Raw genomic sequence first — 63,205 nt, forward strand, 5'->3', positions numbered from 1 at the left:
CTTTTTGCGTTGGTTGGCCATCGGGGGGAGTTTGGCCTTTGGGTGGCGATCTGCCCTGAGCAGCGGCGATCTCCACCACAGAGTTTGGCACGGTTTGGGAACCCGATGCCAACCCGCGGGTTCGGGCGAGCGCCCTCAGTTCAGCGAGCTTGCCCTGGCCCAACATATGATCTGCATAAAGCAAAAATGCATGGGTTAGCTCAGAGAGAAAATAAATGCATAAGGCAGTATGCAGCAAAGCAGATAAATGGTGCAGAAAAATAAAACCAAAGTCTTGCGCACAACGCACAAGACGCCTAGAAACAGTTAACAGAGGTGATATCGAAAATAAAACTTAGACGTTGAGGTGAGTTCTAACCTATGCGAATTTCAAGTTGATCTTCGAAGAACTCGAAGCAGATGAGTGTGGTGGTGAGGAAGGTGATGTTGGCATCTGCCACACTCTTCCAGAAGAAGCAGAGGTCCCTGTCCAAGGCACCCATGCTATCAGGACTCCTTGGCCTCCTGAAGCTACTTTTGGACTCTTTGTTCCCCTTGTTTACCCAATACAAGGGGAAACCGTCGAGCAAAGAAGCGTCCTTGTCATTGGGGCGCACCTGGACGAACTTGCCTTTCCAGTCTTTGTAGGATTGCTGGAAGATAAAGAGGATCGACCTCCCAGCAATCCCGTTCAAGCTTACCCACAGGCGATCTCCTGGGTGCTTGGCTTCAAAAAGAAATAAGAAAACGTCCACTGACGCTGGCAGCCCCAAGTGGTCGCACATTATTTGGAAAGCCCGTACGAACGCCCAGCTGTTGGGATGGAGCTGGGCGGCGGCGATGTCGAGCTCGGTGAGAAGCTCCCTTTCAAAGCGAGTAAAGGGAAACCTAAGTTTCACCTTCTTGAATAGAGTGGTGTAGATGAAGCAGAACAACCCGCCGTTGTTCCCCTTGTCGTCGGCACACACGGGCAGGTCGGGGGGGCAAGGTAGAACCGTCATTCTGTCGTCATGCTCCTTGTGAAACGATTGGTGAGGCTCATCCCCTTTCGTTAGTCGAAGAACCGCCCCAGCAGAGTTTACTGAGGAGGTTTCCTTCAGCAAGGTCGAGGTGGCCCATGGGTACAGTTTTTTGAAATCTGGAGAAGGCACGGAGGCTCCTCCAGCGACGGGTGGAGTGGCCTGGCCAAGTTGGGGCGGGAGGGTGCAGGCCTCTCAGCCTGAGAAGAAGAAGCACCGCGTGCTCGCGGTGGGTTGTGTGCTTGTGAAGAGGGGTTTCGTGATGAAGGAGGAGGATTTGGGGTGATCTCTGAGCGAGTCATTGCGGAAGCTGCAAAGGAAGAAGAAAAGAAAAGGTGATCAGGACTCGCAGAGGCTGACTCGATCATGAACGAAGGGTGAAAAAACGAACGAACGAAGGTTCGTTGCAACGAAGACGAATCCCTAAGTTACGAAGAAGGAGAAATAGAAAAAACAACCCACAACGTATGCACCAGACAGTTAAAGGATGATGCGAATCGGTTAAAATGCAGGAAAATCCAGCAGAAGAAGGAAAGGAAGTACCTTTTTATGATCGGAAGAGTGATGAAGGAAGTTGGTGATTCAGGAGGTTGAAGAACGTTGAGAGCTTTTTGCAGAAGAGAGTTGGAGCGTCTGAGAATACGAAGAAAGTGATGGAACAGTGGAGCGAAATGGGTTTAAGGGTTTTTCGAAATGGGTTTGGGAAGCGCAAACGTTAACTGAAGGTAACTGTTGATGAAGCCACGTGTCGAACGATGGGAGGAGTGTCTGGTGGAGCATCAGAGAAGCAGAAAGTACAACCGCTTGAAATTCTGCGCCAGTGCCACGTAGATCGGTATTGACGTGACTCTTTTAGTGTTTTCGCTGGACAAAGTCTTCGCTTAAGACTGGGGGGCTTGTGTACCGCCCTGGTAGTCGGAAGTGATGACGTGGCATCAAGCTACAGTATAGGCGTGTTGACAAGACGCCAGATTTGCAGAAGGGAAGGAAGTCGGGGGGCTCGTGTAGTCGCCAGTTATTAAGTTGGCGTGCTCCGATCTCCAGCATACCAGAACCGGCGATCACCGGGTTAAAGATGAAGTCGCCAGATGTAAACTCAGGCGACCAAGTGATTGGAGATCGCCAGAGCAAGCACATCGCCGAAGTGAAGGTGGTGCAGATTATGAAGGCGGCCGACGAGACCACAGGGAAGGTGTACGAAGGCACCCTAACTCGCCAATTCTAGTAGAGATCGCGCTCCCAAGTTAGCTATGCACTGGGCAGTACCATGCATAAGTAACTTAACCAAAAGAGAGTCAGAAGCAGCGCCCAAGTCAAGGAGGCTCCAGATGATGGCACGTGTACGATTGGATGCGAGCCACGTGTCCAGATGCGTAACTGCCAGGAGAGAGAAAGTGACCAGGTATATAAGGGTTTCCCAACGAACTTTTGAGGTACGCACATTCAGATTGTATTCTTTACGCTTGCGAGTTCTTGAGCATACTGTGAGAGAGAATTGGTTCACGATTCCTTAAGAGTTCTTGAGTGTTACTCTGGAAGTATTTGGTGGTTCAGTCACTGACTTGGGCGTTGGAGTGCGATCGGTCGCAGCGGCGCCGCTCTGTTCTTTTGCAGGTTCTTGAGGTGGATCGTGACGAAGGACGGAGATTGAAGCGGTGCACACGTCGATCCAAGTTTGACGAGGCAAGTTCCAACGTTCTGGTCAACAGGCAGGATCAATTCCAAATAAAACTAACAGTAGAATTGAGAATTTAGGGTTACAAAATGGAATCAATTAAAAAAATAAAAACAATGAAAACCTGGATAGAGGAAGGCGCCACAAACAAAGTTTGATAAGCCTAAGGATGACCGCCACAAGAATTGGTAAATTCTTGATAAGTTCACAAGATGCAGGGAAGAACCCTAGCAAAGATATATTCTCTATTAAATTTCCAAAACATTCATTCTCATTATGAATTCCAAAAGTGTATAAATACAATTTTAGTTATAGGTCTTGTCTCGTTTGAAAGTAAATAAAGAAAAAATACAATACCTATATTTCAAGAAATGGTCATTTGTCCCAGTGGTTAAGTTTATACTTTTAATTGGTTATGAGTTCAAATCCTATCTGCAAGCAAAATAATAATAATAATAATAATGTTTTATTCTAATATTCCAAGCATGTTGTGCATGTAATCAACTTAGTCTTTCTCAAGTGTGGGCCATTCAACAATTGGGCCTCCAAAAGATTAGCTACCTTGTGCTGCAATGTCTCTTCACCTTGGATGTCCACATCAACATTGAGTGTACATACTCAGTCTACGTACTGCATAAGCAATATCCTCTCTCAGTGTATTGTTCTTGGGATATTAACATACTATCTCCCTTCCTTATGATTTTAACTCCAAGAATCACACTTGTTTCAACCATATTTTTCATCTCAAACTTAGAACAAGGAAAAGTTGTTTTAAAAAAATATCATCACATGTACCAAAAATTAACATGTCATCACATATAAACATACACACATTTATCAACATCATTGGTAGAAAAAACTTCACAAAGTAAAATATTATCAAGTTTTTCATGCCATTGTTTTGTGCTTGTTTCAAACCATATATAAATTTTAAAAGTTTGCATAATTTTTCCTTTTGACCTGGAACTACACATGATAGGTGCCTTCTAGCTGATTGCATCTTTTCTTAAATTTTGGAGGAACTTGGCAGAAGCAAATGGAGGAAATGGATCAAGGAGAGCTCCAATGAAGCTAAGATTTCCTTGTAGGTGCATGAAGAGTAGGGAGAGTGATTGGTTTGGCCATATCATTTGAAGAGGTGAAGAAGAAGATCAAAGGTGTATATCTTATAAAGGTTTACACAAGAAGGTGTTTAGGCTAACACTTTGGCAGCATAATACTCATAAAATTAATCCTAGAAAACTCGAGCCAAGCACCTCATTATATAAGAGAGAGGTTTAGCCATTGGTTACAAGAAATGAGAGGGAAATTCAAACACTATTTAGTGATTGAATTAGGCACCAATTTAGAGTCACATGGCAAGCATGATCAAGTGTGCTCCATGTGACCTAATTTGATCTAAATGACCGACCTAAGATAAATGTGGGTTGCAATTAAGCTTTAATTATACCCTAGGTAGATTTTTATATGCATAATCCTAACCCTAATTCACTTAAGAAAAATTACAAGTAAATTTCCTATTCTACTTAAAGTAAGAAAATAAATTCTACTCTAAAAAAATTTACACTAGACTATGGCATTTTTTAACATATATAAAAGGGTGTCTCTACCATCAGTGGCAGAGTCCCAATCTTCTCGTATCCTCCTTGCCATAGTTCTTGTGATGGGTCCTGAGCTGGGGCCTCCTCCATCAACACATCCTTCAGGTTGAGTCATATAAATTCCTTTGTATTTCACCATTCAGAAAAGTTATTTTAACATCCATTTCGTGAATTACTAACTTATGGATAAATGTCAGGGCTAGCAACACCCGGATAGAGGAAATCCTAGTAACTGGGACAAAAGTATCAAAGTAATCTATGTTGGGTTTTTTAGTAAAATCTTTCGCTACTAATCTTGCCTTATATTTCTTTATGGATCCATCAAGATTATACTTCTTCTTAAATATTCACTTACAACCAATGGGTTTTGCTCCTTTAGGTAAATCTACTAAAGTCCAAGTATTATTTCTCTTAATTGAATTAATCTTAGTTATAATGGTCTTATCCTGATGTTTAGCATTACAAGCACTAGTAGCTTTTAAAAAACTTATTGGATCATTTTCAACTAGATAAGTGTAAAAATCATCTCCAAATGAGATTTCCTTTCTTTATCTTTAACTTCTACTAACATCCTCACTCATGGAATCACTATCACTATCTATAGGTTATTCAAAGGTACCACTACTCTTGAAAGGAAAGATATGTTCAAAGAACTAAACATTTTTCGCTTTACTAGTGTTACGTTCAATTATATCACTATTAAGAACTAGAAACCTATAGGCAGTACTATGTTCAGCATATCCTAAGAATATACAATCAGATGTTTTAGAACCTATTTTCCTTTTCTTAGGACCAGGTAATATCACTTTAGCTAAACACCCCCACACTCTTAGGTATTTCAGATTAGGTTTATAACCTTTCCACAACTCATAAGGTGTTTCTACTAGTTTTCTTATGTGGTATCCTATTTTGTAAAAAACACGCAGTAAACAGAGATTCACCACACATATTATTTGGAGTATTAGAACTAATAAGCATGACATTTAAAAATTCTTTAAAAGTCCTATATTTCCTTTCAAATACTCCATTAAACTAATTTGAATATGGTGGGGTTACTTCATGAATAATACCTGTTAGAATGTATGGCTTTAAACTAGAGGGGGTGAATTGTTTAAAAAGGGTTTTCACAAACTTTTAAGTCTAGAATGAAATCACTTCGAGAAAACTTGAATCAGAATTCAACTTGCTAAAAACACAAAGCAAATAAGCACAACACTAGAAAAACAATCAGTTGTTTCGCAGAAACAATCGGTTGTTTATACCAGTTCAAAAATATAAAACTGAATTTAAAGAGTTCAAAGGATAGAGAGATTGAACACACAGGTTTATATTGGTTCACTCTTAACCAAGAGCTACATCCAGTCTTCCCAGAAACCACTCGGGAATCCACTAAGCAATCAACCCTAGATTACTTACAACACCACCAAAGAAGTGACCTTGATCCCCTCAAGACACACACTTCCTTTGGCTCAGCACAACACCACTAAGAATGCTGATCTTGACAACCTCAAGAACACACTACACTTCTCAGCTTTACACACAGAGTTTCTTCAAAGGTACAAAGGATTCCACTTGTTACAAAAAAGATCTGAAATCAATACAAGATGAAAATCCTATATCACAGTCTCTTTGATCCAAGCAATCTCAAAAGCAATCTTCAACTCTTCTAAAGCAAAATCAGTGAAAAACTCAAATATGTTTTTCTTTGATTAAAACTAAGTTCTTGTTTGTTACAAAATCTGAACAAACTATTTATTGTTTTCAAAGACTGGTCAAAGCATTTAAGAGTGAACTAGTATAAATTGTTTGTGTGATTCTTTCTTACTCTGAACTCCTTTAAATTTTGTTTTAAGTTGTTTGATTTTTCAACTGATATAAACAACTGATTGTTTCGAAGAAACAACCAATTGTTTTTTTGTTGCTTTGCTGTATAATTGTTGATGTTCTAAGCCAACTTGATTCTTGTTCTGGATTTATACATAGAATTTCAGTAAACCTGAAAATCTTTCAATAACCTCCTTTAAACAATTCACCCACCTCTTGTTTAAGGCCATATATTCTAACAATTGGCATCGAGAGCTTGGTACTTTAAAAATACTCAAGTTTGATCCTAAAAATCTTTTTTCTATGGCTGAAAAACTACCTTTTGGGGAGGGTGCCTCAATAAATAGGCCACCTTTGTTTTGTGGTTTGAACTATCAGTTTTGGAAGGTTAGAATGAAAATCTTTGTTGAATCTCTTGACAAAGGAATTTGGGATGCAATTGAAAATGACCTTTTTATTCCTAAATTTGAAAAGGATGCAATTGAAAATGGTCGCAATTGACTGATGCTGAAAATAAAAAGGTCAAGTTTGATTGCATTGCCAAAAACATCATAACCTCTACTTTGAACTCTGATGAATTTCTCAGGATCTCAGAATGTGCATCTGCTAAGAAAATGTGGGATACTCTAGAGGTCACCCATGAAGGGACAAATGATGTGAGAGAGTGAGGAAACATACTCTAATACAAGAGTATGAGATGTTTAGAATGCTTAAAGGAGAATCAATTGTTGAAGTACAAAAGAGATTCACTCACATTGTCAATCATCTAATGAGTCTTGGAAAAATCTTTAACAAAGAGGAGTTGAACATCAAGATTCTCAAGTGTCTTGATAGATCTTGGCAATCTAAAGTCACGCTATCTTAGAATCAAAGGACTTGACATCTTTGACTACAACCTCCTTGTTTTGAAAGCTTAGAGAACATGAGTTGGAGATGAATAGACTCAATGTTCAAGAAAGTGAAGACAAGCATGTAAGGAACATTTCCTTGAAAGTTACCAAGCACAAGAATAAGCAAGACTCAAGTGATGAAGAAACTCTTAGTTTGTTGTCAAAAAAGTTCAGCAAATTCTTGAAGAAAAACCGCAACAAGAAATCCAACAAAGAAAGGTATGGAAACAAGAAAACTAGTTATTTTAATCCTAACAATTACACTTTCTTTGGTTGTGGAGAACAGGGGCATATAAAAGTTGATTTCCCAAATAAAGAAGGTAAGGAAAAGAAGTCAAGCAATAAAGAAAATAAAGGGAAATCAAAAAGAGCCTACATTGCTTGGGATGAAAATGAAATCTCTTCATCAAGCTCCTCATCAAGTGAAGATGAAAAAGCCAATCTGTGTTTGATGGCTGAAGGAGATGATGATTCAAGAAGTTCAAGCAGTGTAAGTTCTTCTGCCTCTTTAAATGCTGAAAACTATAGTCAATTGCTTCAAGCTTTTAAAGAAATTCATGAAGAAGCTAACCGATTGGCTCTCTTGAACAACCAATTGAAAGGGTTAAATAACTGGCTTGAAAACAGAGTCAAGACACTTGAAGAAGAATTGGAAAATTTCAAAAACTGATTTTGAAAATCTTGAAATGCATTGCAAAAAGTTTTCTTGTTTGTGTCACTCGAAAGCTTGTGAAAATTGTAAAACTCTTGAGAGTAAAGTCCACTGTCTTATAAGAATTGTGGATAAACTTTCAAAGGGTAAATCCAACTTTGAATCTGTCTTGGCATCCCAAAAATGTGTTTTTTGAAAATCTGGTTTGGGGTTTAATCCTCAAAACAAGAAAAATGGGATTTCAAAGCCTTTTCCAAAAGTGCCAGAAAAACAAACGATTGAAAGATTGAAACAATCGGTTGTTACATGTTTTTACTGCATGAAGAGAGGTCACTCAGTTAGATTCTGTAAAATTAGGAAATATTCTATTCCTAAAGGTACTATGACATGGATTCCCAAAGGTTCTGAACTTTCCAGTGATAAAGGTAAATCAAAAGGAACCATATTTGTAAGGGGTCCAAATCTTGTTGCTTGAATTTGTTGTGTTGCAGGGATACTAAAAGAAGCATGGGCTCTTGAGTTATCAGATCAAGCTTTTGGAAGAAAAGGATTTTGTCTGGAATTGAATTAAGGTTTTGTACCAGCTTAAGTCCTCTTGAAAGTCAAAAGAAGCTTTCTTGATCATGAATAATGACTCATTGAAGGGACTCCATGACAAAAGGATAAGACTTTCTTTGTCTTTGTTTTTCTGTTATTAATCCATGCTAAAATCTTCATCTATTTGTGTTATATGTGTACAATTACATTTTTATTCTTCTCTATTTTTGTTTTAAATTCAAACTTGTTGCTGCTTCAGAAAAACAACAAATTGTTTCCTCGAAACAACTGATTGTTTCTTCTCTGACAACACTGCATAAAATTGATTTAATTTCTTTATGCATTCTATCTTTTACAGATTTCAATCTTAAAGGAATTATGAGTCAATAAAGCAGCAATAAGAGTCTGATTTGATTCAGGAGGAGGTTACTTCTTATCATAAAGGGAATATATTCCATATCTTGGAAATTCAAGTGCCTTTATGACTAGTCAAATCCACATGTGTTGACTATGTGTTTTTCTTATATGGGCTGACGTGGTTACTGTGCAAGCTTGACCAGATTCCTCTTCTTGAAGACTGGAACCCACTGTAACCAAAGGATCAAAGAGGATTTATGTTTTGCTATGAAACCCTCTACAGCTGTTTTTCTACACAAAAACAACCCATTGGCACATCCCTTGTTGAATCTTATATTCTTCTCTGTTTTCCTTTTCTCTCATTTTGTTATCATGGATTCCACTTCTTCATCATAAAAAAAGGATTAAAACCAGGGCTGTAAGAACAGGAAGTCGTCTTGAAGGTTGGTTTTCAGGAGATAATGAGTTGATTGAAAACTATCGCTTTGAAACAAGTAGAAAAGTGATAAACAACCCTAAAGTTGTCTCTTTCATCTGGTTGAAAAGTCAAAAGCTGGATGATGTGAGAAATCTTCTCAAAGGACAACTGCTAAAGAGGTTCTTGGAGATGAAAGGAAACATGTATCCTGATCTTATTCATGTTTTCTACACCAATTTAAAGTTTGAAGGTAACAATCTTGTATCTCATGTCAAGGGTGTGGATATGGAGATTACTCATGAGGTGTGGGCTACTGTGACTGGCTTAAAGTATGCTGGATTGAGAATCAACAAAGGGAATATTGGTGTGGTGGAAGATTTCAACAAGATTCAATATTATAAAAGTTGTTTGAAGAATCCTCAAGCACAAGTAAGAACTTGTTCTGTTTGAGGGTTGAAGTTGAATGAAAGGTTGTTAGCTCTCATTGTAACTTGGATTCTAACACCAAGAGGGAGCAATCATTATGTTCTCATTGAGGAGGATCTTGTTTACATATACTACATAATGAGCAAAGTCAAGATCAATTGGATCCATATCATCAAGGAACACATGCAAAAATCAATGAGGTTAAGTGACTATCATTATCCTTATGCTATCTTGATTTCTAAATTCTTAAACTATTTTGAAGTTTGAGATTTCAAGATTCACATCAAGCTTTGGATTTTCAAGTAAGAGTGGAATAGGATTGCAATTGTATTCAATTCAGATTGTACTGTGATCAGGTGTAATCCTTTCTAAACCTTCTGTATTTTTGGTGTTGTGTTGCCATGGAGTGTTGTGTGTTCTTGAGGTGTTCAATTGAGTGTGGTTTGCCAAAGGTAGTGTGTTTCTTGAGGGATTCAAGGTCACTACTTTGGTGTGTTGTGTTTTTGTAATTTGGTTTGATTACATAGTGGTTTACCCAGTGGTTTCTGGGGACTAGATGTAGCTCTTGGTTTAAGAGTGAACCAGTATAAATTGTTTGTGTGATTCTCTCTTACTCTGAACTCCTTTAAATTCTATTTTAAGCTGTTTGATTTTTCAACTGATATAAACAACTGATTGTTTCGAAGAAACAACCGATTGTTTTTCTGTTGCTTTGCTGTATAATTGTTGATGTTCTAAGCCAACTTGATTCTTGTTCTAGATTTATACATAGAATTTCATTAAACCTGAAAAAGCTTTGAAAAACCTCCTTTAAACAATTCACTCACCTCTTGTTTAAGGTCATATATTCTAATAGATGTGAGTGATCAAAATTTCTTACTTTGTGCCCATGCTTCATTTCTTGCTTATAGTCAATCCAAAATTTTGAAATCTTTTCTATCAGTAGTTCGGACACAAATTTGTCAAGCAAGGCTATGCTTTCTGCTTTGATATCTTCGAGCAACTTATGTTATTCATTTATCTGAATTTTGATGTCCTTGTTTTCAGTCATCTCCCAGTGATAGTAGTTTTCGATCATGAACCTTTGTCAAATGACTTCTTCAACAATGTATTTGAGGATAAGGGAATCCCAAATATCTTTTGCTTCCTTATAAGAGCAATAAACATCAAACAAATATTTAGATAATGCATTGAGTAAGGTGTGACGATATACCTTATTTGCATGGGTCCAAACATTAATTTGTTACACAAGAAAGCTTGAGTCGGGTTTAGAAGTCTTAAGTGCAAAAGCAACTTTGTACATGTCCAAAAGGGTGGACACGTATTCTTGGCAGCGTCGGAAATTTTGACCGGTGAAGACTTCAATTTGCGAGACATCCATAAGTAGTTTCGTAAAATGGTTTAAGAATAAAAAACAACATTTGACGTCTCCGGAGTAGAGTTTTTGTTCAAGATGGGAGCTTTGATGTATCAAATCCACATGAAGCCTGAAGTTGTGTTGTTTTCTAGGTTTGGGTTTAGATTAGGGTGTTTAGAATCTTTGTAAGATCAATCCTTGAAATCCTACACAAAGCTTGATTAAATTTGTTTTAAACAACTAAGTGTTTTTCCAAGCAAAGGGAAAACAACCTATTGATTTATCGAAATAACCGGTTGTTTGTCACTTAGTTGGCTGGAAGTTTTGAATCAGTTGTGTAACTTTTTGACTCATTCAACCGGCTAAATCGTGCTTTCAACCGGTTAAATGTGTGTTTTCATAATAGAATTTTGAAAACATGTTTTAAATTGATTTAGTGAATCAAAACTGCCTACAACGATAGCTTTTCAAAGGCTATAAATATAGCTTCGTTTTCAAATTAAAAAAAAAAGAAAAAAAATACAACAAGTATTGATTCAGATTTGAGAAAGAGATTTGGTATTGAAAGTGTTTTTAAAAAAGAGCAAGATTGCTTTTAAGCTTTGCTGTGGTGACAAGTGTCGATCATAGGATCTCTGGTTCTGTAAATCCATGTGCTTTCTATTCTATTTAGTATCTTGTAATTGTACATCTTTTACATATTGTTTGTGTTTGAAATCCTGTAAAGACAGAGGGTGTTCTGTCTTGAGGTGTTGTGTGTGCAAAGGGGATGACTAGGCTTTGTGGGATTCAAAGTCACCTATTTGTGGTGTGTACTTGTAATCTGTGATTGATTGCTAGTGGAACTCAGTGGTTTGACTGAGAATCAGATGTAGCTTAGGGACTGAGTGAACCAATATAATCTCTCTGTGTAAATCTCTCTTTCCCTCAAAATTTCTAAAGTGTTTGATATTTCGCTACTATAAACAACCGATTAAATTGTGACTTTAATCGGTTGAAAGTTTGATAACTGTTTTGTTGGATTGTTTGATTGCCTTTCTTAAGTGCTTATCTGAGTTGTTTATTAAGGATTCATTCTGAAGCAAGTATTTGCAAAAATCTTTGATAAAACAATTCACCTCCCCCTCTTGTTTAAGCCATCAATTCTTACAATTGGCATCAAGAGCTAGGTTCTTGAAAATTACTCAAGTCCTTGTTTTTGTTTTTTGAAAAATCATTTTGATGGCTGATAAAATGCCTTTTGGGGAAGGTGCTTCTATAAACAGGCCACCACTGTTTTGTGGGGTTAATTACCAGTTTTGGAAAGTAAGAATGAAAATCTTTATAAACTCAACTGATAAGGATATTTGGGAATAAATTGAAAATGGTCCCTTTGTACCTCAAGTTAAAAAAGATTATGTTTTAGTTGATAAACCTTCATCCGAATGGACTGAGGCAGAAAATAAGAAAGCTAAGTTTGATTGGATAGCTAAAAATATTATAACATCTGCTCTAAGCTGTGATGAGTTTTTCAGGGTTTCACAATGCAGCTCGGCCAAAGAAATTTGGGACATATTAGAGGTCACACGTGAAGGAACAACTGATGTTAAGAGAGCTAGGAAGCATGCTCTAATTCAAGAGTATGAACTCTTCAGAATGCAAAAGGGAGAATCTATCTGTGATGTGCAGAAGAGGTTTTCTCACATTGTGAACCATCTTATGAGTCTTGGTAAGAAGTTTGATGAGGAGGAGCTTAACATCAAGATATTGAAGTGTCTTGATACAACATGGCAACCAAAGGTCATTGCCATCTCTGAATCAAAGGATCTCACCTCAATGACTGTTGCATCTCTGTTTGGTAAGCTTAGAGAGCCTGAGCTTGAAATACATAGACATTTTGTTCAATAGAGTGAAGACAAGCACAACAAAAGCATAACTCTTAAGGCTTGCAAGCAGCAACCAGATTCCAGTGGAATTGAAGAGGAGAACATAAGTTTGTTATCAAGAAATTTCAGCAAATTCTTGAGAAAGAGACAAGCTTCTAAAAGGTATGATGCAAAGAAACCTAGTGAATTCAATTCTAATAAGTATACTTACTATGGTTGTGGAGAACAGGGTCATATCAAGGCTGACTGTCCAAACAATGAAGTCAAAGAAAAGGGAGACTTCAAAAAGGAGAAAAAGGGAAAAGCTAAGAAAGCATATGTAGCATGGGATGACAATGATGTCTCATGCTTTGATGTATCAAATCCACATGAAGTCTGAAGTTGTGTTGCTTTCTAGGTTTGGGTTTAGATTAAGGTGTTTAGAATCTTTGTAAGATCAGTCCTTGAGAGCCTACACAAAGCTTGATTAAATATGTTTTAAACAACTAAGTGTTTTTTCAAGCAAGGGGAAAAGAACCGATTGATTTATTGAAGTAACCGGTTGTTTGTCACTTAGCTGGTTGGAAGTTTTGAAACTGTTTTTTGAATCAGTTGTGTAACTGTTTGACTCATTCAACCGGTTAAATCGTGGTTTCAACAGGTTAAATGTGTGTTTTCATAACAGAATTTTGAAAACCTGTTTTAAACTGATTTAGTGAATCAAAACTGCCTACAACGGTAGCTTTTCAAAGGCTATAAATATAGCTTCGTTTTCAAATAAAAAAAAAAACAACAAGTATTGATTCAGATTTGAGAAAGAGATTTGGTTTTGAAAGTGTTTTTCAAAAAGAGCAAGATTTCTTTTAAGCTTTGCTATGGTGACAACTGATTATAGGATCTTTGGTTATGTAAATCTAGGTGCTTTCTATCCTGTTTAGTATCTTGTAATTGTACAACTTTTACATACTGTTTGAAATCCTGTAAAGACAGAGGGTGTTCTATCTTGAGGTGTTGTGTATGCAAAGCGAGTGAGTAGGCTTTGTGGGATTCAAAGTCACCTCTTTGTGGTGTGTACTTGTAATCTGTGATTGATTGCTAGTGGGACTCATTGGTTTGACTGAGAACTGGATGTAGCTTAGGGATTGAGTGAACTAGTATAATCTCTGTGTGTAAATCTCTTTTTCCCTCAAACTTTCTAAATTGTTTGATATTTTGCTGCTATAAACAACCGATTAAATCATGACTTTAACCGGTTGAAATTCTGATAACTGTTTTGTTGGATTGTTTGATTGTCTTCCTTAAGTGCTTATCTGAGTTGCTTGTTAAGGATTCATTTTGAAGCAAGTATTTGCAAAAATCTTTGATAAAACAATTCTCTCCCCCCCCCCTCTTGTTTAAGCCATCAATTCTTACAGTTTTTGTTGTTGTTGTCCATATTGTAAGCCATAAGTCCTTACGATTGTAGTAATATAAAGCCGAAAACACAAAAATATTGACTTCTTGAATTTCCCAAGTCCCCTAGGTTACAAGACTAGACCCCACCAAACCTCAAGAGAGTCTCAGCAGAAGAAGAACCAGACAAAGCAGAATATGTCCCTGTTGTTGGCGCCTAAGATGGTGCCCTGTTGGTAGGTGGTTGTTCTGTTACTATTTTATGTTCTCCTTAGAGATAAGATTATTTTCTGTTGTAGCACCTCAAGAAAAGGCGCCCATAAACATAATATTTTCCTATTACGTATGTTTTCAATTGAGATTAAATTCTCATGAGAGAAAGTTGTTACAAGAGATAAGCTATTTTAAGGTATGTTGTTTCTGAGTCTGAAATTGAATAGCTCTTACTGACTTAATCAACGGAGTCACGTTCCAGTATAACAAGGTTTAGAACAGATTCCAAAAAAGACAAACCAAAATTAAAGCTAGTAACCAAAGTCAACTAGCGAGAAAGTGAACCGATAATAAATGTAAGTAAAATTAAAGAATTGTCAGTAACTTTGTTTTATTATGGTTTATTTGAGAAAAGAATTCCAACAATCGAATTTAAGAAACAGTATCGAGATATCAGTCAAAAGAAACTCAAACATGAGAATGAAGTTAGTTAGAGCAATGACGACAAAATAACCCCTCAATAACTCCGCCACGTCCTCACACCTTTTTCTTATCTCCTACAAAACTTCTCTTCGGTCTGTCCGCTTACAAACTTAAACCCAACTCAAGGAAATTCTCGTAATTCCACTAACCCCCCTATAAATACACCCTTCCCATTCTGTTCCTGTGTCTGTTAGTGTTTTACTTCAGAACTTTTTTCTTTACTTAATTTAATTTTCTTCAGTTAGTTATTTCGCTCCCGATTTCTCCAATTACAATGGAAAGAGGCAGAGACAGTTATGGTGACCGTGGCAGTGGCAGTTATGGTGGCGCTGACGGCAATGCTGGCCGCTACAATTCCCGTGACCGATACGGCAGTGCTGGTCGTAGCAGTTACGGTGGAGGTGACAGTTACAGTGGCCGTAGAGGAAGGTTTTACCAACGTCCTCAGCTAAGTAGTGGCAATGAACAAAGCTCTACTTCCCAACCACAACCACAAGCCCGGTGGCAACCGAAGGTAAACCCTTCTTCCGCTGGTGAATCTTCAGAACCTCACGGTTCTCAACCTCAAACTGAAACTGAAACTGAAAAACAGACTATTCAAAATCCAGGTATTGAGCGCGCCACTCTTACTATATTTATAGCTTAAAAATGCATCAATCTTTATGAAAAATGATAGTAAGAGTTGACTTTATATTTTAAATATTTTACAGAAGTTGGAGCTTTGAGGATATCAGAGCAGAAAGCAGAGAGTATCAGACCAATGCATAGGCCTGACAAAGGGGGAACAATGGCAGCTCAAAGAAACGCGCTTGAGGTGAACCATTTCCATGTTGTGTTCGATGAAAAGAGAGTGATATTCCACTACGATGTGGATGTGAAGGCCAAGGCTCCACCCATGAACAATCGGCCTCAGAAGATTTCCAAGTTTCATCTGTTGCTGATTCGGGATAAGCTGTTTTCCGATCACGCGTTCCCGAGTTCGGCGTACGACGGCGAAAAGAACATGTTCAGCGCGGAGCGGTTGACGGAAGGAACCTTCGATGTGGAGGTGGTGAAAGGTGGGGACGCAAGAAGAATGGTTTGGTATTCCGTAACTCTTACACTTGTGAAGGTGCTTGAACTCCGCAAGTTGAGAGATTACTTGAGTGGAAAGGTTCTTTCGATTCCTAGAGATGTTTTACAGGGCTTGGATTTGGTAGCGAAGGAGAATCCCGCGAAGCAGTGTGATATGGTTGGGTGCTGCTTCTTCCCCAAGGACCATCCCATAAGTCCGAGAGAATCTAAAGGGATAATTGCAACAGGAGGGTTTCAGCAGAGTCTTAAGCCCACTTCTCAGGGCTTGTCCTTGTGCCTCGACTATTCCGTTTTATCGTATTTTGGGGAGGACAAACCGGTGTTGAAGTTTCTGCACGAACAGATTGAGAACTTCAATTTGAGGATGTTTCCCAAGTTCAAGAAAAGAGTTGAGGATTTACTTGTCGGGTTGAAAGTTAATGTGACCCACCGGAGGACGAAGCAGAAATACACTATAACAAGGTTGACACCCATGGTTACGAGCAAGATCAGATTCCCTGTTTTGGACACTGATGGATGGATTCCAGAACCGGAGTGTAGTCTGATTGATTACTTTTTCAGGAAGCATCAGGTGGAGATTCAACACAAGGACATTCCTGCCTTGGATTTTGGAGGCAACAAGATGAATTATGTACCCATGGAGTTGTGTGTGTTGGTTAAGGATCAAAGATGCCCCAAAGGTAACTTACTGAATACAGATGCTGGCAGTCTGTTGAGAAGCATGTCACTGGCTCCTGCAGGAGAGAGGCGAAATAAAATAAGAACTATAGTGAAATCAGAGGAAGGACCCTGTGGGTAAGGGAATTTAATTTCATGAGCATGCCTGGTTAGTAATTGTTGCAATGAATTTTGCATTTGCAAATCATTTGTGTTGTCACTTTCTTCTTCTTTTCTGTCTACTAATTTCTCAACTGTTGTGATCGGTAAGTAAATATTTTACATTGTTAGGCATATATAATATTCAAAATATTATTATTGAATATTTATGCTTTCTGGAACTTTTGATGCTTCTTTTCCTTGGTTCTTACAGTTACTGTTTGATCGAACAAGCTGCTTGCAAGAAATTACTTGGTTTTATTAGTATAATAGTATGGACGGTTTCTGGTACTTTGGTGTTTCTTTTTCTTTTTTGTTTCTCCATCCCGCTTTGATTGTTCAGCAACGTTATTTTTGAAATTGGTGAAATGAATTAAATGCCAGGGAGTTGCACCAAAATGATTGCATAGCTTTGAACACAAGCACACATTCTCAAATGTTCTGTGCATTCTTTCCATATTTGTTGGCTTGATTGTGTTTTTGCTACATAAATGCAAATTGATTTATAAATTATATTTGACGAAAGCTTTCTAAATGTGCAGCGGTAAAATAGGAAATGTAATGGTTATGGCACTATTTGAGTACTGATTTAATTTTTGTAATGGGAGAACAAGTAACTTCATAATCCAAGAATCTTTTTAATTTCCACTTTATCGCCTTGTGTATATATATACTTTGCCATGATTCTCTTTATCTGCCCTATCTTTTTTTTCTACCTGAATTTGTTAGAAACAAAGGCCTCACAGAATCTCATTTGACAGTGGTGGTGTTATTGAGAATTTTGGAATGCGTGTGCACACTTCCATGACAAAAGTGACTGGACGTGTAATTCAGCCCCCAGAATTGAAGATAGCTAATCGAAGTGGTGAGATTATTAGTATGGCACTGGAAGTGGGGAAACCTCAGTGGAATCTAAAGGAAGGATCAATGGTTGAAGGCAAGCCGCTTAAATGTTGGGGCATTCTTTATTTTTCTGATTCCAAGTGCCAATTTAAAAGCGAGCAGTTCACTAAAAATCTTCGTAGGAAATGCGGATTACTCGGCATTGAAATGGGGAAGCCAGCTTGGTCTGAAGAATTTTCTATCTCGATTCTTCGCAAATACGATTCGCTGTGTGAAATACTTAAAGAAATTGATTGTCAGGTTCAACAAAAATGTGAACAACGGCTGCAGATTCTTCTTTGTGTGATGGCCGACAAAGATTCAGGTTACAAGTGCCTCAAATGGATTGCTGAGACCAAGGTTGGGGTAGTGACACAATGCTGCTTACGTACTCATGCTAATGATGCGAAGGACCACTTTCTTACAAATCTTGCCCTCAAAATGAATGCCAAAGTTGGAGGAAGTAATGTAGAGCTCATGAATAGGCTTCCAAACTTTGACGGCCAAGGTCATGTTATGTTCATAGGAGCTGATGTTAATCATCCAGCTTCCAGGGACATCAACAGCCCATCAATTGCTGCCGTAGTTGCCACTGTTAATTGGCCTGCTGCAAATCGCTATGCTGCGCGTGTTTGTGCTCAACGTCATCGGGTTGAGAAAATTTTGAATTTTGGGAGAATTTGCCTTGAACTAGTTTCATATTACAATAGGTTGAACAAAGTGTGGCCAGAAAAAATTGTTATCTTTCGAGATGGCGTAAGCGAAAGTCAATTTCATATGGTTCTCACGGAAGAGTTGGAAGATTTGAAATCAGTGTTTCGTGATTCAAACCACTCGCCAACCATCACTCTTATTGTTGCACAAAAGCGACATCATACTCGATTTTTTGTGAAGGATCGAAATTTCAATGTGTTACCTGGAACAGTTGTGGACACAAAAGTAGTACATCCTTTTGAATTTGACTTCTACCTTTTTAGTCACAAGGGGATATCGGGTACAAGCAAGCCCACTCACTATCATGTGTTATGGGATGAGCACAAATTTACATCTGATGATTTGCAGAAACTCATATACGAAATGTGCTTTACCTTTGCAAAGTGCACTGGACCTGTATCTTTAGTTCCTCCAGTGTACTATGCTGATCTAGCTGCATATAGAGGCCGGTTGTACTATGAAGCAATGAATGAAACCAAATCTGCTCGCTCTGCCACTACTCGATCTTCTTCGGCAGTTTCTAATTTAAATGATGAAGGGTGTTACAAGTTGCACCCCGATGTGGAAAACCTTATGTTCTTCATTTGAATGCCTTACATTTGCTCTGTAGGTTGTGGCACTAGAACTCTGCTCTCTTTGCATTGGGACAAACTGCTTGAAATAGGTCAGTTTGTGCGTGAATCTAACGGCTCACTTGAAACTATCTTGTCCTTTGTTATACTTCTGTAATTGTGTCAGATATTGTTCATGTTTTAGTCAGTCGGTTTTAGTTTTAAATAAAGGTATAGTCTTCCATTTCTCAATTTTTCCTTTTCTTGATACGGTTGTTTCTAATTTGGAATGCGTAATTTTATCTGGATATTTATTATATTTTATGTATTATTATAGCCATTTTTATTCTCCTAAAAAGGTGAAAAGGGAATGAATATAAGGGAGTAATTAAGAAAGCCTTAAAAGTAAGAGAGACATACCTCGACTAGGGCTCGAGACCATATTTAGGAGTTTTATTTTATTAACAAGATTATCAATGCTCATTATTTTATTTTATTTTAGCTTTTAGAGTTATTATGTTACCGATTTATTTTATATTATGTGTTGTCATCTATGAAACTCAGATACTTCTCTTAAATGGCATATCGGTATCATATCAGATACTCATATCAAACACCGACACTTGTAGGACACGTTTTCGTGAAATGACCAATTCAAAAAATATTTGATGGATTTCTGACGATTCTATTACGGTTCTAACACAATTTTAAAAAGAAAAAATACATTAATTTTCTAAAAACTCAAACTTATTGTATAAAATTTTATTATGATTATAAAAATACGAAACAAATCATTTTGAATCAGTAAACATCTTTCTGCTCCAAAAACTAATCTGGAGCATACTTGTGCACATAAATCTTTATTGTCAATTTATATAATTCATAATTATATAATATATAGATTTGTGTCCCCGTATCCTACATTTTAGATATTATACGTATCTTCGTGAACGTATCTGTGTCGCATCAGTGTCTGTGTCAATGTTTGTGCTACATAGGTTGTCATACCTAACTTTATCATTGAATCTCTAGTTCTTCATGAATACTTTTCAATTTTTGGGATCATATATAGTCTTAAGCTTGACATTAATGCTATGCTTAACATTATCTTAGGCATCACCAATACGAGTTACTTAATATATTATCAAAGAAGTTTACCATTCAATTTTGCTCCCATAAACAAAATGTAAAACCTCGAAAGATATTTTTGAAATAGTAGCATTAAATAGAGGGAAATAAAACTTATATTTAAGTCCACCAAACATAATCATTCTTTTGCTTATGAGTTCAGGGAGAGAAGTAAATAATACAACAGAAATCAAATATAAAAGCAATACAAAACCAACCAAGTAATATCTATGAATGAACCGGCATCTGCAACAAGTTTTGGTACAAATTTTGAAAATATATATTAACCTTGTATAATTTAGCTACGATCAAAGTTTCTGCTATGATAAGCGTACACAGCAATTATCTTATATATTTTTAGTACACAGAACATACTCGGCCAAAGATATAACAGAATACCAGCCATTCGGCAATTCATGTTTGCCAAAAGAGTACAATTTTCCTTGGTGAAGATGTGGGTAACTGTAGCAAAATGTTTCGAAGCCATCTCATCGTTGAGATCACGACAACAAATAGTACTGGAATATCTTATATTAAGCATTGGAATTAAAAAGCAAAGGGTAATTTGAGGTTAATCGGAGAACTAGTTACCTTACTTAGAACCATGCTTACCATACTCATCTACTCTGTGAAGAGCATCCATGAGAACATCAGTTGTCCAATCCTTTACATCATCCTGTGCACAGCATACGAGGATTTCAGTCACTCATAGTGTGTTTGGATTAGGTTCATAGTGAGAAATTATCAACTAATTTTTCAAGATGAAGGTAAAATAGCAAATACATTCTATTTTTCCATGGTATATCACCATGATTTTCATAGGATGATACGATAGAATTGATTGTTGTGTTATCTAAACACATTGTAATTCTAAATGTTTACTAATTCCAATGCAATAACTTATGCTGATTCTTAAAGTTAAGCAATTTAAAATATCATTAGAACAAATGATGAATTCTTAAAGACGTTGCGTATGTAAGAAAATGCAACTAATACCATTGCTTAGCATTACAAAAACAATTTTTCAAGTCAAAATAAAGATCTCGTGAGTAGAGAGATAAAAGAGGACTTACTAAAAACAACTTAAAAACTCAGGTTCAATTCTACCAACGGAATGAAAATTGGTAAGAAGAGTGTGTCTGCAAAACCATTCAAGGTCCCATTGACTGTGAATCCAACAATTTCTCTTATGATTTGTTTGGTTTTGAAAAAGAAATAGAGGAAATAAGTTGAGAAAAGATAAATAATTAAGAAATAAAATTGAATGTTTAGTTGTTTGGTGAGAAAAGAAATAGCTGAAAAATACAAAGAAAATGTTTTGAAAATTGTGTAATTTAATAAAAATAGAGAGATAGGGAGATAAAATAGTAAAGTGAATCCCATAATATTACAGGTACAGTAGGTTTTCCAATCAAAATTATGGTTTTACTATGATAATTTGCATTTTATTAAATGCATTGCATATTACTAAGGTGAAACTCTACCAAACAAACCAACAAAATTCATTATCTCCCTCTCTTCTCTTCCCCCTTCTCCCTCCCAAAAAAAACCCTTAGTCATGTTTAGTTTCTTAAAAAGTGAGAAATGAGTTTCAATACACATTTATCTATTTTCAAGAAACTAAACATGTATGTGAGAAATTGTTGGATTCAGAGATTGAATAGTTTTGCAAACACACCCTAATTGTTCAAATTTTGCATTGAAAATGCTCGTCAAAGCAAGTGATAACTGCCCAAATCATGTTCGAAGAAGAATATTTCATAGATTATGTACACAAATCTAATAAGAGTCTGAGAGAAGTTAATTTCAACCATAGTTATATAGCTGTCTATTCAAGATCAGTTTCTTTGGAGAAAGCATGTTCTCGTCGAATACAAAGCCAACACATATATAGAGAAAGAAAGTAAAAAATACAGTAAGGGGAGAGTGATTACCATACGCAATGGTTCTCCAGTTCTTATTCTGGAATTAGGACGCGAAAAGGTCGACTCAAACGGAGTCCTGGGCCTGATTTCTCGAAACTTCTCCCACTCCTCTCGGGTGACCATTCTAACGCTGCCTTGACCTTCAGGAGCATTCTCTATCTTACGCTCCAACAACTCTTGGGATTTAGATTCATCATACTGTCACCGGTTACATCCATTAGTCACAACTTCATTTCATCGAACACGTGATTTGCAACAAGATCGATCACTAGAACCCTCACATTCATATACTTATTAGTTTAAATTGTGAAGTTGGAAGGTGGCGTACGTACCATCATGAGAAGTTTGGCTAGGACAGCGATTCCGACGACGGCGACGACCATGGGCATGGTGGCGGTGTCGAGGTACGACAGGGATTCGGGAACGGTAACGATAAACTGGTCCTTGCTTTTCGGTTGCCTCATCTTCCTTTTCTTCTCCAATTCCAACGCTCTTCTCTTCAATGCTTCTGTGGGCACATCACCACGAAGAGTGTGCAACAATCTGCACTTCAATGCGTTCATCCTCAGTTACCTTTCTGCGAATTGATGTCTTCAATGGCCCTTTACTTTGTATTCTGTATATATAGTATTAATAAATATTCCCTTTATATAATTAAAATTTATTATAAAAGTATTTAAATATGTCCGTTATATTTAAATATTTTTTGTATTTTAATTTTTAATTTTTCAATTGAAAAACAATTTATAAGACATTCTTTTATTATCATGATTTGTTGTTTTGAATGTTCTTTAAATAAAGTAGTGTTACTGAAGGACAAAGTTCATTGGTTTTACAAATAATAAATACTTATTCAAAAAAATTATTAATTATGTTTAGCTAGATTTTTTTCTCAGAATAAACTAAAAGGGTAGAAAAACAATCTTTTACCTTTTATTTACAGAATTCGACTTGTTTCATTTTTTAGAGTAAAACTCAAACACAAGACATGTCAAAACAGATGGTTAACCGTTTTATCCTATTTCACACAAAGAAGATATAACCTACTATTTAAAGAAACACCTATTCTAAATAGGTTTGTTCTAGTAGTCACTCTCCCCAGGATTACTCTCCATGACAAAGCCTTGGAATATGTCAAGTCTTTGATAGCCCAAAAATGCTGAAAACCTTTGATGGAATGGTTCAAGTTGTTTAATTGCAAATAGGAGTAGGTCGAGCTGATTGTGAATATCCTATCCTGCTCCCCCACCCATGTCCACTTATCAGAGTTCATATTCAAATTGACCCTACTGATACACTTCACCAGTTTAGGCTTTAGTGTTGCTTCCCACAAGAATTGTTCTTTTCCAAGCTAGCAGCCATTCCATTCCAGAGTTCTGATATACCACAAATTCTTGTATTCTTTAACATTAACATTTTGATATAGACTACAATTGAGGAAATCTATACATGATTATGGTATGATTATGGTGTTCTCTAACCATTTATCCTCCCAAAACCTAACAACATTTCCGGACCCCACACTCCATGATATATTATTTGTCAAACCAATTGTCTTCCTTAATTACCTTAGCAAGATCTCTCTCCCATCAACATTGGTGTTTGACTGAACATGTACCATAATTCCTACTACTTTCCTTACCATACTTGGAGATTAATACCAACATCCATTTCCATATAGCTATTAAAGCCTTATTGAACTTTGTTATGTCTTTTATACCTAGTCCTCCTTGCTCTTCCAGTTTTCATATCTTCTCCCAACTAATCCATGCATTTTTCTTGTCTTCACTCCCCCAATTTCCTCTAAATTTGTGTTAACCTTTGGCAAACCAACACATGTGCTTCATAAAATGATAGGATGAATAGAGGTTTTGATGTCAGCACTAATTTAATAAGACAAATTCTCCCAAATAAGGATAGATGTTTCTCTTTCCACTTTGAAAGTTTAACCTTCACTTTAGAAATTAAAGGTTCGCAAAACCATTTTTTCCTTGGATTCCCCCATACAGGAAAACATAGGTATGTGAATGGAATGCTCATAATATTGCAATTCAAAATGTGAGAAAAGCTATGCAACATGTCCCTGTCGATCCCAAGAACCTTAATGCAAGATTTATGGAAGTTCACCTTCAACCCTGATACTAGCTCAAAGCATCTAATGAACGTTTTGACAGTAAAAATATTTTGGTGAGTAGCCTCGCTGACAAAGAGGGCATCATCTGCAAATTGTAGAATATCTACTTGCACTTGTTCCATCCCAATCCTAAGTTCTTGAAAAACGTTTTTCTACAATGCTTGTCTAACTAACCCCGATAGACCTTCAACCACTATAAGGAAAAGAGGATGCTTCCAAATAGCCCTTAATCCAAGAAATCCATTTCTCCTGAAACCCAAGCCTCGCCATCATATAGTATAGACACTCCCAACGTGCAAAATCATACGCTTTCTCATGGCCCACCTTAATAATCACTGCACTTTTCTTTTGTCTCCTAACATCCTCTACAACCTTATTAGCTATCAATATCAAGGAGCCTTCTACCCTTTAGGAAAGCAAATTGTGAAGAGTCTATGACTGAGGGTAAAACCAGTTTTAGCCTATTAGATAGAATCTTCACGATAATCTTATACATTGACCCCACTAGAGATATTGGCCTGTACTGTTCGATTTTTATCGGATCCTTAACCTTGGACACAAGGGCAATGAAAGATGCATTACTACCTAGAGGGAATTTCCTTGTCGCATCAACAATATACTGCTTGTATCCTTCAAGGCTTCCCAATTACTCTTGAGGAAATTAAATTGAACCCATTAAAGCCATAACTCTCACTGATTTTTTCTATTAAGCTTGCATTCTCGTGTACAACAATTGCTTTAAACTCTACATTCCCATGCCTTACCCCATAGTCCATAATTGATGCAAACCTATTTTGGAATACCTTATTTGTATCATTCCTAACCAACATTGGTTCATCAGCATATCCCATTAACATTTCCCTTTAATCTCATTCCTCATTCTCCTTCATCTAATGACAAAGTGATAGAATTTAGAGTTCTTATCACCTAACTTCGTCCAATTCACCCTTGCTTTCTACCTTAACATTATATCTAGCTTCTCATTAATGATTTTCAAACTGCTAAGTACCTCTAACACTAGTGCAAAATGTTAAAACAACTACTAGTTTTTAAATGCATTTTTATCGTTAGACGCAGTCTTTCAAAATGCGGTGACATTTTTGTAATTAAGTTCATTCAAGAATGCAGTTATTTGTAGTAGCCACATTCATAAATGAAGCGCTTTGATTTACAAATGCGGCTTTTTCTATAGCTGCATTCTTAAATCATTTTTACCCTAACTCTGAAGCGTTCCATTTACGCTTTCATACTTTCATCCTCTTCTTTCGCTTCTTTCGTTGTTCCTGCTCTCTTGTTCCTCTCTTCTTTTGCGAGCTGCATTGTCTTGTTTTTGTGCCATTGTAAGTTCGTTTGAACTCTACTTCTTCTTCTTGTTTTCGTGCCATTGTTAAGTTCGTTCGTTTCTCTTACTATTTTTGTTTCCTTACATTGGTAAGTACTATTCATTTCCTTCACATTTCATTTCTTCGTCGTTGCTGCCGTGTCCGCTGCCACCGTCGTTGCTGTCGCTTCTGTGTCACTCTCAACGTTGCCTTCACGCACAAGGTTGGTGTTTTATTTTTTTTTTTAATGTTATGAATTTGTTTATTTGTTTATTTATTATAATTTTCATTTTTTAAAATTTTTATTATTTAGTATTTATTATAATTTGTATTTATTATTAATTTATATTATGTTAGTTGTTAGTTTAGAATAGAATTATCATGTTGGTATTAAGTCCGAGGGTGTTCGACCCTCGACAATTGATACGTCCTAGTTTTGAGTCTGGGGGTGTTCCACCCTCGGCAAACATGTGAGATAGAACACTTATTAGAAACACTTGAATGAATACTAGAGAATATAATGGATCGAAATTGGATTAAGTATGTTCACATAAGTGATGAGTACGAAAAAGAAGTAGAAGAATTCATACAATTTGCTGCGAATAATAGTGGTCATGATGGAGCAAAGATCAGGTGTCTGTGCGTTAACTGTTTGAATGGAACGATATTGGATGTTAAGATAATGTGGAAGCACCTTCTATGTGATGGGTTTCTTCGTTCTTATACAACTTGGACATGGCATGGTGAATTATTAAATTTACCACATGTTTTCGTAACTGAAAAATATGTGGGGTCCACTATGGATGATGCAGTACATGATGATGTAGATGTGATCGATTGGAGGACATGATTCGTGATATGGGAGCTGAGTCTTTTGCAGAAGCGCATGGATATGGAAGTATGTCAAGTGATGTAGAGACTTCACTGCATCCTGGATCAACTAACTTCACACGGTTGTCGGCAGTGTTAAGATTAAAACAATAAATAGATAGATTGATAAAAGCTTCACATAATTGCTTCAGTTGTTGAAGGATATGCTTCCAAAGAAAAATACTCTATCTAATCGTAATTATGAGGCCAAAAAGATTATTTGTCCAATGGGTATGGAGTATAAAATGATACATGCATGTCCTAATAATTGTATATTATATAGGAAAGATATTGAATTGTTGAAAAGTTGTCTGAGGTGTGGGTTATCACGTTATAAGTTGAAACAAAAAGATGATGATACTATTGAAGAGATAGAAAAGCATGGACCCCCAACGAAGGTTATGTGGTATCTTCCCATCATTCCAAGGATGAAGCATTTGTTTGCAAACTCAAACAATGCTAAGAATCTTAGATGGCATGCAGATGAGAGGAAATGTGATGGCATGTACCGACATCTAGCTGATTTTATTCAATGGAAGAAATTTGATGATGAGTTTCCAGAGTTTGGTAAAGAATAAAGAAATATCTGACTTGGTTTAGCTACAGACGGAATGAATCTGTTTGGTAATATGAGTACAAATCACAGTTCATGGTTTGTTTTACTAGTTATTTAGAACTTACCTCTTGGATTATGCATGAAGCGAAAATACATGATGTTGTCTATGATGATATTCGGTCTAAAACGGCCAGGGAATGACATAGATGTTTATCTAAGTCCCTTAATTGAAGATTTGAAATTAATGTGGGACCAGGGTGTTGAAGTATTTGACGGATTTGCTAATGAAACTTTCAAGCTGCATACCATGTTATGTTGCACCATCAATGACTTTCCAACATATGGTAACTTATCAGGGAATAGTCACTACAAGAAAATAACGATTTAGTCACCAAATTCAACAACCGAAAAATAGTGGTCGCTATTTGGGACCGAAATAGTCACTGATCACTCTTAGTGTCAAATTTGTGACCGAAATAGCGATCAAATGAAATGTTGATGATTTTTGTTAGTTTTACGACCGAAACAACGACCGAAGATGAAAGTACAAAATAAAATTAAAAAAATAATTATATTTACGACCGAAACTATTTATTTGTTAGCGACCAATGTTTTTCAGTCGCTAAAAGAATTTGCTAAATTCTGCCACCGAATTAGCGACTGGATATTTTTTATATTTTTAACTACCAATTATCTTTTAGTCGCTAAATGAAATTGTTTATTTTTGTCACCAAATTAACATTTATATTTTTTTATTTAATTTTGAATATATTAAAATAAATATATAATAATTATATTTATAAACATATAATTTTAATTGAAATTATAATCTGGAAAATGTAACCTGAAAAAAAGTCTTTCTCACTTTGTGAAATTTTTTTTGTACCCAACTCTGTATCTCATCGCCTCCGAAGCCATAAACCTTTACTCGTTAGCACAACTAGTTTAGGGCGAAGCTAAATCCTTCGTTCATCCTTTCTTCGATTCCAAAATCGTGTCACCGTCGTAACAATGGTTCGTTCTTTAACTTCAGTTAAACTTTCTTCGCGTTTTTCGAAATCCCTCGCTTGCATTTTCTGATTCTGTTTTTGTGTAGTCGTAGCCCCAAGGGGATTACATAGAGCATCACCGAAGAGACTATGGCTACCGCCTTGATCACTTTGAGCGCAAGCGCTAGAAAGAGGCTTGGAAAGTTCACAAGCGCTCCGCAATGACTCAGAAGGTTTTGCCTCTTTTTATTTGGAATTTGGAATTTGAGTTATATGGTTGTATTTTTGTGAATCTAATTGGATTTTAATTCGTGTGGAACAGGCCCTTGGTATCAAGGGAAAGATTATTGCCAAGAAAAATTATGCTGAAAAGGCACAGATGAAGAAGATGTGAGAATTTTCTCATTTTACAGCTTTTAATATTTTTTTTGGATTGATTTTCTGTATTTGCTAATGTTGTATGTTGTTTTGTGTGTGTGATGTGGGGGAGCGTTTAATTTGTTATTGTGTTGCATTTTTAGCGTTGATGTAAAATAAATGTTTTTGGTTGATTTGTTATGTCTAGATTGTTTTGAATGATGTGTTTATTAAAGGTTTGTTGATTGATGTTCGATAACTAGTTGTTAAGTTCATGAGATAATAATGATTTACCTCTATTTATTCAAATGCATATCTTTATTCATACAGAATTCAAACAAAATATAACTGGAAACTAATAAACTTCAACATGTTCAGGCTCTTCATTTCCATAACCGTAAAGATGTAACACTTAGTTATATCAATCACAAGAACAACCCCAGAAATCATATAAGCATAGATATGTGCAATAGCCTAGAGATATCCCAGATTCACATTATTACACCAGAGGAAAGTCTAAACACGGACTGGATAGATATCTCCGGATCATTCAACATCTTTATACATTCTTTTATAATTTTTTTTATCAATAAAAAATTAAATAAATTAAGGGACACTTCAGGAGTGTCTCAACCCTTATACAAAACTATCACCAGCTAGTCTAAAAGGCACGAGAAAAACAGAAACTAAAAAAGTCTGCATAACACACCTGTATAATAACTAGCCAAGCCTAATCTTTATACATAGTTCCACCATTCAAACTGGTAATTAATCCACTCTGATTCCTGTATCACTGTTTGTTTGTTATCACTTTCCATTGATTAATTAACACATATTGATCACAGGTGATGACTGTATTGCCATAAACTCGGGTACTTCTTTGGTTAATATAAGTGATATTTTCTGTGGACCTGGCCACGACATCAGGTAAGTCCCAGTCCAAGTAAATTTGCACATGATTATTATTATATTTGAATTAACGTGAAATTCCTTGTGATGTGTTTGGTGAATGAAAAGCATTGGGAGCCTGGGATGCAATGGAGAGGATGCGAGAGTTGAAGAGATAGACGTGAAGAATTGCACCTTCATCGGAACTTCGAACGAAGTAAGAGTGAAGACATGGATGGTAAGGAAGAAATGAATTAGAAAACAGGTTAAATGAGAATGATACTAGAATGTATTTTTTTTTTTGTTTAACTAGGAAGGAGGGTTATGCGAGAAAGAAACATTGAAAGAACATATGAATTGTTATAAACTTTTTAATATTTAAGTTCATATATTACAAATAGATTTTGTCAATAAATTCATTTATCTACTATTTCATTTTGTTAGAATGAAAGATTAAGTTTAGCATATTTTTTTTCTTTTATAGATTTCCTCCAGATTTGTTGGCAATGTTGATGACATAATGTTTTGTCCTGCATAATCATAAAGTAAATGACTTATATAGTTTGAGGCCTCAATTATCATATAGTGTGAGTTTTTTTTTCTTGTTTCCTACACACTCTTAATAATATTACTTATTATTTTATTATATATTTTTAACTTCAGTGATATAATATTAGTACATTTTTACATGACAGTATGCCATAACCCCAAGCAAGCTTCAATATAATAGAAAGTTATCCAACTTTTTTGACATTTTGGCCACATCCACGGATAGAGATGACAAAGTTTAACACCCCATAATTTACATATAACTATTACAATAAAAGTTCTACCAGATTCTATATAAATTTGGAGTTTTTCAAAACATTCCTAATACATGATTATGATTTATAGAAATATAAATATTTACATATCCATAGCTTAAAATAAAACTCTGAAACCTCTAAGGCTCTCCTACACCTGTATGGTCATCTGCTTGTGTACATAGTACAGTCATCGCTGTTCAAACACAACACGAAAAGCAAGGGTAAGCTAGTGCAAAGAAAATCCATAACATAATTCATGGAAATATAACCAATTTAGACTAATAATTTATAAACATTTCTTTAAATGATTTCATGTAAAATTTCAATATCAATTCCATCATTCATATAGACCACACATGGATCTATTTTCAATCATAATCATTGGATTTCATTTCAATCCCACTTCATCTTCCGGAAGACTCATTAAGTATACCCCTACCAGAGACTAACACCTGACCCAAAGATTACTAGCGAATCCAATAGAAAGGATCAGGGTAAGTTCAAACATCCAATACCAAGTGTCTACAGTGGGACCCGGTGTGTATGAACTCCCTCTCGGCTTCTCACCACCTGATATCTTAGTCTACATGACTTAGATAATCAGTGAAGCCAGAGAATCTTCGTTAAACATAGGCTTTTTATACTTAATGTACCATCAAACAACAACTCATACATTATCCCAAATGTATGACATCAATTTCATACAATTTACATCATTCATATATAATACATATCATTCAACCAGATAACATTTAAAAAATTTATACCATTCAAGAACTTTTCCAACATCAAAACAATATTTAACTTTCAAACTATCAAAATATAATATTTATAAAGTTTAAATAATATATAAACAAACACACAATATATAAACAAATAACATCTCTGCAAGAGAAATTGAATATTGGGACCACGTCTCTTCCACATACAGATCTTTTAGCCTAGGGTTCTATTAAAAATTAAATTTAGCTTCCCTTACCTCAATTGCTTGCTTTCCAAGCAACTTCTAGAATTTTATTTCCCACAATCTTGATAAGCTTCAAGATTTACAGGCCTAATGCAAGTTATCCAAACAGAACAAAAAATCAGTATATAATAGAATAAGTTGAGAGGGTTAAACTTTTCAACTGACCCCACCAAGATTGATGACTAAATCCTAAGGAAAAAACAGAGAACAAAGGATATTTAGAGTAAAAATGAACTTACTCTGTTTAAAAATCTGATCGGGTAGAAATGTTCCTTAACTCCTCAGCTACAACGTGGTATGATCAAATTCTAAAATAGATGAGGATTAGGAGAGAAAATTAAGAGAGAGGGAGAGAAGAGAATATGGAGAGAGAGAGAAGAAGAAAAATCAAAGAAAAAGGATATTGTGGTGGGAAGAATGGTTCTCTATTGGTTTTTAAAAAAGCACTTTGTTACACAAAGTATTAGTTAAATTAGTGTTGTCTTTTCTTCATCTGAAACCTATTTTTCTTCATATTCTAACTTGTCATTACCTTTTGGTAAAATTTATGATATTAACATAAATTATGATTTTAGGTTTTTGTTTCCACAGCACGTGATAAGAACTATCCTGTGACTGTTAACCTATGACAACCATAGGTAATTTATAAATTTGCGGTTAAAGATAAACACTATTTTTTATTAGTAATTCTCACTTTCATAATTTAACAAGTTTATATTTTAATTATATTTTATCTTTTATCAAAAAATGTTGCAGAAAAATGCCATCACACAGAAAATACGGTTCGGGTTACTCAGTCCAGTGCAAATTTTGTTGTGAGGATATGATAGATCGATATTTTCTTCCACTTTTAGAAGGGTGAAAGTTGAAGACTATAAAAGAGACCGATTATGAGAGGATTAGTTGTATGACTTATGTAATTTAACTCTTTTAATTTGTTTACAATATTTTAAATTGTGTAATATAATTTACCTTTATTATCTATACTATTGTTTTCTACAGGAAAAAAAATTAAAAAGTATAATAATAATAATAATACAAATAAAATTAGTGATTGAAATATTGGTCGCTAAAGTTCTGAAACCAAACCTAGCAACTGAAATCAATTTGGTGGCTAAAAAGCCACTAAAAGAAAAATAGCGACCGAAACTGGTTTAGTCGCTACTCTCCACGAAAAACAAAATTAGCGACCGAAATATGTTCAGTCGTTGTCATGAGAAGTTAGCCACCAAATTAGCCGTTAAATTTTTCTTACCTACGTAACCTCTTTAGCGACCAAATACGGTGGTCGCTATTTTATATTATTTCAGCGACCGAATTAGCAACCAATTTTTTCATTAGGTTTTGGTTGCTAATTTGGTCACCTATGATTTTAGTGACCAAAATTTTCTGTAATCGAAAAATTCGGTCGCAAAATTGTGATCGACTAAAAAATGGTCGCTAAGTAGTTTGCGACTAGGGTTTTTGCTACCATTTGCATTCGATCGTTATTTCGGTCAGAACATGCTCTGAAAGGATGTTCTAGTAAGGTGTACATTATTATTGTTATCATATAATGTTTTTTAATATTCATTGATTAGTTTTAATTTGGTGATGTTATTTTGCAAGCAAATTTTAAAATTCCTAATGTGGAACCGCTTCAATCAAAGATTATATCCAATATCATACTTAAATTTCATTAGTTTAAGTCAAGACTGACGACGAAATATATTTTTGGCAAGCTTAAAGGCGAAAATCCTTGTTTAAAGTACAAACATATTGATGAAGAGACATGACGTCTTTTTGTTCAAAGTCGTGAAAATGAAGCTTGGAAGATAAGTGAAGTTACTTAACTATTTTTATTTATATAACATTAATAAGTTAATATTATTTAATTCACTTTGTTTATTTCATTTATGACAGGATTGTCGAAAGAAAGCTCTAGACATAACTTTAAAGAATGTTACCCCGCACATACTGTATCGTTCGGGGTATCGAAAGCTAGAGAAATCACCGATGGAGGAAAAGGTGCAATCCAGACAGGGAACTAGGTCTGAGATTGATTTAGGGGTCACTACTCCTCAAACACCACCTTTGTGCCATGTTAAAATGGAATAGGGCTCGAATTAAAAAGTCGGGTGCACCAAGTTCTGAGCAATTAAGGGTTATCATCAACAAAATTGTAAGTTATTTTTAGCCTATTTTGCATTTATTTTAAAGCATTAATTACATTTAAAACTGATATGATTTTGGTCTCTTGCAGGATTCCTTGAGCTCCCAAGGTAATTTTGTTCCTGAAGGTCGTCACGATATCCTGGTTGAAGCAATTGGATGACCTGATCATTGTGGTCGTGTTCGTGCAGTTGGACAAGGGGTTGGACTTAAACTATATTTTGGAGTTTCACAATGACACTCATCCTCCTCCCCCCAAGAGACCAAAGCAAAAATGACGAGTAAGATACGTCAAGAGTTAATGGAGGAGATGAGAAAGGAGACTGATCGGTTGCGGCTAAAGTTGCGACAAGAGTACCTATATCTCCATTTACTTTATGTTAAATTATTATTAATTATGCTTTAACTAATAACTCGTAGGATTTTTAATGGAGTTTGTCTCACTAAGGAGAAGAAATGTGTATGGATTCTTAGATCCTGCATATACTAATCCCATTGGAACAAAGACAAATGAAACCACTCTTCACAATGTTTTTCCCATACCTTTGTTCATGCGGAGGAGTTATAGCGTGAGGCTCGCGGGGCGGGAAGGATGCACGGTGGAGGTCCGATGAGAGCCATTGGCGAAGACACGATGCGACGTGGTAAGGGACTTGGTGGAGATGCAGTGCGAAGCGGTGGAGGTCCAAATGAGACGTGGCGCAAAGGGGTATTAGGGTTGCTTGCGGTGCAAGGGGTAATTTAAAGTAACTTGTTTGGTAATTCACCACAACAAGAATTAAGTAAAATTGAAGGAAGACATAGTCAAAAGTGGGTTTATTGACCATGATGGGGTTATTTTTTTTTGGTTTTTACCAAAATGGTGTCCGTTTAAAAAAAATTATAAATTTAGGCAAGTCGTGCCTAATTGGGACGACTTTATATGCAGAAGTCATACCAATTAGGCACGACTTCTGCCCTGTCATACTGAAGTCATGCCAACTTGGCACGACTTCTGCCCCGTCATACTGAAGTCGTACCAACTTGGCACGACTTCTGCCCCGTCATACTGAAGTCGTGCCAACTTGGCACGACTTCTGCCACGTCATATTTTTTTTAATTTTATTGTTTATATATTGGGTAGTAAGTTATGTAATTTTAAAAATTAATTTTATATATAATTTTTTAAGAGTGTTAGTTTTAAAGAACAAAAAATTGGATAATTGTGTATGGATTATGTTTGAATTGAATGAATAAATACATAGATAAAGAAAATGAATGTTCTAAGAGTGTTATGAAGGAATAAATACATAGATAAAGAAAATGAGGAAATTAATAATCAAACTTGAATTGAATTTTATTATTAAGCTTGTTTGTGCGGACAATTGCTTTTATTGTAACCTTCCGTTCTACAATATGAACAATTTTTTGGCTTATTTTGGAATTGAATCATCCATTTCGTTACGAATGCGTTGAGTGCTAGGTCTTCCTGGTTGATGTCGACGCATGATGGAGTCAGGTAAGAAATTTGGTCCCGTGTAAGTAGACCAATAATCTTGATTTCGAACTGGATTAAATTGGACCTCATAAGCCTTTAAAATATTATGCAGACTGTATACTGGGGCCACAAATGTCGTTACCCGTAAATGAAAAAATGAGCAAACAACAATTACATGTGAACAAGGCAGATGTAAAGCTTGAAATTCCCCACAATCACACCACCATTCATTTAATTTAACTGTGTATGTTATTGGGTAGCGTCGATGTTCGATAGTCAGCATATCTTGTACGTCAAAAACTGGATTTTCTCGGTCATATCTTTGCACATGGCACATAGCAGATTGTGCTTCATTCTTTCGTAGCAGAGCGACTATATCATCTGGGAATTGATGTTCGGCTCGCAACATGCATTGTATTTTGGTCGCTCGTTCAACAAACCAAGCATTTGTTCTTTCAAATATGGTCTTAACCAAAGCACAAATCGGTAAGGATCGGGACCCTTTCAAAACGGAGTTGATGCTTTCAGCAAGATTTGTTGTCATATGCCCGTACCTCTTGCCCCCGTCATAGGCTTGTGTCCATTTTTCCAATGGTATTTGATCAATCCAAGAGACTGCCTGTGGAAATTCTGCTCGCATAGCTGATAACTTTGCTTGTAGAGTTGGCTGCTTCATTTCATAACTTGTAAGAATTTCAAAAAAGGTATTAAAGAAAAATGTTGTGAAATGTTTGAAGTGTGTGATTGAAGTTAAGAAATTTTACCCATGTTGATTAGTTTCCGCTTTAAGTCAACATTTTTAAAAATTATATATAATAATGATTAATAGAAATTAAGTAATACGAAAAAATATTTTTACAGATTCTTAAAACATTAACCATATATAAAATTATATATAATAATGATTGATAGAAATTAAGTAATACGAAAAAATATTTTTACAGATTCTTAAAACATTAAATATTAAATAAAATTAGACACACCTATTTTTATTACCATATAAAATTATATATAATAATGATTGATAGAAATTAACTAATACGAAAAAATAAATTATATATAATAATGATTGATAGAAATTAAATTATACACTCTGAAGTCTTTTGCCAAACCACCTTGTTGGGAAACGAAGCCGGAGAAAGAAATCTTATCACCAACTACATATGAAATCTATTTGTGGACATTGTTTTGAAGAAATCCATCTTCCAGTTTAATATATAAATATATAGACTTCTACACTGTAGAACCTACGTGTGGGCACTGTAGCTGAGTTCGTAGTCTTCATAATATATACGGTAAGTTCCCAACCAGAAAATTATATTTATTTTATAGTTTAATTTATGAAAACTGTTATAGAATTTTTTTTCTACTTTTTACAATAATAATCAATTATTATAGAAATCTTGTTTGAAAACATAATAATCTGTGAATAGTATATATATAATTATTTTTTAATTATTTAATTATTTTAAAATAATTACGGTATTATTTGACTTATTTAAAATATATATAATTATTTACAATTAATTAATTATTTGAAAATAATTACAGTAATTATAGAAGTATTTTTTATGGCATCCAGCCGTCATCTACCTTGTGATATGTCTCTATTGCGCCTTCAAAATAAGCATGTTACTAAATTCATTTAGGAGGGTAACGAACGATTACTACAACCAAGACGACATGCCATTTGGGTTATTACCCACCTCCAATTTGTAGATTCTCGAGTCATTCATATGATAACTGTAGCTGGATTTGGACATCTACTAAGCATTCCCTCTATCGACATTAACCATCACTTGATCACTGCACTAGTTGAGAGATGGAGATTAGAGACCCATACTTTTCATTTTCCACTTGGAGAGTCCACAATCACATTACAAGATGTGGCTCTACAATTAGGTCTTTTCATCGATGGTCAACCTGTCACTGGATTCACAAGTGGGGACATGGTTGAAGCGTCCCAATACTTGTTAGGGTCCATCCCTCCCCCGAATGTAATTAAAGGGAACACCATAAAATTATCATGGTTGAACAACAACTTTCAGCAATTGCCGGCTGATGCTACAGACGATGTCATTGCTCAACATGCTAGAGCACATATTCTTTCATTAATTGGGAGTTTGTTAATGCCAGACACATCAGCAGGCAGAGTACATCTAATGTATATGTTATTATTAGCTGACTTGACCCATGTCGCCACTTATAGTTGGGGTTCAGCTGTGTTGGCGTATCTTTATCGTGCATTAGATCATGGAATTGACTATCACCAAAACAACATAGGAGGTTGTATGCTACTATTGCAGTGTTGGGCCTGGGAACGGATTAAAACCCTTTCCCCAATAATTGAGTCATTAACTCCTGAGGACATTGTCGCCGGACATGGTTTTCCACTAGCCAAAAGGTATATTTTGATATTTAATGTCTCATCTATGCAAATGAAGTTCGATGTCCAATGTTAACAAATTTGTTATTTATACAAGGTGGTCTCGTACATCGTCACAAAGGTACGACCCACCTACGAGGACAATTAGTTTGATAAGGAAGACAATTGATAATTTACAGTCAAAAAAGGTTCGTAAAAACATCAATTTATATTCTGAATCCAATGTTTTAAGTATATATTTTGTCAAATACTAATAATGTCAAGTATTTTGCAGTTCTTGTGGACTCCATACAGCAGGCCAGACGTCGTTGTATTAATCACTGCTGAGGTTTCTCCAGTTAGTAGGGCAGTTGTTCCCCTTATTTGTTTTGCCACTGTTGAATTTCACCAAGCTGACCGGGTTATGCGACAATTTGGTTTTCGACAAGGTATTCCATCAGAGCCACAAAACTTAGATGAGTTGCACAAAGAAGATATGAGGGGCAAAACATACAGATACTGGCCGGAATACCATCAACGGTGGATAGTAATGTGGACTGATAGACATAATCATCTAATACAAGACATTCAGTTTAATGGTAATGGTCATTTGCATGATTCCACAACATACATGCAGTGGTACATTAACCATACTATTCGTTACATATCGGCTCAGGAATCGTCGTCTGACGAAGATGTAAGTTAATTCATATTCATGCCTTTTATTTTTAACAATAACAACATGTTTATAATGAAGTTAACAATTGTTTTTTAACAGTATGACATGCCACAGGAGCCCATGGAACCGGAACCGCAACCACAACCGCCTTCGCATCCGACTTATCACCCTTCAAGGTTTCCTTATGGTCATGATTTTGATGTTGGTCAATCCAGTTATTTGGGTCTTCCACAACCATCCACATCCACACACATGGATCATCTTCGCCACCTCTCACTTCATTCTCCACACCATCAGATTCCTTTCACGTATAACTTTTTACCTTCTCCTTCAGGTACTTTTTCCACTCCACCAAATATATTTGGAACTTCGGCATTCACCCCTCTTTCTGCATATAATCCAACATCATCCATGCACTATCGACCCACAATGTCATCACCAGCATCTCATAATGAAGCCAATAACAACGATGATGAACATGTCGTTGATGATCCTCTTCCACGAAGACCTCGGCAACAAATACGAAGACCACATTGTGTCACGTCTTCCCATAAATAATTTACTTCTAGTTCAACTTCATAGTTTTATTTTATATCTTGAAATGAATCTTACTAATTTGTTTAGTTCTAATTAAACTCTTATCATCATTACGTGTTCTGTAAAATCATTACTTCTCAAGCTATTTATTTTTGCAAATTCACAACAATAATTCTCTATTTATTTTCCAAATACAATAAATTTTCATTTATGTATTTATTTCCAAATTCAATAACAATTTTCTTCACTTTTTAATTAATCAAATAATCAAGTTATTGCATTACATTACCGTCAAACATGATCCATACACGATTATCCAATTTTTTGTTCCTTAAAACTAACACTCTTAGAAAATTATGTATAAAATTAATTTTTAACATTACAGAACTTACTACCCAATATATAAACAATAAAATTAAAAAAAAAATTATGACGGGGCAGAAGTCGTGCCAAGTTGGCACGACTTCAGTATGACAGGGCAGAAGTCGTGCAAAGTTGGTACAACTTTAGTATGACATGGCAGAAGTCGTGCCTAATTGGTACGACTTATGCATATGAAGTCGTCCCAATTAGGCACGACTTGCCTAAATTTATAATTTTTTTTAAACGGACACCATTTTGGTAAAAACAAAAAAATATAACCCCATCATGGTCAATAAACCTTAAAAGTGTTTGTAAGATTCGTACGTCAAGTGGGGGTGCCTTGTAGAGTTTCGTTTAGCCATTAATAATTCACCAGGCTCAAATTTTTTACTTAGCTTTAATCTTACATCTATTCATTTCATAGTTCTCCAGTCCTTAACTATCATTAATTTCTCCCTCCGTTACTTATATTTAATTTAAGGTTTTTCACACTCATTAAAAAATAATAATAAGTAAGTTAATGAATATGGTTTATTAAATGTTTTTACATTTTCATTTCATATTTTGAATATACTGAATATATTTATTTATTTTTATCTAATTGTTACTGTATAGAGTACTGTAATACGCAATAGGATACATCAGTGGAAAAACAAATGCAGATCACTTATTTATTTTTATTTGTTTAGTCAAAGTATTTGGTTTAAAGAGTAAACATTAACAGTGACTTGTGGATAGTGCATCACTGTCAAACCTCCTATCTTAATGGAACACGTAAAAGATTACTTTGAAAGATATGCATGTGTGTGTGTGTGTATATATATATATATATATATGATATAATTGCTTAAACCAGACGTAAGAGAAAACTAGGCCCATTTTGCCATAAGAGACATGCCACCCGCACCTAAAAACACTGCTAGGTAAGATTTTAGTTGAAGGGTGATGCTACCCTGCAACCTCGGGCTCATGAAATCAGCAGAGAGAAGGTCAACCAAAGCCATGTAGATCAAAAGACCAGCAGAAGAAGCGTTGAGCAACCCCACAGTGATTAGTGCACTTGGGCTGTTCTCTTTGTAGGTCGTGGACAATGCAATTCCTAGGGCAATTCCAAATGGGGTTGTCACGGAGAAAAAAAACACCATGATGGCCTTCTTTAAGAACTTGTACTGAGCCTGTTCAAAACAAAGGGTTAGTTTTATCAACATAGAAATGGAAAACTTAATTATGCATGTTCATACTCTTTCTGGTACATATATATACCTGCAGAATGCATCCTCCTAGACCCATGCCTTCAAACATTTGATGGAAGCAAAGCGCTGCTATAAGACCTTTTATGGTGCATGTGTTGTTTGAGGCTCCCACGCCAAGACCTATAACCACTGAGTGAACCACAATTCCAAGTTCTAATACCTGCATTTTCAACCTTCATTTGCTTACAATAATATTAAATTATATATTCACCTGCTTAAATTATCATCATCTGGATTACTGTAATATTTTTGCATATCTGCCCCTCGTGTATATAACTGAGTTCACTTATTTTGGTTAGATTTTCCGATTTTATATAGTGGGAAGCGTTGGTATGTTATTTGAATCACACGAGTCATGAGCGAAACAATATAAGAGATCAAATATCACTTCTAACTTAAAATTCATAAGATGATGAATTTGTTGGTTTTTTTTCTCTTAAATAATGTTCTTCTTACTTATCTCCATCCAATTTAAGACTTTCAATTCAATAATTAAATTTTTCACAATCTTTTCCTCAATACAAATTCAAGTGTTTGTCTTTTATCCAGGTGTATATTCTTTATGCATACATGACTTCAATTATTTATTTTTTCAAGGTACGGACAAAAAAAGTCAATACGTAATTGGAAGTATTTGAATTCAATAAGTCATAAGTTAATTTATATAAAATTTTTGAGGTCATCACAAAATCTTAAAATAACAAGTTTGGATGTATTTTTTTATTGTTAAAAAATTATTGAATAAAATTAATGTTAGAAAAAAATTAATCATTATATTAAATAAACTATATATTAATTTAAAGATTAAAAAATTATTAATATCTAAAATAGTTTTTATTATTAATAAAATTTATAAATTAATTTTTAAATTGATATCTAATTAATTATTGAGATAAACTCCATACATCTTACTTTATAAATAGACTCTAAAGTATTTTGAAAACCAATTAATTTGAATTATTTTTTAGTTGTTTAGTGTCTTATATTTTTAATAATTATATATTAATGAAAAAACTTTTTTTTAACAGATAAAAATTATATTATTTATTTTAAAATATACATTACAAAAATACCTAGTTTTTTTACTTGTTCTATTATACAATTTAATAATATATAATGATATACAATATAAATATTAAATAAATATTTATAGCAAATCAGTATCTGATTAAAATACCCTAATTATGGACGATGCAAAAGCTTTAAAAGAATTATTATATGATCTAAAATCATCATGTCCTGGTTTAGTACCTTATGACAAAAGTTAACAAAACTGTGTTTACTTTGCATGAGAGAAATAGTGAGCAACAAAACTGTGTTTACTTTGCATGAGAGAAACAATTATTACCATGGCAACAACACGATAGCGTAGAAGCTGTGAGTTTTGGCCTTCTGTCTTGTTCTCAGAGTGGTGGTGGTGGTGGCCATGGAAATGGCCAAAGTTAACAGCAGAAGCCATCTCTCGGTCTCCACCACCTGCAGGGCTGCTCTCAGCTGGAATAATCTCAGTCCTAGACTTCTTGGTATAAACACTAGTGGCCAAAGAGTCCACCATCATCGTTATTAACGCAGAAAACATAGCCACAAGTCCCGAAAACGGAAACTCATGCCACGGTTTCTCCTTCAAGCAATCAGACCACAACATGTCAAAGGAATCGGGAAGCACGTGCATGAAGCCCGTTCCAAGAATTATACCAGCCGCGAAGCACTTCACAATTATGAAGAGATCGTTTTCAGGGCTCAAGGCTGGGACTGAACGTGTCACTAAGGGTAGTGTCACACCAATTATGCTAGAGACTAAGATGGTGAATATGGCTATGAGTTTTAGTGGCAGGGCTTTCTTTTTGTTGTTGCATGTGTTTGTTGATTCAGCTTCACAGTCAGCCACAGCTTGAGGTGTGAGAAGAGTGAAGAGAATGAAGAAAACAAAGATCATCTTGAAAAGAGTCAGTGAAGTAAAGGCCATTTTGGTTGTCTTTCTCAAACTCTACATGTCACTCACGTCTCACTGTGATTCTTTATATAGACGATATCTGTTTTCTTTAATTAATAGCAGCAAACAAGTTCACCACATACGATAAAATAATTCCATGAGGGATGCATAACACCAACTAATGTTATTAATAGAAAATTAACCGTACAAAATGGGTACTACGGCAAGGATCACAGATCCATTGCAATAGAATATTAGAGAAAATGTTTGTATATAGAAATTGGTACTGAAGTCAATGCATATGAGAGAGACGGAGGCAAGTAGAGATAATTTAGGTTTTGCATAAACGAACTAGGATATGAAGTGTTTCATGGATCATGCTGTGTTGAAGTAGTCAGATAAAGATGCTATTTATAATCTATAGCGATGGTTTAAAAAATTATTATTAAAAGAAGAAGTAAACTGCTACGTAGGTGCGCCCCTGATAAAATATCCGAATTCATCTCTTCATCATGTTGTTTATGATGAGTGCATCATTGCTCTTTCCCTCTTCTCCATTTGACTATGTTTGCTATGGATATATAGGGTTTAATAAATAAATTTATCTCATTATATATTATAATAGATAAAATAGTATTTCAATTTGTAATTTGTCACTATATTATTATTCTCAATATTAACACTATGTATTATCATGTGAAACTTCAAAAGAGTTATTATATGATATAAAAAATATTACAAAATAAAAGTACTATTTTATGTAAAAATCAAACAAATATGTCATTTTATGTTAATTAACATTTATCAGTTTGTTCGACCACTATTATTTTTTTATATTTTTTAATTTAATAAGCTAACTACTTATTAGTTTTACAATAGCTTAAAAATTAGTTTATTATTACAATTGACTAATGTAAAATCCGAAAACATTGGCATATAGGGGCTTCGGTTATTTGTTAAAATCAATGGTCCATATGTAGCATTCTTGATGTTTTGAGTTGACTTTTAGGCTAAAAGTAAATTTCTAGACCAAAATTGGTGGGACAGGAGTGAGAGATATTATGAATATCTTCTTTACATATTTGGACTATGGGTAGGGGAAATCAGAGTTTGACCAGCTTTTGGGTACCTTTGATTAATAAGTTTAGAAAAAAAAAATAAAATTGGCATCTTGGAAGGAAAACATTTATCTTATCATTTGCGGGTAGGATGTGTTTAATCAAAGCAGTGCCAACTGCTTCGCCCTTGTAATTTTTTAATCTTTTTTTTTAAGATGCCACAACAAGTGCAAACCAAATAAAAAAAAACTAATTGAACTCTATATGGAGTTGGGGGCAGTGAGAATAAGAAGATTTGTTGGGTTAATTGGGGGATATATCCATGAGTTCTTCCGCCAGCCCCATAAACTTTTAAAATAGATAAATTACTCTTAGTAAAAAAATAAAAATAGAAATTTTATTTTCCACCGTTGTGTGAAAAAGAAGGTGTTTGGTGCTTGGTGTGGGGGTGACGGTACTTCTTGTGGTGGTACTGGCGGTACTACTGTGGTGGTAACGATAGTGGTGATGTCGGCAATGTTGCTCTAGTGATGTTGTTCCCGGTTTGCTCGTCATTCTTAGGTAAATTCTTCATTCAATCTGGTGCCTTAAATAGTTATTTTTATATTAGTTAATCCACTGGATCAACGGATCACACAATTTGTAACCATTTATGCGAAGTAATCATGTTACGGATTACGTAATATGGAAGTTAGTTCCGGATCCAGAATAACATTCCAAATTACTCAATCCGTAATATAACATTATGTTCCGCATTATTGTAATCCATAATGTTTTTCCAGTCCAGAACTAAGTTTCATATTATGTAATCCGAAAGAGAAACACAAAATTAAAGTGTTTTGAATTAAGTAATTCGTACGTATACCGGATCCAAAGCTAACCAATTCACACTTCCAGATTGTGTAATCCGGTACTAAATGAACTATGGATTATGTAATCCTGAAGTCTTTTTAGAACTTCAAATATGCCTTACGGATTACATAATCCAGAATTCATTTTGTTGTTAAAAATTGACTTATGGATTACGCAATCCGAAAGTCATTTTTAAGTTGTCAAATGCTTTACGGTTACCCAATCCGGAAGGTATTTTGTAGTTCTAAAGTGAGTTATGGATTACACAATCCGGAAGGGAAATTGAATGTTGTTTTTATTTTGCATATTTGTGTGAATTTATGAAAATTATAATAAAATGCAAATTTATGTTTTATGAATGAAAGTGTAAGTATGGACATGTAGGTTGGATTGATTACAAAATGATATGATGAAGTAGAAATGATATGTAGTATGGAAGAATTAATGAATTTTGTGCATCAACATGAATTGGTTGAAGGGGACTATAGTACCCATTTTACAATAGATAAGGTGTTTTCTTCGCGAGAAGACTTAATTGAATTGGTTTGTAGGGTTGGTTATGGACTTGGTTTTGTTATTGTCATTATTAGGTCTGACATAGCAAATGGAAAACAAGGGAGAAAAACATATGTCTTGTTAGGCTGTGAAGGGGGGAGGGGAGGGGTAGTTACATAAAGTACAAGGATAGTTTGGAGGTTAGTGTAATTGATACTCAAAAATCTCAATGTCCCTTTAAATTGCGAGGTAAACCTATTGGAAAGGGTCAAGGTTGGGTACTTAAGGTAATTTTTTGTACTCATAATCATGATTTGTATGATACATTAGTTGGTCATCCATATGCAGGAAGATTAAAAGTGAATGATAAGCCGGGTAACATACTACGTACTTTGAAGGAGAATAATGAGGACAATATGACAACAATAAAACAAGTATAAAATGTAAGATACTCGTACAAGGGATTAGTTATAGGATCGAGAATTGAATTACAACCGTTAATGATGTTGTTAGACTGTGACAATTATCTTCAATGGAGTACGTGTCATGAGTCTTCCAATATTGTTAGTGATATTTTTTGGACTCATCCTGATGTTGTAAAACTTTTGAATGCATTTAACATTGTATTCTTGATGGATACGACTTACAAAACAAACAAATATGAACTGCATTTGCTTGAGATTGTTGGTGTGACTTGTACAAGTTTGTCTTTTTCTGATGGTTTTGCGTTCTTATCTAGCGAGAAAGAAAAGAACGTCATATGGGCACTACAAAAATTTAAAGGGTCACTTTTGACATCGCATGTGAGGCCTGAACTCATTGTTTGTGATGGAGATCTTGCTTTGATGAATGCCATCAATATTGTGTTTCCTAAAACAACAAATATTCTTTGTCGGTTTCACATCAATAGTTAAAGAAAAGTGTAAAATGTTGGTAGATTCTGTCGAGATTTGACAAGTTGTGATGGATTCATGGAGGACTATCATTGATTGTACAAAGATTTCTAAATTTGATGGGTTTGTTAAAAACTTTTAAACTATTTGTTCACTGTGACCATTAATTGATGAATATGTGAAGAACACATGGATTATTCCACACATAGAAAAGTTTACAAATTCGTTAATGCATTTAGAAAATACAACATCAAACAGGTATATCAAAATATACTTTTACTTTGTTTAGAACGTGTATAACGTTAAATTGTTTTATGTTTTATACTTATACAGGGTTGAATCAACTCATTGGCCTTTGAAACGAATATTACAAAATAGCATGGGAGACTTATGCTCGTGTTGGGATGCTATCAACAACATCCACGAACATTACATGATCGTCTAGTGTATACCGCCACGTCATTTGTCACGCTCCAGGATAACTGCAACGCTGCCTCCGTACTCTCATATGCGTCAGTGCCTTCAGTGACCTGACGACAATCTATCATGCACTAAAGGATACTAACAATGCGCCTAAATATATCCTGCACCAACTTCAAAATAAATTACACTTGTCAAATATATTATTTAAGAACATAACAATAAAAAATCTTACCAAATGTGCATACTCATCTTGAGACGAGGGACCTGCTTGCTCAACATTTGGACTACGAAGGTGACGACGTGGTACATGTACAACACTGGGTTGATCTCCAACCTCACCTCTACAAATGTATGGGTGTGACATCATCCTAAACCAAGACATGTCAGGAACACATGCAGATGGACTAGAAGCAACTGTCAAACCTGTCACCAAGTGGTGATCATACTACAACCACCTTTGATTAATGACATGTGCACCAAGACCCTCAGCCGACATTGGTGATGATGGAAAGCTATGCTCATAGTAAAATTGGTGCAACACATGATCGGGCATATGTCTCTTAATAAGCTGCCCAATCGCAGGTGACTTGAGAATAAATAAATGGTCTCAAATGGTCTGCTCAACCTGTGGTCCTCATATGGAGTCCAGATGACGTCATCGTGTGTGAGTCCATCCAACAACACCCGCACATCACCAACAACACAAATCTGATGGGCAAAACTATATCGTGTTCCCCGCAGGTATACCTCGTCATATGAGGGATTAATATCCTTTCTTCCCATGCCCGAGAAGTGCTCATAAATCCATGCATGTGTAATTCGATCATATTAATTGTAAACTATTTAATACAAAACATTATGGAATAATGTAACATGTGATTGCTAATTTATTTATATGGTTTCATACCTGAACTAGTGTCGCATAACTGCCAAACTGTTTCGTCTTAAAATAGCATGCATGCCCCAACTGCTCATATAGATGTGTAACTGTTGTTGCTCCCCATGCGTATCCACAACATATATGTAGATTTTTGAATAACAACAAGTACGAAATAGAAACAAAGGTGATACTTTTATCTGCAAAAATAGTGCATCCAACTTGATGCAATAAGTAAGCCCTATCAGCACACTCTCAAGACTCCTGAGCGCAACATCCCTCGTATATATCTCGGAGCCAGCTCAATCGTACGTGGGTGCCTCGACATTGCTTCATCTCAGTCTTTCCACGAGCCTCCCCCACCCCTAGTAACTCAACTAAAATTATTTCAACTTCATTGTACTCTAAGGGCACATATGTAGGGAATTGACCCAAATTGGGGAGGTGTGAAAGAGATGACACATCATCAAGTGAGATGGTCATCTCACCTACATGAAGATGGAAAGAGTTCATCTCCCTGTGCAATCTTTTGACAAAGGCTGAAATCAACCCCTTGTCCCCCACCTCATAACTTATATTACAAAAACTAAACAATCCAGAATTTTGTACAAGAAGCTCAATATCAGCACAAGGCATCCCAAATTTACGTAATTTCCTATCATGGGATACCAATTTAAGTTCTCCTCGATCTTAATATAAAATTTGTATATATTCAATATAATTAAATCAATTTAAATAATAATTAACACAAACAGTTTAATTGAAGGTTTTTTGGTTCTTACCTCACCCTCCCAGAGCTTAACAACAACATGGTTAACAAAAATTACCAGTAAAGACATATCAAAAGGTCCTCCAGGAAACCCTTCTCCTTGGTCTACTTCGTCATCATCCCGTAATCCTTGTTTATTGTCATTATCAATATGAACATCAGCATCAATCATTTCCTTAACATCACATCGGTCTCTTCTACGGACGGTTGTCGTTGGTCTTCTACGATCATGACCCTGAGATCCAACACCTTTTGTTTTAGCCATATTTGTCCACAACACAATGTGAATTTTAATTATTTACAAATAAGATAATGAATAATATAATCATCAAGTTGTGTACGTAATATAAAATATAAAAAATGTTTTTACAGAAGTGGTTGGAACCTTGAACACAAAAAGTCAACGCTGAGGATTACATAATCCGGAACACAAAAATTGTAACTTCCAAATTACGTAACCTGGAACCTAATTGGACAAACCTACCAGATTACGTAATCGAGAACCTTACCAAACAACTACCAATACTGTATTACGTAATCCATAATTTATTGCAACCCTAAATCCTACCAGATTACGTAATCCGAAACTTCTTGAAACCTTTAACCCTATCGAATTACGTAAGCCAAAACCTAACTAAACACTCACCAGATTACGTAATTTGGAACCTATTTAACCATAAAAAATACCGGATTACACTATGCCCTTTCAAATGCTTCCGCCATATTGCAATTAAAAATGAAAACCAATGAAATTACTAACCTGTGGATGAAGAGGGCAGTGGTGAATGGTGGAGAAGGAGAGGTTTAGAAGGGATGAGAGCTTTGAGAGAAGGAGGAAAGCTTTGAAGGAGGTGGGAGAGGGGGTGGGAGTTGCACCGCTGGGGCAACGTGAGAAAGTAAAAGTAGGTTAAAGTTAAATTAGGTTATATTTTAATTTTTTTTACTGAAGGGTATAATGGTAAACTCGCTTTTAGTATGGGTGGCGTAAGAAGTCATGAATGTGCAGGAAGAAACAATCATATATGTGACAAGAAAAAGGAAGGGGAATCAGGCTCAAAGGTTTGAAAGATTTTAATTCAACTCTACTAGTTAAGTGGATATGGAGGTTGGGCCTAGAGGGAAAGGAACTTTAGAAATAAATACTTGAGTCAAAGTATGGTGGGTGGAGAAATATGAAGGATAGAAACAATAGTAAACACTTTTAGTGGTATTTAAGTGGTGGAAGGAAGTTAAAGAGTTATGCAAATCTTAAAATGGAAGTTGGTTTGATGAGAGTAAAAGGCGGGTGTGGTGGGTAATTGAAAAAATTCCTCTTAAGGAGAGCATACCTAGAGTGTATGCTAACGCAGTGCATAAATACATAAAAATATTGAAAGCAAGGTTTTGAGAGAATGATCTTCGAAATTGGCACTTAGCATGTAGAAAAGAGTGATTTGAGTGAGAGAAGCCTTTGGTTGAAGGACTAATGGACAGTAGGCTACATGACATTCAACTTCATGTTGATAAGGTAAATTTGTTGGGTGTCGAATCTTAGCAAAAAACAAAGCGTTCTTAGTTTAGTTAGTCTATGATATACATTATAAAGGTATTGAGGGTAAGATTAGGAAAGATATTCTCATATTTGTGGAACTCTAAGGCTCTTCCTAGTGCCAAATTCTTTGCTTGGTGTGTACTTAAGTGGAAGGTAGCAATAAAAGTTAATTTGGGTAGGAGAGGAATATTACAAGGTTATCTGAGGTGTGCATTGTGCACATCCCAATTTGAGTCTCTTAGTTATCTATTTTATGAGTGCAAAATCGCATGTTTGGTCTGCAATAGATGGTTTGGTATTTCTAATGTAATACATAATCAACCTAAAGATCATTTCTATTAGTTTAGAACTGATTTACTTAATGAAAAAGGGAACCGAGTTCGGTAAGGGGTCTGTGTTGTAGTGATTTGGAATATCTAGACACAAAGGAACAAGGTAATATTTAACAATGGAAAAGTAGATGCAAAAAATATTTTCAATGTAACACAACTAAAAATCTAGGCATGGATAGGAATAAACACAAAAAATCTCAGTCACATACTCAAATTGGTCCTAAACCTAAATGAATGTATGAAAATGTTGGGATAGGTGTAATAAGGTATGTAAATCTCAGCTAGTGTCATTGTTCCTTTCTATGATCTAGCTTTTACTCTGGTCACTATTGTTCCTGGAATGGTTTAGTTATGTTTGTCGGTGTGAGATTGTACCGCCCTGGTAGTCGGAAGTGATGACGTGGCATCAAGCTACGGTATAGACGTGTTGACGAGACGCCAGGTTGGCAGAAGGGAAGGAAGTCGGGGGGCTCGTGAAGTCGCCAGTTATTAAGTTGGCGTGCTCCGATCTCCAGCACACCAGAATCGGCGGTCACCGGGTTAAAGATGAAGTCGCCAGATGTAAACTCAGGCGACCAAGTGATCAGAGATCGTCGGAGCAAGCACATCGCCGAAGATAAGGGTGGTGCAGATTATGAAGGCGGCCGGCGAGACCATAGGGAAGGTGTGTACGAAGGCACCCTAGCTCGCCAATCCAGTAGAGATCGCACTCCAGGACAGCTATGCACTGAGTAGTATCATGCATAAGTAACTTAGCCAAAGGAGAGTCAGAAGCGGCGCCCAAGTCAAGGAGGCTCCAGATGATGGCACGTGTACAGCTGGATGCGAGCCACGTGTCCAGATGTGTAACTGCCAGGAGAGAGAAAGTGCCCAGGTATATAAGGGTTTCCCAACGAACTTCTGAGGTACACACGTTCAGATTGTCTTCTTTACGCTTGCGAGTTCTTGAGTATACTGTGAGAGAGAACATTGCACGGTTCCTTGAGAGTTCTTGAGTGTTATTCTTGAAGTATTTGGTGGTTCAGTCACTGACTTGGGCGTTGGAGTGCGATCGGCCGCAGCGGCGCCGCTCAGTTCTTTTGCAGGTTCTTGAGGTGGATCGCGGTGAAGGACGGAAGTTGACGCGGCGCACACGTCGATCCGAGTTTGACGAGACAAGTTTCAACGTTCTGGTCAACAGGCAGGATCAGAGATGAAGTCATGAATTGGATCAATTATGTGCTGCTCTTTTATTGTTTATCAACTGTGGGAGGTAGATTGTATTCCTATTTTTAAAGGGATATGGAGTTCAGATATAAGATCCAGAGTATATAGAGAACTATCATTTGTTAGGTATTTCAAAGAAATGGAATACCTTCATAGTTGTAAAAAGGACATGCCATTATTTTTTGTTGCATAGATGGAGGAAATGGAAGGACCTACTGATTCAGATGTTGAGAATCAGTAACAAGTTGTACGTCCAAGTTTGTTGACAAGTACAATGCAAATATGAAGCTTAAGATTATTTGTCTTTCTGGATACAAGTATTGAATTATGTAGTGATGCTACCCATCCTTCTTTAAGTCCTGCTAAGCATTTTGTAGTCATTGTTATACACAAGACTTCTTTATACCCTTACAATCCAAAGAAGATATCTACATCATTTTTGCACTGGGAGCATGATGCACAGGTTATTGCAAATCATGGTGATTTTTGGGACTGTTTGTGAGAAGGAAGAAGTTTAGGATGTGTTTTTTTTTAATGTTTTTTTTTATGGTACATGGCATTGTAATTTAAAGTTTCTGAAATGTTAAAATATAGGGCTACATAACCTAATATATTTTTTATAATAAGGGTTTAAATATCTCATAAATATTGTAATTTATTTTATTCGATTATTTACTGACAATTAAATAAATTTATTTTATGAAGCTTATCATACTTATTTAAATTAAAAAAAAAAGTTTAAAGTCATAAAAATAAACATTTTTTAGGGTTTTAGATCTCAGTTTTAACAATGAATTGTGACCAATTTATCCAAGAGGCTTATTATTGTCAATTATAGAAAATTTTGTAAATGATATACCAAATAAAAAATTAAAAGAAAATCAAAAATAAAATCTATAAACTTTTTGAAGATACCTACTTAAAAACTGTGATAAAATAAATTTAAATTACCTTTCTAGACTCTTCCTAATATCCTTATCTAATTAAAATGATCAAGCACTCATTCATTTTAAGCTTTACTTTGAAAGGTGAATATAATGAGATAATGACATATAATCTTAATCAACTTTTGTCAGCTGGCGTGAGTCATTTTGAGGAAGGGTTGTACATGTAATATGTCTTTTTATATTATAGGTTTTTTTTTATATGGATTGGAGTATCCTACTAATCCTATTTATTATATTTTTATTGTAGATAAAAAAAACTCATCCAAACTACAAATTTTATACATAAAACTTCGAAATGCTTATTCGGAAATATAAAAAAACAAATTTCAAATATTATATTATAATTTAATTATTTTCAAATATAAAAAATATTGTAATTTATTTGGCTATGGCTAAAACATAAGGAAAGCTCGTTCTCATACTCTTTCTCTGATTGGATCCTTAACCCACTTCAATGTCTATTGAGTGTTTGTTAAATAGGGGAGGGATGGTGTATGCTAGTATTTATACACTGTTGTGGGGCTGGTTTGTGGCAGGTTTAGGGTAGACGGTGGTCGTCGAAGGTATGCATCATCGCCGTTTTTGAAGAAGGCCAACATGATCGCCGGACGATAAAGAGGCGATCTCCGTGCGTGCGTAGTCGGTGGTCGCCGAAGTGGTGCATCATCGCCGTCTTTGAAGAACAGAAGTTCATTGGAAGTGTGGGGCGATGTGGATGACGACACGTGGAAGGCCAATATGATCGCCAGTCGATAAAGCGGCGCTCTCCATTCGTGCGTAATCGGTGGTCGCCGAAGGTATGCATCATCACCGTGTTGAAGAAGACCAACATGATCGCTGGTCGATGTGGCGGCGATCTCCGTGCGTGCGTAGTCGGTGGTCGCCGAAGTTGTGCATCATCGCTGTCTTAGAAGAACAGAAGTTCAGATATTGGAAGTGAGGGGCGATGTGAATGAGGACACGTGGAAGGCTAATATGATCGCCGGTCGATAAAGCGGCGCTCTCCATGCGTGCGTAGTCGGTGGTCGCCGAAGGTATGCATCATCGCCGCTTTTGAAGAAGGCCAACATGATCACCAGACGATAAAGAGGCGTTCTCCATGCGCGCGTAGTCGGTGGTCGCCGAAGTGAAGCGGCGATCTCCGTGCCTGCATAGGCGGTGGTGGTCGAAGTTATGTATCATCGTCGTACTTGAAGAACAGAAGATCAGATAGCCGGAAATCGCCGTGGTAGGCACATCGCCGGGTTTCCAGAAAGCTTAATTGAAGCTGTTGGAGGTTTACGTATAAAACTGAAGACCTAGGCAGGGAATATTTTATTTTTATTTTTCAGCAAAGAATTAATTAAATTAAATTAGGGACACTTTAGGGGTGTCCCAATCCTTATACAATAAAACATAAAACCTATTCTACCAAAAGATTATAATTAGCCTACTTAACCAAACACACATTGGTTAAAAAACAGCCCCAAAAGCCTACAAGGCCAACTTCACGTAAAGAACTCACAGACCACTCCACATAAAGATTACGTGTTAACCAATGAGGCCTTAAGGATACACACATCAACCATTTCCATTCTCTTTTAACCACTTCAAAAGAAACTGTACTCTGCCAACCCAAATAATGATTTAGCACCGAAACATACATTGAAGTAGTCCTTCGTGGTTACTCCAGTTTTGGAAAGTGCTTGGTAAAACTTGATCTTAAAGTGCTTCCGACTTAGTCTTCAGATTTTTCTCCCACAATCTTGCGAAACATTAAAGACGTAAATCCGACCATCTTCCTTCAAGGTACTTTCTGTCTTCCTACTCCTTTTACTGGAATGAACCTTGCTCCCCTTAAAGGAGTAAATCATGATCCCCACGGCTGGACCTGCATCAAGAGAAAACAACCTTCCCACCACACAAATCTAACACAAAGAATCAAGACAAATGACTTCTACAATCAAATTACACCACGTCCATCCATGCAAACATCTTATATAGAAGGTTGTAAGAACTCCTTTAATTTACAAACAGAAGTATGTGTGAGATTGAAGAGAAAAAAAAACAAAATTAACAGAATTAAAAGCTCCGCACTTACCTTATTACCATATTGATACAAGTTAAAGGTGATAAAATCCAGTCTGAAAAGGAGAAAGTGACTTTCTTATCTTTATGTTTCATCCACACCCATGATTGTACTTGTGCCATAGTGAAAATTTCCTCTGCATCTACCTTTACTTGATTGAAAGTGACCCTATTTCTATGCTTCCATATACTCCATACAATTGAGACCCAAAGACTCTTCCAAAGTCTATTGCCTTCCTTATTAAAGCAAATACTATAGAATTGTTCGAGATGATTAGTCAACACATAGGAGGTTGAGAGAGGCAGCACTAGCCATTGGGTGTGGAGGTTGCGGAAAGTCACTCTCCAAGTACCATTCAACGTGGTGGGAGGACCTAATGGTGTTATGGTGGTGTGAAATTGCTGTTTAGTGTTTTGAAACAGTCCAACATTACAATAGTAGTAGAATGGGGCTGTTTTTATGATATATCTTTGTAAAGGGTTGGGATACCCCTTTTGTATCCCCTTAATTTAATTTAATTCTTTGCTGATAAAAAAAAAATATTGCTTAAATGTTTAGGTCAAGGGTAATTTAAATATGTTTTCCCCCTTAGGGTGTGTTTGGATTGGGGAGGGGATGCGTGAGGATTTGAGGGAGTGGATGTGTGAGGATGTGAGAAGAAAGTGAGATTGGTATGTTAGAGTGGATGCGTGAGGAAAATTTATGGGATTTTGTGAGTGATGTGATCAGTGTGAGAGAATTTTACTTTTTTTTAAAGGTGTAAAATGTTATTTTACAAATTTACCCTTGCCTATTAAAAAAATTTAATAATGAAATGAGTTATTGTTTAAAAATAAACAACTTTCGCATATTCATAGATTTAAAAATTATAACTAAAAAATAAATATGTATTAAATATAAATAGGTATAATTTAAAAATTATAATTATAAAAAAATATGTATTCAATAAATTAAATAAAAACAAAACTTCAAGTAATTTATTAAAATATTAAACATGTACTATAAAATTGGAAAATAAATCAGAAAATAAATCAAATATTATATAAATAAAAAATATTATTATTTAATATTAAAAAATATATAATAATGAAAAATAAAAAATACTACAACAAAAATATATTGTAATTAACAATAGAAAAGATTTTCATAACACATTATTATCAAATAAATTATAACTCATAATAATTATACACAAAAAAAATATATTAATATAAACACAACAACAAATTAAATAAAAACAAAACATCAAGTAATTTTTTAAAATATTAAACAAATACTATAAAATTGAAAAATAAATTACATCTTATATAAATAAAAAATACTATTTTTTAATATTAAAAAACCTTCCAGTAGTGGAAAATAAAAAAATACTACAAATAGTAAAATAAAATAAATGAGGGTAAATTCGAAAATAACACATGTTGACTTAACTTTCCTTCTATATCACAAAATCCTGGATCCAAATAACAGATATTCTCTCACTTCTTTGCCTTGTGAACGGTATATCCGCATGAGCAAACAAACCCTTAATCTTGTGATACGATTTTTAAGGATAAAACCATTATAGAGCTCTAAGCTCCAAAACGAACAATACCTTGGTGCAGTGATTGACCCTAACGATATTATCTCAATGAACTTGGGGTTAGAACAATGACGTCATCTGTGTGAAATGAAAAAGTTGTTCCGAAGACAAATTTTCACTCCCTTAACCCTCAACTTGGAGGAATGTAAAAGTTGTTTTAAAGATGAATCATCATTTCTGTTATACCTCGTCTGGAGCACTTATTTCGTGACACCCAATAATATCACATCGCTTTAAGAGTTAAGGTAAAAAATAACTTAAATACACGTTCTCCCCTTAACCTTTCAAGACGAGTTTTAAACTTTCAAGACGAGTTTTAAAGATAAATTCTTGAGAGAATTTTGAACTTAAAAAAAACAATACATGTGGTAATTGTTTTTGGAATGTTATCTCAACATAAATAAATTCACAACAATACTCATTTGATAATGTTTCATATTAGGAGTGTTAGAACGAATTAGTTATTCAAAAGCAACTTTATATTATTTTGCAAAACATTTTCTTACAATTATATAGCGTAATCCGAAAACTTTGACATATAGGGAAGAAAACAACAGTTGAAAAGAGTATAATTTATGAAATTAACGCTTTAATGATTCGTAGTAAGTAAGAAAAGTACATTGATTTAATTTCTCATACAACATTTTTGCTCTCTCCTTTATTTCCCACTCTTGAATTAGAAAGATTAATCCATATACATAATTAAGAGTCCAAATTCAAACATACTACCCCAAAAATAGGCAACTTTCATGCGTCTCCCAAAGTCCACCCTCAACTCTTGAACTGGCTCTAGTTGTTTCTTCATTGATGCTAACGGAGACAGAGAAAAGTAGACAATGAAAGTAACGTGCTGCCACTGCTACAAATAATTAATAGTTGAGAAACTTGTTTAATTTCAATTCTCGACTTAATATAGGAAGGCACAACATATATCCTTCTTCCAGTATTTATTGCTTTTAAATAGTGGGTATTCTCAGTTTCCCATTTCTCTATGGCACTTACTACTTGGTTCATTGGCTTTCATTTGGCATTCGTTTATATTTTCTTTCTCAACATCTAAAAACTTATACCCTATACACCAACTTTCAGCCAAGTAATGCTGTTTGTTAACATGTCATTTCTCAATTGTAAAACAATTTAAACTTTTGTAGCTATACTACAAAAATAATTAAATATAAACTAATTTAAAAATAAAAATTTATTATTCATTATATTGACTAAATTAAATACTATTTTATAAACTAAAAAATTATTTATATCTAAAATAGTTTTTGTTATTAATAAAAAAATATAAACTAATTTCTAAATTGTTATCTAACATTAACTATCAAGGTTTTAACTACTAACAATTTTATATTATAATATTGACTAATTTAGAATCTAAAATATTTAGTAGTTAAAACTTTGATAACTAATGTTAGATACTGATGAAACACTGACTGATAGAGCATCCACTGTGCTAGCCCAACCTTCCAGAAGGATGACCACGAGCATGACACAAGACCCAGGGTTAGGTCACCTCATTCCATAGCCAGTGACTCAGAGCCTATTATGCCTCAGAGGATTATCAAGAGCAGAGCCCAAATTATTGAACCCGAGCACCAACTATTTTCCCTGCTTTGTATTTCAGTAGAATAGAATTTAATTAACATGAATTGAGCTTGTACCAAAAGCCCACATTTTAACCTAGCTTCTAGAATACGCTACCCTTGTGCTCCACTCTTTTTGACCTAGCTTCTAGAAAGCCTTCTACGTGTGTGACACTATTCTAACCTAGATTCTAGAAGGCTTTTTTCATGTGTCGCCCCTTCATACTCTCTTGCTCCCCCAGGCACCTTAGGCGATAAATAGAGTGTCTTACCCCTTATAAATCACATTGAAGGATAATAAAGAAACTGCTTAAGTGATTATTGAGTGTTCTAAATTCCCTTTGAGTGTTATCTAGGCAGAGAATGTTGCAAGTGGCGACTCCTTTCCTCACCCATCTTGGAGCTCTCCTCCTCTAAGTGACATGACTCATTCCACCTTTCCATCTCCATGATATCATAATTTGCATAAGGCTTCTTTTCCTTTTTTTTCATTTTTTCCTTTCATTATTCCGTCTATTCTCTTTCAATTCATTCTTTATTGTCATGTTTAATTCTGAGTCTAATCATCATAAAAGTTGTCTTAAGTAGTGGTTCCTTACATAGAATGCAAGGGTTCATATAAATTGAATCTGAATCCAAATTTCATTTCAGAATTCGAAAGTGAATAAAAAATATGCATGAAAAGAATATGGAAAATTTGAATCCATAGAAACAAAGAAAATTTAGTGCATTAACATTGCAAAATTCAAGTTGCTAAAAAGGATTCTATTTGTGTGGCAAATTGTGTTCATAACACTACAAGAAAATCATGAAATAGAAACCAATTTTTAGAGACAAAAAATAATTAGTTACTATAGTGAATAAATTAGAGGCCATTTTAGAGACTAAAAAAATTTTGGTTTCTAAATTAGTTTCTATTATTGTTAATGGACCTTGGGCTAAACAAGAAGCCAAACGTGGTCTCTTGGAACGATTTAAAAGTATGCATGTGCGCGCGGTTTGTTTCTCCTTATTATAGGAAGGAACTCTTATTGAATCTCCAACAACTTCATCAAGGAAATATGAGTGAGATGAGTATTTTTAAGATTTAGAAATTACTTTGACTAAGGTTAATATGCATGAAAGTGACGAGTCAAAGATTACTAGGTTTGTAAGTGGGTTAAGGAGAGAAATACAAGATATTGTAGAACTTTATGAGTATAATTCTTTTAAAAATACTCATAATGATGGCTTTTACAAATCATCTTGGAAGGACAAAAATAAATTTCAAAACAAAACTTTTCCTTCCAATTTCTCAAAAGAACCCACCTCACAAAATAGAATTTTAAAGACTCCCCTTCTAATTCTACTCCTAAATCACCCACCAAAACCTCAAGTAGAAAATGCTTCAAATGTATAGGTTTTGGGCACATTGTTGCAAATTTCCCTACTAAAAGAACCATGATGGTAAAATGGGGTAATGGTGAGTGACCATAGTTCCCAATCCTCTAGATCTAGCTCCCTTTCCTCTTCAAAATACCCAAGTGAGGAAAAATGTGAAATACCATGTGAAGGTGACTTGTTAATGGTAAGGCACATGTTGGGTCAACTTCAAAAACCTTTTTTTGATGAAAATAAAAGGGAAAATATTTTTCATACCCGGTGCCTTGTCAATAACAACTTATGTTCCATGATAGTTGATGGGGGTAGTTGTGTTAATGTGTCAAGAACAAGAATAGTGGAGAAACTTGGACTACCCACCATCTCTCATACAAAGCTCTATAAATTACAATGGCTTAGTGAAGATGGTGAATTGATTGTTAATAAACAAGTCCTTATAGCTTTCTCCATTGAAAAATATAAAGATGAGGTATTATATGATTTTGTGCCCATGGAAGCAACACATGTTATCTTAGGAAAGCCTTGACAATATGATAGAAAAAGTTTACATGATGGTCTTACTAACAAAATCTCTTTCCACTTCCAAGGGCATAAGGTCATACTAAAATCTCTCTCTTCGAAAGAGGTAAATGAAGACCAACTAAAAATGAAACAAAAGAGAGAAAATGAAAAGAAATGAGAGAAAATAATGTTATCAAAATGAGCCTTCCCATCTCTCCCAAGGAAGTAAAAAAGGTAAGGATGCCTCGAAAGGAAATATTTATAGTTTATCCAAAAAAATGTTTCAAGTTAAATTCTTCTCTAGATAGTTCTAAATGTTTGGAGTCTTTATTAAAGGAATTCCAAGATATGTTCCAAGATCCTTCTAAAGGTTTACCACCCCTAAGAGGTATTGAACATCAAATTTATTTTATTCTTGGAGCTTCTTTACTAAATTGATCTGCATACAAAACCAATCCGAATGAAACCAAGGAGATCCAAAAACAAGTCAAGGGGTTATTAGAAAAGGGTTGGGTCCAAGGAAACATGAGTCCTTGTGCCATGCCTATCATTCTTATCCCTAAAAGGAAGGGAGTTGGCGTATGTGTACAAACTGTCGCGGCATAAACAAGTATTTACCAAAATTGATCTTAAAAGCGGGTATAATCTAATTTGAATTAAACCTGGAGATGAATGGAAAACCGCTTTCAAGACCTAGTTTGGATTGTATGAGTGGTTAGTCATGCCCTTTGGCTTAACCAATGCTCCGAGTACCTTCATGCGACTTATGCATCATGTCTTAAGACCTTTTATGGGAAATTTTTTAGTAGTCTATTTTGATGATATCTTGATATACAACTTGAACATAAAAGACCATAAAATGCATGTTAGGAAAGTACTAGAAACCCTTAGAAATTGATTTTTGTATGCTAATATTGAAAAATGTGTCCTTGCAATTGACCATGTTGAATTCTTGATGGAAAAGTGCCTTAATCCTTTGGAGAATTGTTGGTGGAGTTTGCGGAAGATCAATGGATGCTCACGGTCAAGGCTCTCCTAGGAGATGATGGTTGCCTTGGAGGTGCAAGTTAGGTATGGAATGTGAGTGGTGAGGTCATCTCACTTTGGTAGAATGAAAGTTTGAAGATCAATTGTCTAACCTAGAGAGGTAGGAGAAGGCTAGTGAGATTGGCACAAAATTGGCAGCAATTCACAATTAGATTAATCTTGAAAATACATGAGGTAGGCTCCTCCTTTTATAGCAAAGGAGGACCGAATTTGGCCAAAACAAATGGAGGGAAATTTGAAAGCTAAAGGTTTGAATCTTGGCGCCTAATTGTAGCTCACATGGGAAGTGTGACTAGGTGTACTCCATGTGCTTCAATTAGGTCTAAATGACCGACCATGGTTAGATTAGGTGTTTCTAGAAACCCTAATTTAACCTAGGTTGGTTTTTAGATGCCTAAATTCAACCTAATTACAATTGAGCAAAAATACAAGTAAAATTCCTATTCTACTTTTGACAAAAATAAATTCTATTCTACACTAGATTTTATGGCTTCTTGAACATGTATAAGAAGGTTTCTCTGCCATCAGTGGCAGCATCCCAATCTTCTTAAGCTTCTTAGCCATGGCTTTAGTGGTTGGCCCAATTCTACACTTTGGTGGGCTTGCATTTGAGTTGGTGCTTGGGCCTCTTCCATCATCCCCTCCCTCTTGAAAAGTATTTTCCCTCAAATCCAATGCTTCTTCTTATTCGTTATTACCTACAAAAAGAGTGAAATCAATGACATTAAAAGTATCATGTACTATATAACGCAGGTAATCAAGTTTATATGCATTGTTATTGATTTTCTTGAGGACTTGGAAAGGTCCATCACCTCGGGGACTAAGTTTAGACTTTCTCTTAGTTGGAAATCTATCATTACTAAGATGAAGCCAAACTAGGTCTTCTTCCTCAAAGATTATTTCTCTCTTCCCCTTATTGTTATGTTTTATATATTTCTCAGTTTGTTGTTGTATTTGTTCTTTAACCCTCTCATGCATTTTCTTAACAAATTCAGCTTTTGTAGCTCCTTCCTTATGCACAAAAGTATGTGGATTAGGAAGGGGTAACAAATCTAAAGGAGTAAGAGGATTAAACTCATATACAACTTCAAATGGTGAAATATTAGTAGTCTTGTGAACTACCCTATTGTATGCAAACTCAATATGGGGAAGACACTCATCCCAAGATCTGTGGCTACCCTTCATGACTGCCCTAAGCATAGTAGAAAGAGATCTATTGACTACTTTCGTTTGTCCATCCGTTTGAGGATGATAAGACATTGAAAATTGGAGTTTAGTGCCAAGTTTTTCCCAAATGGTTCTCAAAAAATGACTTATGAATTTTGGATCTCTATCCGATACTATGCTTCTAGGTAACCCATGAAGTCTTACCACTTCTCTAAAGAAGAGTTTAGAAACATTTTGAGCATCATCCACCATGTGGCATGGAATAAAATGTGCCATTTTGCTAAAACGATCCACAACCACAAAAATGGAGTCAAAACCTCTTGCAGTCCTAGGGAGTCCTAGAATAAAATCCATGCTAATGTCTTCCCATGGAGCACTTGCAATAGGTAAAGGAGTATAGAGTCCATGAGACATTGTTTTAGATTTAGCTTTTAAACATGATATACATCTAAAACAATGTCTTTGAACATCTGGTCTCATATGAGACCAAAAGAATTTTCCTTTTAAAAGATCAAGAGTCTTATCAACTCCAAAGTGGCCCATGAGACCTTCTTCATGAGATTCCTTTACAAGGAGTTTTCTATGTGTTTCTTGAGGTGTACAAAGTTTTCCTTCTTTAAAAAGATATCATTCTTCTATTTGATGACATAAGGAAAATGTTCAAGGAATTCCATCCATTTTGCGTGGCGTTTGTTCAACTTATGTTGACCTTTCAAATATTTTAAATACTCATGATCACTATGAATGACAAATTCCTGAGAAACTAGATAGTGCTCCCAAGTCTTTAAGACCCTCACAAGTGCATAGAGCTCTTTGTCATAGGTGGGATAGTTTAGGGTGGCTCCATGAATTTTTTCACTAAAGTAAGCAATGGGATGTCCATCTTGCAACAATACGCACCTATGCCTACTTCCGAGGCATCACACTCTAGCTCAAAAGTTTTTGCAAAATTTGGTAAGGCTAGAATAGGTGCATTAGTGAGTTGAGCTTTTTGCCTCTTGAAGGCTTGATCTTGCTTCCAGGTCCAACAAAATGGAGCGTCATTCTTCACTAACTCATTGAATGGTGAAGCTAGAATTGAGAAGTTAGGCACAAATCTTCTATAAAAGTTTGCTAGACCATGAAAACTCCTAACGTCTCCTACATTTTGTGGTGTTGGCCATTCTTGTATGGCTTTGATTTTCTCGGGATCAACATGTACCCCATTTTTGTTAACTATAAAACCCAAAAACACTACACTATCAATACAAAAGGTACATTTATCACTATTAGCAAACAAACTATTAACTCTAAGCACTAAGAGAACTTCCCTAAGGTGTCTTAGGTGGTCTTCTAGGCTTTGACTATAGACTAATATATCATCCAAATAAACTACTACGTATTTACCTATACAATCCCTTAAGACATGATTCATGAGCCTCATGAAGGTGTTATGTGCATTAGTGAGATCAAAAGGCATCACTAACCATTCATATAGTCCAAATTTGGTTTTAAAAGCGGTTTTCCACTCATCACCCTCTTTAATTCGAATTTGGTGATATCCAATTTTAAGATCAATTTTAGAAAATATGATGGACCCATGCAATTCATCAAGCATATCATCTAGTCTTGGAATTGGATGCCTATACTTGATGGTGATGTTATTAATGGTTCTACAATCACAACACATTCTCCACTTTCCATGCTTTTTTGGCACCAACAAGAGAGGTACAACACAAGGGCTTAAGCTCTTTTTAACCCAACCCTTATCCAACAAATCTTGTACTTGTAATTCTATCTCCTTTGTGTTGAACCAAGTGGTCTTCAAGCTTTGAAGAATCTAAATCCTTTGAAGGATGTTGAAGCCTTTGTTGTGCTTGATGTTGCTGTGCTGGTTTAGCTTAGTTCTGGGGTAGTTTGGATGTTGTAATCCACCCTTTGATTAAATCTAAAGCATAAGGCATTCTCAATCTTTGTGAAAGTAAAATGTTTTCAAACTAAGTTAAAACAACCGATTGTTTTGTCGAAACAACCGATTGTTTATACTTAGGTGTTTTTGAGAAAAAGATTGAAAACTGTTTTTAAAATGGTTGAACTGTTAAGTACCAAAACAACCGATTGATTCGAGGAAACAACCGATTGTTTGTTTTGGGACCATAACAGAAAAATTGTTTTTTCTTTGACTGAGTTTTAAATGTTTTAACTGCTTACGCTCCAGTCATTAAATTCTTTGACCAATCTTTTAATGCAATTTAAGAGTTTGTTAAGATTTGATAACAAACTACATCTTTGAATATATTCAGAAAAACAGATTTGACAATTAATCTTTGACAAGTTTTTGCTAAGAGTTTTTGAGTTTTTCAAAGAGCTGAGATTGCTAAGAGTTTGTGATTGATCAAAGTGTATGGAATAGGATTCTGCTTGTATTGATTTCAGATTATCTTCTGTAACAAGTGTAATCCTTGTACTCTGTTAAACAAGTTTCGTTTCTGTGTTTGCTGAGATTGGCTATGTGTTCTTGAGGGGATCAAGATCAGCAATCTTAGTGTTGGTGTGTTGGCCAAGGGGAGTGTGTTTCTTGAGGTGTTCAAGGTCATTCTCTTGGTTGTTGTGTAAGTGATCAAGGTGTGGTTGCTTGGTGGATTTCCTCAGAGTTTCTGATAAGACTGGATGTAGCTCTAGGTTTGGAGTGAACCAATATAAACAATTGTGTACAATCTCTCTATCTCTAACTCTTTAAATTCAGTTTTATTTTGTTGTTTGTTGGTATAAACAACCAATTGTTTTTTTCTGGTACTGCAGCTTTTGCTTGCTATTTTGGCAAATTGAATTTCTGAATCAATTGTTTCTTGAGATAATTTCATTCTTGTTTGAAAAGTTTGCAAAAATCCTCTTTAAACAATTCACCCCCCTCTAGTTTAAAGCCATCTATTCTAACAATTGGCCTCAAGAGCTTGGTTCTTGAAAGTTATTCAAGTTGATCCTAAAAATCTTTTTTAAATGGCTGATAGACTACCTTTTGGGGAAGGTGTTTCAATTAACAGATCACCTTTGTTTTGTGGTTTGAACTACCAATTTTGGAAAGTAAGAATGAAAATATTTATG

General features: G+C 35.3%; 6 protein-coding genes and 1 long non-coding RNA gene across 7 annotated transcripts; 3 read left to right on the forward strand and 4 right to left on the reverse strand.

Moving 5' to 3' along the window:
• Positions 1-14,817: 14,817 nt before the first annotated feature.
• LOC137810845 (protein argonaute 2-like) lies at positions 14,818-19,021 on the forward strand. Its single transcript, XM_068612314.1, has 3 exons — positions 14,818-15,275; positions 15,378-16,536; positions 17,319-19,021. The coding sequence occupies exons 1-3, from the start codon at positions 14,942-14,944 to the stop codon at positions 18,739-18,741; spliced, it is 2,916 nt and encodes a 971-aa protein (XP_068468415.1). The 5' UTR covers positions 14,818-14,941; the 3' UTR covers positions 18,742-19,021.
• A 1,067-nt stretch (positions 19,022-20,088) lies between these two features.
• LOC137810846 (uncharacterized) lies at positions 20,089-22,387 on the reverse strand. Its single transcript, XM_068612315.1, has 3 exons — positions 22,090-22,387; positions 21,767-21,955; positions 20,089-20,508 (listed from the first exon to the last, which is right to left on the reverse strand). The coding sequence occupies exons 1-3, from the start codon at positions 22,318-22,320 to the stop codon at positions 20,425-20,427; spliced, it is 504 nt and encodes a 167-aa protein (XP_068468416.1). The 5' UTR covers positions 22,321-22,387; the 3' UTR covers positions 20,089-20,424.
• A 5,077-nt stretch (positions 22,388-27,464) lies between these two features.
• LOC137810848 (uncharacterized) lies at positions 27,465-29,303 on the forward strand. Its single transcript, XR_011080979.1, has 5 exons — positions 27,465-27,653; positions 27,736-27,861; positions 27,951-28,018; positions 28,831-28,912; positions 29,003-29,303. It is a non-coding gene; the product is annotated as an uncharacterized lncRNA (long non-coding RNA).
• Positions 29,304-34,209: 4,906 nt separating this feature from the next.
• On the reverse strand, positions 34,210-34,950 carry LOC137809153 (uncharacterized). The gene has a single exon (XM_068610291.1). The coding sequence runs from the start codon at positions 34,948-34,950 to the stop codon at positions 34,210-34,212; it is 741 nt and encodes a 246-aa protein (XP_068466392.1).
• A 1,060-nt stretch (positions 34,951-36,010) lies between these two features.
• On the forward strand, positions 36,011-37,876 carry LOC137809154 (protein MAIN-LIKE 1-like). Its single transcript, XM_068610292.1, has 4 exons — positions 36,011-36,678; positions 36,758-36,848; positions 36,935-37,336; positions 37,418-37,876. Exons 1-4 carry the CDS (start codon positions 36,011-36,013, stop codon positions 37,874-37,876), a joined length of 1,620 nt encoding a protein of 539 aa, XP_068466393.1.
• Positions 37,877-38,863: 987 nt separating this feature from the next.
• LOC137810849 (fe(2+) transport protein 1-like) lies at positions 38,864-41,509 on the reverse strand. Its single transcript, XM_068612316.1, has 3 exons — positions 40,820-41,509; positions 39,482-39,631; positions 38,864-39,393 (listed from the first exon to the last, which is right to left on the reverse strand). Exons 1-3 carry the CDS (start codon positions 41,435-41,437, stop codon positions 39,088-39,090), a joined length of 1,074 nt encoding a protein of 357 aa, XP_068468417.1. The 5' UTR covers positions 41,438-41,509; the 3' UTR covers positions 38,864-39,087.
• Positions 41,510-46,257: 4,748 nt separating this feature from the next.
• On the reverse strand, positions 46,258-47,036 carry LOC137809156 (protein MAIN-LIKE 2-like). Its single transcript, XM_068610293.1, has 2 exons — positions 46,790-47,036; positions 46,258-46,691 (listed from the first exon to the last, which is right to left on the reverse strand). The coding sequence occupies exons 1-2, from the start codon at positions 47,034-47,036 to the stop codon at positions 46,258-46,260; spliced, it is 681 nt and encodes a 226-aa protein (XP_068466394.1).
• Between the last annotated feature and the right edge of the window lie 16,169 nt (positions 47,037-63,205).

The sequence above is a fragment of the Phaseolus vulgaris genome, chromosome 2, assembly GCF_000499845.2.
Source record: "Phaseolus vulgaris cultivar G19833 chromosome 2, P. vulgaris v2.0, whole genome shotgun sequence".
NCBI classification, from domain to species: domain Eukaryota; kingdom Viridiplantae; phylum Streptophyta; class Magnoliopsida; order Fabales; family Fabaceae; genus Phaseolus; species Phaseolus vulgaris.

Excerpts from the sequence above, each read along its gene's own strand:
- LOC137810845 (XM_068612314.1), top strand. The coding sequence starts at position 14,942 with ATGGAAAGAGGCAGAGACAGTTATGGTGACCGTGGCAGTGGCAGTTAT. Across the intron at positions 15,276-15,377 it reads ACAGACTATTCAAAATCCAG|AAGTTGGAGCTTTGAGGATA; the intron begins GTATTGAGCGCG and ends AATATTTTACAG. Across the intron at positions 16,537-17,318 it reads TCAGAGGAAGGACCCTGTGG|TGGTGGTGTTATTGAGAATT; the intron begins GTAAGGGAATTT and ends CTCATTTGACAG.
- LOC137810846 (XM_068612315.1), bottom strand. The coding sequence starts at position 22,320 with ATGAACGCATTGAAGTGCAGATTGTTGCACACTCTTCGTGGTGATGTG. Across the intron at positions 21,956-22,089 it reads TAGCCAAACTTCTCATGATG|TATGATGAATCTAAATCCCA; the intron begins GTACGTACGCCA and ends AACCGGTGACAG. Across the intron at positions 20,509-21,766 it reads CTGGAGAACCATTGCGTATG|GATGATGTAAAGGATTGGAC; the intron begins GTAATCACTCTC and ends TGCTGTGCACAG.
- LOC137809153 (XM_068610291.1), bottom strand. The coding sequence starts at position 34,950 with ATGAAGCAGCCAACTCTACAAGCAAAGTTATCAGCTATGCGAGCAGAA.
- LOC137809154 (XM_068610292.1), top strand. The coding sequence starts at position 36,011 with ATGATAACTGTAGCTGGATTTGGACATCTACTAAGCATTCCCTCTATC. Across the intron at positions 36,679-36,757 it reads GGTTTTCCACTAGCCAAAAG|GTGGTCTCGTACATCGTCAC; the intron begins GTATATTTTGAT and ends TATTTATACAAG. Across the intron at positions 36,849-36,934 it reads ATAATTTACAGTCAAAAAAG|TTCTTGTGGACTCCATACAG; the intron begins GTTCGTAAAAAC and ends AGTATTTTGCAG.
- LOC137810849 (XM_068612316.1), bottom strand. The coding sequence starts at position 41,437 with ATGGCCTTTACTTCACTGACTCTTTTCAAGATGATCTTTGTTTTCTTC. Across the intron at positions 39,632-40,819 it reads GCTATCGTGTTGTTGCCATG|GTATTAGAACTTGGAATTGT; the intron begins GTAATAATTGTT and ends TTGAAAATGCAG. Across the intron at positions 39,394-39,481 it reads TAGGAGGATGCATTCTGCAG|GCTCAGTACAAGTTCTTAAA; the intron begins GTATATATATGT and ends TGTTTTGAACAG.
- LOC137809156 (XM_068610293.1), bottom strand. The coding sequence starts at position 47,036 with ATGGCTAAAACAAAAGGTGTTGGATCTCAGGGTCATGATCGTAGAAGA. Across the intron at positions 46,692-46,789 it reads TGTTGTTAAGCTCTGGGAGG|ATCGAGGAGAACTTAAATTG; the intron begins GTGAGGTAAGAA and ends TTTTATATTAAG.